General features: G+C 47.1%; 3 protein-coding genes across 7 annotated transcripts in view; 1 reads left to right on the top strand and 2 right to left on the bottom strand.

The window, feature by feature from the left end:
• Positions 1-7057, top strand: part of RUVBL1 (RuvB like AAA ATPase 1) — a gene marked incomplete at its 5' end in the record, with an annotated part of 25499 nt that extends 18442 nt beyond the window's left edge. The window contains 3 exons of one of the 2 annotated variants that reach the window (XM_084247925.1): positions 2492-2594; positions 5762-5853; positions 6735-7057. In XM_084247925.1, coding sequence (XP_084104051.1) covers positions 2492-2594; positions 5762-5853; positions 6735-6894 — 355 coding nt within the window. In that variant the 3' untranslated portion in view covers positions 6895-7057. The remainder of the gene's footprint in view (positions 1-2491; positions 2595-5761; positions 5854-6734) is intronic. The other variant, XM_084247926.1, reaches the window with a different exon arrangement.
• Positions 7058-14898: 7841 nt separating this feature from the next.
• SEC61A1 (SEC61 translocon subunit alpha 1) lies at positions 14899-25094 on the bottom strand (the record flags this gene model as incomplete). 4 transcript variants are annotated; one of them, XM_084246871.1, is made up of 9 exons in its annotated part: positions 14899-15537; positions 17009-17085; positions 17427-17618; positions 17881-18078; positions 19283-19443; positions 22386-22539; positions 22805-22914; positions 23912-24043; positions 25019-25079. In XM_084246871.1, the coding sequence occupies 9 exons, from the start codon at positions 25077-25079 to the stop codon at positions 15351-15353; spliced, it is 1272 nt and encodes a 423-aa protein (XP_084102997.1). In that variant the 3' UTR covers positions 14899-15350. The 4 variants fall into 4 exon arrangements, with proteins under 4 accessions (XP_084102997.1, XP_084102999.1, XP_084102998.1 ...); XM_084246873.1 differs by lacking the exon at positions 17427-17618 and having other exon boundaries at positions 25019-25094; XM_084246872.1 differs by lacking the exon at positions 17881-18078 and having other exon boundaries at positions 25019-25094.
• Positions 25095-41056: 15962 nt separating this feature from the next.
• KBTBD12 (kelch repeat and BTB domain containing 12) lies at positions 41057-70454 on the bottom strand (the record flags this gene model as incomplete). Its single annotated transcript, XM_084247219.1, has 5 exons — positions 41057-41238; positions 48771-48968; positions 63388-63538; positions 65556-65826; positions 69385-70454. The coding sequence occupies 5 exons, from the start codon at positions 70452-70454 to the stop codon at positions 41057-41059; spliced, it is 1872 nt and encodes a 623-aa protein (XP_084103345.1).
• Positions 70455-71109: the final 655 nt, after the last annotated feature.

Genomic DNA, 71109 nt, shown 5'->3' with positions numbered 1-71109 from the left:
ACCCAGCATCTCGGTTGCGCAGACTTTCCTTGCTGGACTGTGGTTTGTTGGACTTTCCTTTTCAGTCTGACAGCTGGTGAAAGGGCTCAGCCTGGACAGATGGCGCCCCCTGATGGGAAGCTCTGCTAACAGTCTCCCCTTCATAGTAGATAATCCAGTCCCACATGGGCGCCACCGCCGCGCCCCCCCCCCCCCCCCCCCGTTTCTGGCAGGAGTAAGATCTCAGAGTACCTTTTCTGTTCCATCTCATCCAGAAGGAGGGAGCACAGAAAGGTGACTATTATGGCTGCCTGGTGATGGCTGTGCTCCAAGAGTTTCTTGTGGATCATGCCCTGTGGGGAGCCCTGGGGAACGGGCTCCTGCAGTGACACCACCTCTCGTGTCTGGCATGGTGGAGTTCCAGAAGCCATTTCCTACCAGTATGTTTTATAAAAGAGACTTGGTGTCAAAGATTTATAGCTTGGGCAGATTTAAAAACTATTTGTCTTTAATTCCTGAAAAAAGTCTTAGCAGTCTTAAATAGACTTTTTGTTCAAATTTTTATCTTTTTGGACTGAAAACTACAAGAAATTTTCTTAATGCATTCTGACAAATTCTGTTCTTTTCAAGTTTGCTGAGGTCACCTCTCATTTTCCTTCAGCCTTTTCATCTTTAGGCTCCGCATTGTTTGTGTCTAAACTGAGGATGATTTATCACGAGGGTCCGAGAGAGATGAGATATTTTAACCTGGCAAAGTTGGTCTTTGAAAGATTTCCCAAATACGATTTAAAAGTCCTCCATAGAATTAAATACCTAAAAATTAAATGAAGTTTTTAAAGGTTATTTTGCTTTATGTGAAGATTGCAGGCATATCAAATACCAAGAGTAGACTAACGGGAGAGATTAATCTTTACGATTCTTCCATGTTGCTATTTTTAGAAATTTTTGTTGCAGGAAAAGATGTTTTCTCTAAAGTTATCTTAATATTTTCATTTGCTGCCAGGTTATTTTCCTAGTAATGTTGAAAGGTCTTTTTTACATTATATTTATTTTTCAATTTTAATTCAAATGCTACAATTCATGTACCAATTTTTTTGAATTGCTTTTTATTGTAAAATGCACACACATGCATTTGCCATGTGAATTATTTTTAAGTGAACGATTCAGTTACATTCATGATGTTGTATAACCATCACCTCCGCAAGCCTGAAAACTTTCCCATCCCCCCTAAAGATAAACTGCACCCATTAAGCAGTGAGTCCCATATCCCCGCCCCTGTCCCTGGAGAATTGAGTCTACTCCATCTGCAGGGACTGCCTGGTCTAGACATTTCCTGTAAGCAGAATCTTGCACTACCTGCCCTTTTGTGACTGGCTTCTTTCACTTGGCATAACGCTTTCAGGCTTCATCCTGCTGTAAATGCATCAGAACAGCATCTTATTTCTGCAGTAATGAAAATACATTTGTGCTTTGACTGACTGGATAGAATTTCAACAGATAGGGTTTTTTTGACTGATGTCACATTTTGTTGAGAGTCTAGTTATATTTGAAACCATATATTCTGATATTAACAATTAAATCCAAATGAGCTGCCTGGTTCTTTGTTATATTGCTGAGCTATGACCACAGGGATGCCAGAAACCGTGTGGAAGACCTGCTGCTGCGATGCTCCTGCCCCAGCCCTTTGGGCGGCTGAAGCCTGGCCCCCACGCCACCAGGTCTGCCCAGCTCACTTTCTGTCAGGCGCCTGGTGCATTGCAGTTCTGTGGGGTGGTGGGGCTCCTCCACTGGGCTTGGCTAAGGATTCAGGAGAAAAAGGGATGGCAGTCATGATTGGATAGTAATGCATACAAAGGAAAGCCTTCCAGTGCTTTATTAGTAATCAAGGAAATGCAAATTCAAGCCAGGTGTTCGTTACCCTTCCTTTCTCCAAACCATTAAGGCAGGAAAGTATTTAAGACTTGCTGATAGAATACCTGGTAGTGCACTGAGATCGGGTCACTCGTGTCGCCATGTAAATGAGGACATTCATTCATTCAAATAGAGGCTCAGGGTGTGCCAGGCACCACCAGAGTGGCTGAGGAAATGCACACAGCTGTGTGCATAGAACTGTTCATCAGACATCATTCATAATAGTAGCAACAATTGGAAATTACCTAACTGCCCAACAATTTGGGTTTAGTAAAAATACTTGCGTTATTAAGACTGAAGGAACATGGAGAAAAGCAAAGATAGTTATGTACTTAAAATAATTTGAAAAATATGTACATGAAAGTTATCTAGGAGAATATTTTAAAATATGATTTTAGGTGTTGTTTTTCTTGAAATTTCCTGTGGTATTGATATTTGCTGAAACAACTTCGCTAAAGCTGTCTTTGATGCCATGAAAGATACTGGCCCTGGCTCTGACTGGGGATGGGAACTAGCTGCCTGGCCGTGGGGGCACCGCAGCTGTGTTCAGTGTCCAGGTTGATGTCAGAGGCCTGGGTGATGTGACCATTCTGCCCTGCAGGGGCACCGAGGACATCACCTCTCCCCATGGCATCCCTCTCGACCTTCTGGACCGGGTGATGATCATCAGGACTATGTTGTACACTCCGCAGGAAATGAAACAGGTGAGCCTCCTCCCCGCTCCTTGCTTTCTTCTCTCTTTTTGCTCCAGTGTTCCAGGCAGCTCTACAGAAACGTGTCAAAGAATCGAGCTTGGCTCTCATTTACTGCCCGTCCCAACCCTCAGCCGCAGCCTTGGGCGAGTCACCCAGGGGCCTTGAATCCTGCTCTTCGCTCCACCCCCTCTTGCTCAGATGGCCTCCTTGTCAGTGAGTGGACTGACTTCTTCATGGCCTCCTTGTCAGTGAGTGGACTGACTTCTTCATGGCCTCTTCCTGGACCCTCTCCTGGGACAAGAGCATAGTGCCTCTTTTAAGACACGGTGCCAGTCTGTGGACATGCTTAGCCCGCATTCCATTTGACCCCCAGGACCCATGAGGTGGGAGAGCTATTATCATGTCATCCTCAAAGATGAGGACATCAAACTTAGGCTAACTAATTCCTAAAGCTCGTCCAAGTTCATAAAGCTTGTTGGTGATCAGTAGGTGACAGCTGATTGACTGGAATCCAGGTGGTCTGGTGCTGAAACCCAAGTTCTTCATACTGGTCCACAAGCTAGAAATACCGCTGTTGTGGCTAGATTCCTGGGGGCAGTTTATCTGCTGGGCCTGTCCTTTTAGAGCTCTCAGGGCCTCTCCTGGGCCCTCCCTGGCAGTCCCCCTGCTCACCTCTGGCATGTGCAGCCTGGCCTTGCCGACATTTCTTATTAACCAGCACCCTGGAGCACCATGGTGACGCGTGGAGTGGAGCTCTCCTTTCATACCCAGCATTGACAGGATACCAAAGCACTTATAGTTCATAGTGGGGACTGCGTGCATTATTTAGGAGATAGTGTCATTGGCTGGGGGCCTTGTCACCAGATAATGGTCTCTTGCTTGTGGATGAATGTTAGGTTGACGCCGAGGCATTCATTGAAAAGAAGCAGAAGCAAAGAGGAAATTGGTCCCTCTGCCATCCTTACTGTTGGGACTGGAGTCCTGTGTCCTCGGGAGTGGCAGCCCCGCACACTCGGTCAGAGCACTTCATGGCGAGGGACTCATGCAGTTTGGCAGGCCTCTGAGCCTCAGCCTTCTGGTGCAAGGAATGATCTTCTCCTCCTTTCAAGGCTGTGGTGGAGGCTGAGTTACACAATAACCAGGGGCCGCCGTGCCTGCCCCCTGCAGTTACTATTCCTGATAGGACCTGCAGCGGCTTCACAGGCTCCATGAGGCCCTTACAGCAGCTTTCAATGCTAGCCCGAGTTTGAGGCTTGGGAAGAAGGAGGGTCTCATGGTCACAGAATAAGCTGCAGAGCTAGGGCCCCCTCTCAGCCAGTTCACCTCTGCTGCCTCCATTGGGCCCAGAGCCCACTAGCTGCCCCAAAATGTTCTGTGCTGTGCCTCGAGAGCAGTGACTTCTGACAGGGTCAGCCAGGAAACCCTCTCCGCAGGCTTTTCAAGGCTGAGCCAAGGACGGCGCTGCCAGAACTTGGGGTGTTTTGTTCTGGCAGTGCGAGGGATAACCTTTCACTGGGGCCTGGGGTAGATTTGTTTAAAAAAAAAGTAACTGTAACTTGTATATTCTGTCATCGGTGCTGACACCCTCATAAACCATCCCTGCAGGTTATTAAATGATTAAAGATCTAATTCATGGCCCATTGCCAAGAGTCTGAAGCAGGGTTCCCGATGGCTCTGACCCTCTGAGAGGGTGAGCACGGCATCCCTGACCTCTCTGGGGCGGCCCTTCCTCTAGGCAGCTAGCTGTGCTCCCTGCTCAGGCGTGGTGCTCCCTCTGCCTGGGCTCCAGGGCTAAGTCCTGGCATCTCCCTAGAGTTTCAGAAGGCCCCTGGACATTATTCTTGGCAGGACCTGAATGTTTTCTCAGTCCCCACTGTCACTGAGAAGCTTTCTTTGCAGTGCACAAACCCGTGGGCCCTGCCTGTCACGGTCAAAGGGGACTTCTGTGGATGGAGTGGGGAGCAGGGACCACCTGCTCCTTTCCTGTTATTCTTCTGACCATCCAGAAGCATCCCTGCTTGGCTACATTTGGCTTTGGACCCCAGATGGTGGGACCCCTCCTGCACACCCAGGCTGCCCCCTGGCTGAACAGATGTTTATATGGCCTGTGAAATATATGAATAATCTGCTGGTGTTTAGATATCAGGACATTTCATTCAAAACTATGAGTTCTGTGTCTCTGGACAAAATCGAAGACCTTCCTGCTAACACCTGCCTGGCAGCCCTGATGGCACTGGTGGCTGCGGCCCCACGCCCTTCAGCCCAACTCACTCCTCAGGACGGGCATGCCGGCTGCCTTTCCCTGTCACAGCAGCCAACATGCTGCCCGCTGAGAGTCAGCACCACAGAACTCCCTGCCCCTGCTCGCCTGACCACGGGGGCTGTGCCTGAGAGCAGAGGGGCCAGCTGAGGTGTCCACCTCCCAGCCCCAGGCTCCCTGTTCCTCTTTAGGCTTTAGCTGGGGGCAGTTTTCCCCACTTCTTACGCCTCTACCTCGGGTGTGTTTTTATGGCTTTAATTTAAACAAGGGCTTCTTGATATCTTGTTTACGAAGCTGCCAAAGTGAAAAATTCCTGTATTATATGAGGCTCGAAGTCCTCGAGTTATCTCGGCTCCGCAACACACAACATCATTATCCCGGCTGCCCCTTATCACTCAGTGCTGCTGCGCCTGCGGAGCCGGTGCCACTCGCGCTCCTGCGTCCCCGCCGCCAGCTGCCTCCCTCCAGCTTGACCAGGATCTTCTAACGGCAACAAGCGTCAGCCTCTCCTTGATAGATTAGATATCTCCCGGTGATGTTCTGAGGGCTGTAAATCTTTAAAAGTAACTTTTTTTGATTTATTTAACCATCGTATTTATCAAGCAAATAAAAAATGTCTCTTGCTGCCCGAGTGTATGCAGTGGCGGTGCCCATGCTGGAAAGGAGGGCGCGCGCCCCTGAAGAAGCTGGCGAGTTTGGGCAGCGCGCAGAGCTGGGAGGCGGGAGCTGGGCCTGGCACGCGCACCCCCAGGGTGCACAGCTGGAAGGTGGTTCACCTGGGACTCATTGGCCGGCGCCCAGGGGCTCAGCCTTGCCCTACCTCCGCATTGGGCCTCTGCTGTTGTTACGTGGGATGAGCAACACTGAACAAAAGTGCTTGGGGTGACACTGCTGATTGTTTTCTTGCCTCCAAAAGATTATTAAAATCCGAGCCCAGACAGAGGGGATCAACATCAGTGAGGAGGCGCTGAACCACCTCGGGGAGATCGGCACCAAGACCACGCTGAGGTGAGCCGCCCCCCGCCCTGCGCTGAGATGCAGGCGGGGACGTCGAGGCAGGTCCCGGCTCAGGGCACAGGACCATGCCTGTCCTTACCTGGTGTGATGGGTCTTGTGTCACTCAGAGACTGTGTGGAGGGGATGGTGTCTGGAAAGCTAGCGTGACAGTCGGTCCCCGTCTGGGGAGTAGCTCCCCGCTGGTGGAGTGTGGCTGACCCAGGCCAGGCCTCTCAGCAGAGCTGGTGGAGAGGAGGAGGGACCGGGCTCTGGCGGGTTGCTCGCTGATGGGCCGCCGGCTGCTGTTTCCAGACCTGGTGGGTGCTAGCGAGGTGCAGGCAGCGTGGCAGAGAAGTACAGCCATGGGTCACCCACGCTGGAAGCGGCTGTCCGGAGGAGCGCACCGTCAGTGTCCTGACTCCTTGTGAAGTCCTGCCCTCACTGGATAGCCCCCTATTTCCCTTCGTCATTCCTCTTCTGAGGCGGAAGCGGAATGGCAAACTGCTTTGGGTAGAGTGGTGCTTTTCAAACGCGCACATGCTGTGCCTTTGGCAGGCGCCTGTGCCCTCCTTGGGCCGTTCATTTCCCTGCCAGGCCCATGTCCTGATGTGGACCATGCAGGACCCCGCCTGGTACCTTGTGGGTCTCAGTTTGTGGTCCCTACTCAGGGAGAGCACTTAGACTGCCAGAGATTGCAGGTGGCACCTCCATGCTACTGATTTCTGGCCCCACGGTGCGCGTGACCGCAGCACTGAGCAGTGGCCACTCTCCCTCTCCTGTCCTGCTGTGTCTGCAGCAGCAGCAGCAGCTGTCACTGGGTGCGGCTGTCTGCCCATCTGGGAGGGGACTCCCATCCGTGGTCCCTGTTCACTCCTGGTGCCTATCTACTCCAGGTACTCGGTGCAGCTGCTGACACCGGCCAACTTGCTCGCCAAGATCAATGGGAAGGACAGCATCGAGAAGGAGCACGTGGAGGAGATCAGCGAGCTCTTCTATGATGCCAAGTCCTCAGCCAAGATCCTGGCTGACCAGCAGGACAAGTACATGAAGTGAGCGCCGAGGGCCTTTCTGTGAGGAGAGACTGGCCAGCGTGCCAGCCTGTGGCAGGCGGTGGCCCCGGGGCTTCGGGCTCTGTCCCCACTCGGGGGTGGCCAGCAGCATCGTCAGCCCGGTGGGAAGTGTTCTTTTACTTATCAGAGTGTCTCCTGTGGTTGCTCAGAAGGGACTGACCTGACGAGTTTTCTAATAAATTCTTCATAGGTTATTTTGTTAGGGTCTCCTTAAATAATAATAATAATAAAAGATTTTCTATTTTAGGACAGTTTTTGACTTAAGGAAGTCCTATAAAGATAGTGAGGAGTCCCGAGACCAGCAGTGCACCCACAGACTTGTGCCGTGCGCTGCCAGTGAGCCGGGCTGAGCTTACTCCGTGCTACTCAGCTCACTGGTGCTGCCTCAGCTCCTTATTGTCACTTTCCTGCTCAGGCCGTCATCCGGAGGCCACCTGGCATTAGTCTCCTCTGTCCTTCGGTTACTCTCAGCTGTCAGTTTCCTTGTTTTAACAACCTGGACAGTTTGAGGAGCTGCTTGGGATTCTGTGGAATATTCCTCAGTGGGACTTGTTGATTCTTTTTCTCCTGATTAAGGTGGGGTTGCTAGGAGGAAGACCCCAGGGGTGCAGTTCCTTCCCATCACGCCACATCAGGGTCATGTGCTGTCAACGTGCCATACGACAGTTGGTGCTGACCTTGACCGCCTGGCTGGTGTCTCTCCTCCCCACTTTCCAGGGGAGGCGCCCCTGCCCAGCCATGTTTCAGGGGAACGTGACCATCTGAAGGCGGAGCAGCCACGTAAATCATTTGGAACTCTTCTGGCTCGTGGAGTTGCTGTGGACTCAGCTATCTTATTGAGTCTGTTGCTCAAGTTGGCCCAGTCTGAACCACTGAGAGGTCTTGCCATTGGCTCCCGTGTCCCTTCAGCCTCTCCCCATCACTGTGACTACGTCTCTCAGGGCCACTGAGAGGGAGAGGAAATGGCAGCACGGGAAAGACATTCTTGCTCTCTTTTTTTTTTTTTAAAGATTTATTTTTATTTATTTATACATGCACTGGGTACAGTCAGAAGCGCGGGAGGGTGAGAGAATTCACCAGAGCCAGAGCGGGGAGCAGAGCAGGCAGAAGGACCGAAGTACACTGCTGAGGGGAGCAGCGGGTGGCAGGAGAGGTCTGCGCGCCATGTGGGACCCTCCTCCGGTGGCCGGGGAGCAGCCGGGGATCGAACCGGCGCTGTAGAGGCTGCGGGCAGCTTCGCAACCCAGCGCTCAACCGCTGCGCCACCGGGGAAGCCCCGACATTCTTGCCCTCTGCCAGGCCTGTTCCTTTCCTGCCAGCTGTACTGCCTGAGGTGCGGCCTGGCCAGGGAGGCTGTGCCTTGGTACAGCTTCTTGTACTAGACGGGCAGGACATCAGTGCTGTGCGGGCTGCAGAGGACACCAACCAAGGTGGGCTTTTCGGGCAGGCACAGCTGTCCTCCCCCGAGTACCCACCTGTGCTCGTCTAGGAAACCGCAGGCAGGAGAGCCGAGATAGTGCTATGGGGGCCCATGCAGCCTCTGGGAGCCCTCAGGCCCTGGCCAGGCCCCAGCTCGTCCCTGCTGTCAGAGCGGATCTTCTTCCCTAGGGGAGATTCCCACCAAAAGGGTACTCGGGAGGTAAGGGAGCCAGACACTGGGGGATGGTGGGGTGCTTCTCAAAGTTGGGGCCAAGCCCTGCGCACTCTCCTGGCCTCCCACCTTAAGCCAGAAAAGACAGTGATAGTGGGTGGAGCAAGCGCGCACTGTGCACGAGCGGTTGTGATGCTTCACATCTCCTTCCGCCTCACAGTAGCCCGATGAAATCGGGACAGTGAGTCACAGGCCCGGCTACAAAGAGCAACCCAGATTTGCAATCACACTGGTTGGAGCCTGTGCTCATAACCCCTGCTACTCAGCACCTCCTCGCTTGCTGGGTCGGTAGGCAGCAGTAGACGGGCGCCTTCGGGATCTGACTGAGAGCAGGGCAAGGTGTGAGGAAGACGACTTGATCTGGAGTCTAAGAACCAAGCCCTGAGCTCTCTGAACCTCTTCTCCAGCCTAGAATCTTTTCCCAGCAATTGAGGAACCAGAGAGAAGCAGCAGGGGCAGAGGCCATCCCAGATGCCCAGGGAACCCTGATTTCCAGAGCCATCCCGCTGAGGGTGGAGGGAATGGCCACCGCCTGCCGGGTCTCCTGGCCTAGGTAGTCCCCAGAGAGTGACCCACCTCGCCCTACCTTCTGGGCTGGTGGTTCTGGAGAGGTACGATGGTTGGGTTATTTTAATTTTCCTCCTATTTTTTCCAGCAAGGCTTGTGATTATTACATTAATCTTCCAGGCGAAGTTTTTACGACCCATCCCTCGCCGACTATGAGAAGTTTCTCCATCCATTACCAAGAGGGAAACAGACCCTGGTGGGGAGGAAAATATTTGTTACATCTTATCAGGCTGACACACAATCTAACAACAATTACAGCAGCCCCATTTTTTGCACTATTTCAGCTCTGGCGTGAAAAATTGTTGTAATATTAAAGTGAGGCAGGGTGGGGGCTGGTCATCGGAGGTGACTGGATCTTGGCAGCTCTGGGCCCGGGCTCTCTTGGGTGCCTCCTTGCCAGCCAATTGGGTGGCGGAGGAGAAGGAAAGCTTGTTCATAAATCCCAGCTCGCCGTCCCTGTGCTAATGGCCCTGGAAGTGCTGTGAGAGTGGGAAGGGCCCTGGAAGGGCAGGTCCCGGCCCAGCAGGGAAGCTGACCCCTGTGCTCAGCCCCGGTGTCTTTCCACCTGCCACAGCCCTTCGGGAGCACCCCACAGGTTGGTTTGAGGATACTTTGTTGGGTTTTTTTGGACGAAACATGACACTCACCAGGAAGTGTCATGTTAGCAAACCTCAACCCTTTTTCTAATAAATTGGAGCCGCACAGTGGGGGCACACTTCCGGTTGATGTCCATGTCTTAGACCCCAGGGCCGCCGGACACTGGTCACCCACCATTCCTCAGCCCTCCCAGGACCAGTCCTGCTCTGGGCAGCTGGGCTGCTTGCGAAGCCCGAGTCCTCAGGGCCTGGGTGGAGGTGGCAGCTGGGAGCGGGGCGGTCGGAACTGAGGGGGCACGGCGGCAGGGATGTGGCTTTGAGTGTTTGGCCCTTGGTCCTGATGGGGCTCGTCCCTTCTGGTCCTTGAGCCTTGGTTTCCTCAGCTGTCAGGGCCGGGAGATCATATTCCATAGGTGGATGGTGAGGACTTGGTGAGGTCACCTGTGGCTGCACTTGCACTAGAAAATCTAAAATTCGGCGAAGAATTCCCAATCCTTGTCCTTGTCCTTGGAAGACGTCCAAGTTTGTCCAATGGTAGTCACAGGTAGGATGGGTTACTCCCTCCCCAGCCCAGACTGCTGGTCTTTGGAAGGGTCTAGAGAGCCCTGGTGGCTGGACCTTTCTGCACTGGGCTTATCCAGAGGGGGAAGCGCAGCCTCAAGGAGCTCCAGCAGCCAGGAGAGACTTGGGGAAGGCCTGGGTGTTTGCCCTCAGCGCAGGGACTTCCTGCGGGGCCTCCCATGAGGAGAGGCCGAGCCAGGGCTGGAGCAGCCAGAGGGGAGACATGGCTGTACCCCACCCCTGCAATGTCAAGCTGTGACATTTGTCAGGCCAGACTAGCCCTCCATTTTGATGTCTGGGAAACAGGCCCCCCCCCCCAGGGGTAGAATGTCTTCCCTCTGTCCCCGGCTGTTGATCCGTTCACACCTGCCCCCCCCCCCAGACGTGGGCCCCGGTCCCTTCCCCAGGACGCGGGGACGGCCCGGAGGGGGCGCAGGCGGGGCGGGGGGCGGGGGCGGCCAGGCGCGGGGGCTGCTGTCGGCCGCTGGCCCTGTCGGTCCTCCCGTCACTCGGCGGCGGGCGCGGTGATTAATGGCCGGGCCGCGCCGCCCGTGCCGCCATCCGCGCGCGTCTGGGAGGCGATGGATGCGGCTGTCAGGCCGGCCCGGCCCGCGCTGACCCCCGGCCCCGGCCCCGCGCGATCAATGGGCGGCGCGCGGCGGGCGGCGGCTGGGCCGGCGCGATAAGATGCGGCGATGGGCGCCCGCCGACGGCCCGCCCCGCCGCCCGCCCCGCCGCCCGGCCGCCGCCCGCCGCGGATCGGCGCCGTCAGGGCCGCGTGATTAATGGGGTGCGGGGAGCGGCGGGGAGGGCGCCGGGGCGCGGGCCGCGGACCCCGCCCTGGAGCGCGCGCCGGGTCGGGAGCCGGAGCTGGGCGCGGGGGGAGGCGCCACCGCCGGGCCGGCCGCGCCCCGCGCCCCGCGCCCCGCCCTGGGCACCGACGCCGCCGAGGGGTGCGGGCCGGGCGCAGCGGGCGCGCCGGGGGGCCGGCAGGACCCAGGACGCCGGGCTCAGACGTGGCAGCGGCGCCCACGTGTGCCAGGGCCCGCGCCCCGCAGGCGCGACTGGGCTGCAAGCGCGGGGCTTGCCCGGAGCGGGGCGCCGCTGAAGTGCTCATCCCCCCGGGCCGGTCCCCGCGCCAGGGTCCCGGCCTCCGCGGCCGTCAGCTCCGCCCGCTCCCGCCGTCCGCGCGCGCCCGCGCCCGCCTTGGCCCCGACGCCCCGGGCACCTCCGCGCCAGCCCCGGCTCGTGCCCCCGCGGGCGGCTCTGGGACCAGCCCGCGCCGGAGCCCGAGCTGCCCGCGCCGCGGCACAAAGGCCGGCCGGGAAAGGGCCCGGCTTCCCGGGGGCGCCGGCGCGGGGGAGCCGCCAGCCCGGCGCCCGCAGCCCCGCGGGGCGGAGCCGGTCGGGGCTTTGAGGGGGCGCGGGGGCTCCGGCTGCAGAGGGCCCGGCAGGTGGGCGGCCGGCGGGCGCGCGAGGCCCGGGCGACGGAAGGGGACGCGCACCAGCGAGGGAGGGCTGAGGAGGCCGCCCGGGCAGGCTGGGGCTCCCCGCGGGGCGGCCGGGCGTCAGGGGCCGTGCGGCCCCCGGGGCGGCCGGGTCCTCGCGAACCGGGATCTCGGCTGCTCGGCGCCCGCGAGGCGAGGCCGCAGCGCCCCCGCGCGGCCACACGCCCGCCGCGCAGCTGCTCCCCGCGGGGCCGCCGAGGCCAGGGCGGGCCGGGCACGGGGGTCTCCAAACGCCCACGTGCCGAACGTCAGGGAAGCTTCCTGTAAAAACCACAAAGGGGGGTCCGCAGTGAGGAATCTCGTCTCCTCCCTCAGACCCAACTCCCCGCCCCTGCCTTCCGGGGGCGGCGCTCTCCCCGAGCGCCCCGGGGTGCATCTGTGGAGCATTTCAAGCGCAAGTTGAGGGGCTGCCCGGGGAACCCCGTAGCGTCACCGGGGCACACCCTCCTTTCTCCCATCGGTGCGTCTGTCTCTCATGCATTTCAAGTTGCGGACGTCAGTACACTTCATCCCCAAATTCTCCAGCATCTGTTCAATTATCTCGTGCTCGACATTTGTGCTTTTTAAAGGTTGAATTTGCGCACAGGGACATACACTGTCCTGGGGGGTTATTCCGTGAGTTTTTTATTTTTTCTTCCCCTGCAGGCCCTAACCTGAGCATTCCATGAGCTGCAGCAAGTGAAACCCAAACGCCTGTCACAGATGTGCCTCTTACCCACCAACCTCCAACAGTAGAGGCGACAGTTTTGGGCTCTTGTCAATTATGCTTTGCCTGCTTCGGAATTTCACAGAAACGGGATCACATGCTGTTTTGGTGACGGGTCCCTTGAGTTCCCTTCAGATAGTGTGATCTGCGCTTTGAGACCCAGGTGCCTGTGATGTGTCTTTGCACTTGCTTTTTTGATTGCTGTGTAGGGTGCTATTACAGGGGGTCCCCCCATCTACTCATCCTCACAACTGCCGATGACCCCCTGGGCTGTGTCTACTTCTCGGCTGCTATGAATAGGCGTCAGGGAACATTCCCCATCTCCGTGCAGGCATCTATTTTTATTCCTCTTGGGTAAGGACCAGGAGTGGAGTAGCTACATGCAGGGTAGGTATGTTTAGTTTCGTGAGAAATTGCTAGAGCTTTTTCCATGGTCTTTTTTTTTTTTAGCCTCTACAGGAGGAACTTGCCACCAGCCCCCTTCTGATGGGAATTTAAATGTCTTTACTGGCTTTGCAGGATAAATAGTAGTCCCTAGGCACAAGGGACTTTGAAAAAAGGTCCAGTGGCTTGGTAGGTGCCTCAGAGCCCTACTGCTGAGGCATGAGCTTTCCGAGGGAAGCAGCAGCTATTGGTCTACGTGCCCCACAGGGGTTCAGTAACGTCATGTTTGTGGAATGGAAAGAAGGGGTGTTCAGGTGTTCTGGCCAAAAGCTCTCGAGCAGGGAGATGGGGAGACCCAGAGGGCTTGGGGGCAGGGGAGTGAGGTGGGCACTGCCACCGAGGGGCACCCCACCAGGACATGTGCCCAGGCTCCTGCACTTCACTTTATCCGAGCACGTAGCTGACAGCACCCGAGGACACCTTTCCAGGCAAACTGCGGAGAGGACGTCCGTGCAGGGAGCCGGCCAACGTCACCTGCACCAAAGGGCACCCGGGCTTCTTCTCTCACCTTCTCCTTCCGAACAAAAGGGGACTGAAAACCAAGAGAACAGGACCGACTGGCTTGTAAAAAGTTGGCTTTATTTGTCACTTATTCACCTTATCTCAGTTATGCCATTTTGGCGTCCACAGTGACAGTCCCCTGGAAGCCGAGCTCAGCCCCCACCGTGTGATCACTGATCACAGCCCAAGCCGCACAGGGCCCCGCTGAAGGGCACAGACTGCCAGTGGGCCCGGGAGCCTGGGAAGGATGCCCTGCCTGCCCAGGGCTGAGACGTCCCAGCCACGGGAGGGCCGGGCAGACGGCGTGGTGGGGGAGGCTCAAGTCTCTGCGCAGGACTGGGTCTGACAAGGCCACGTGTGATGTGGTGGTATCCCCGGGCTGTGCGCCCAGACTCCCCAGGCCCAGCCTGGTTCTGCTGCTGACTGGCCGGGTAGCTTTAGGCAAGTCGCTTCTTGTCCCTTGGTTGGTCTGCTTCCTGGTTAGCACTGCCAGTGAGGTCTCCTGGGAGCACCCTCCTGACTCAGAGAGGGCCTGACTTGGCACCTCTATGGATGTGACCATGGCTCTGTGCTTCAAGGCCACTGTGTGCCCGCTGCTGGTGGGGAACCTCTCTCCACGGGCCACACTCACCCCCAAACCCGGCTCCAGCGAGAACCCTGCAGGCAGTCTCGCTAAAGGCCTTAGAGGTTTCAAGTCCTAAGATCTAATCACCTGTTCTTTTGAACAGAATTTATTTTAGTCATAATTGTGAAGTCTTTTTATATCAAACACTGGAGCAACTTACCAAAACCATGCTCTCTAACCCTGATTTCACCACAGATCTCAGGCCTGCGGCCCCCTCTTCTGGTGGAAGTTGAGAGATCAGTGGCATCTTGTCATTTACTTACTCGCATTTGGTCCTAAGTACAATAAAAAAGTCCTAAAAATATGAGTGGAAGCCGTCATCCTACAGGAGCGGCGGCCTGTGAGCTGAGATGTCGCCTGCGAGGCCCTGCCGTGGAGCCCCAGTCGGGGGCCAGTGGAGGCACGAGTGACCCACAGGGAGGCCGGCTGGGTGGCGATGGGGAGAAGCGAAGAGACGGGTATCCCTTCACGTCCTCTCTGCCTGCCTGACCCGACCAGGCACAACTTCGTAGGGCAGACAATTCCCGACCTCCCCCCACCAGACACAAGCTAACTGAAGACCGAGAGGGCAGAGCCCAGCCAACGCTTTCTTCTCAGCCTCGAAGCCTGACTGAAACAGTCGATGGGAAACGCCAACAGGCACACGCAGAAAAATTCACAGGTGGCCCAGGAGTGTCTCTGGGAAGTGCAGCCCTCTCATTTGGAAGAAGCTCTGCCCAAAACACTACTTTTAGAAGAGAAAACATCTATGTCTTCCAGAGAAACAATTTTAAGCCAGATGCCCCTAACCCTGATGGTGAAGGGGACTCACGTGAGTCGCCCTCGTCCACCAAGAGTCACACGATGTGCCCCTGGCCTCACGCCGCCCGCCACAGCCACATGGAGATATATCAAAATCGTTTGTGCTTCTAACCAACAAGTCCCTTCGTGGGTGAACAGCTGAGACCACGGCAGCCGCCCACAGCACTGAGAAGGTGCAAAGGTTAAAACAAAAGTTACGTGGATGCTCGGGGATCATCGTTCACCATCCCCACCGCCGGCAGTAAGCCAAACCAACCTCGCTACAGTTCTTTTGCCAATGCCAGAATAAAAAGCAAAATCTCAAATTGGAAAATTTCCAGCACTTTACAAAGTGGAATGAAAGAATATGAAATTCAAAAACATTATGAAACAAAAGTCCACATGCCAAAGCAGCACGCCCTTGCCTGAGCGCGCCCACAGTGAGGTGTCTTGTTCCCCCTTCCTCAGCAATTCCACTCCCTGGTCCTGGGTGGACGCGGCTCAGAACAGAAGGGCCCCCATGCTGCCGACCTCGCTCTGCTCCTTGACGAAGATTTCAAAGTACTGGTAGATGATGGTGACGGCGAGCAGGATCCCAGTTCCCGAACCGATGGCGCCCAGGAAGTCAGCCAGGACGGAGAGGGCCCCGATGCAGAGTCCACCGAAGGCCGCGGCGGTGGGGATGTACCTGGGGAGCAGGAGACGTGTCAGCTACGTGCCCGCCTGGCCCAGTCACAGGGAGGGGCGGGGCAGTCCGCCTGCTTCCTCCGCCTCAGGGACCTCACTCCTTTAGAGGGCACTCCACTCTCCCGCAGAATTTTACCCTCTCACACTAACGGTCTCGACTAGGGCAGTCTGTCCAGTTCACGGCCACAAGAGCCTCATGTGGCTAGGCCAAACCAAGATGTGGAAAAAAGCAAGTGAGATTCTGAAGTCAGGAAAGCAAAATATCACATGATCTTTCTTGTGTTAATATGTTATCCTGCATATACTGCTGCTGTTCTGCTTATAATTGTTAGGTTAAATATATCACTAAAATTAATTTCACCTGCTTTTTTCCCCCTTTTTGTTAAGGTATAGCTAATGCATAACATTGTATTAATTTTAGGTGCATCTTTTTACTTTTTGAATGTGGCCACTGGGAAAGTCACCATTTCTTGGTTCACTCTACTGAACAGACCATAAGTTCAGCGGCTTCAGAGGATTCTTCTGGAGAGAATGAGTGAAACTGCCCAGCTCCCTCGCGAGGGTGGAAAATGTTCTAAAATGTGCTTCAACAACTCATCCTGGGGCTGTTCTTGTGCAGTGAGCTGTGGTCCAGGGACAAGGCCGCTCTGCCCCCACTTAGAGGGACAGTCACGCCTACTCGTGCACATGCCGCCCCCAGCTGCTTTCAAGAGCCCACAGAAGAGATGGACAGTTATGACAAACTATGTGGCTCGAGAAGCCTAAGACACTACTTCCAACCCTGCTGCCCAAGAGGCAACTCTATTCTAAATGAAAAAGGGGGCACAGACTGCAACGTGCTGGGAAAGCACCCCAAAGGTTACACTAAACTTCTGCTTCCCTGCTCCCCCAGACCCAGCTGGTCACCAGGGCTATGGCCAGCTCCTCCTCAGTGTCCCTCAGCTGCACCCGAGCCCCCACCTCTGCCCAGATTCGCACAGCAATTCCTGCTCCTTCTAGGTAGGTCTCAGTCTCCAGCGCCGACTTTAAAGGGACCACGAGCTCTGTCCATTCCCAGCAGCTTCCCTCCAACGTGGCATCATTTGCACCCAGAACCAACCCTTGCCCACTCTGAGCTCACAGGCCACCAGCCTAAGGATGCCTGACTTGCCTCCCAGAAGCATCCTGCCTGCCCCTGCAGAGGTGAGGGCCCGCTCCTTGGGGCCTCCTGGCTCATATCCTCACCATACCACCTCAGAACCCTTGGGCCACAAACTTCTGTCTCCTCTTTGAGGACAGGGGCTGTATGTGTTTGTCTTTTTATTATGTCTCCAGTGTCCAGCACCTGGCAAGTTCATAAATATTTAAAGACACGGGGACTTTTTAATCCTTACCTCAAGGATAAGATTTAATGAACCAGAAATCCCAAAGGGGTACCAGGATGTCTGACCTACAAGAAAACCACAAAAACCAAGCTGGGAGCCAGCACTCACCGATTGAGTTCATGCACCATGGAGGTCTCTCGGTGGCCCCTCATCACCATCTGCTGCTCCTTCAACTGCTTTGCAACCTACGTGATGTTCATGGAGAAGACAATGTTAAATGCTTAATTGGAAGCGAAGGGAAGATAGATATTTTGTGGTGGAAATGACCTAAGCGCACAATGACTAGCGCCTAACAATATCTACGTTGCTTACTTCAGAACTGCTGCAGCAGAGTCACAAGGCAGGCTGGTTTCAGTGTGGCTCCAGCTTCCCAGCTGAGCACTAACCACTGCACCCCAATGGGGATGAGGTGCGTGAATTCACTTTCTCAGGAGGAGCTGACAAGTCGCGGCCCCTTCCACCAGATCAGATGAGAACTACGGTTTCCTACTTTCCTTACCTTGCTAGAAACTGTAATTCTACTTACATCTTTGGCCGAGGAGCCTGAGACCTCAATCCACGTTTTGGAGAAGAAGGCGCAGGAGCCCAGCATGAACACTATGTACACGACAGCGTGGACGGGATCTTCTAGCACGGAGCCGAAAGACTCTGGAGGGGACAGGTAATAGCAAAGGCCACCAACAGGATAAGCACGGGCTGGGCCCCCGGAAGAAGTATCCTGAGAAGAACAGAGAGGGCCATAAGTGCTGAGTCATCATCCCTTAGCATCAAACAAAAAAACAGTCTGATAGATGAAAAAGAGTATGATTTTGCTCAAGTAAGTTTTCTCACCAGAAAAAAAAAAATTAATGTGCTGAACAGGTAAAAGGTACAATCAGGAAGTCTCTCTAGGTGAAATAGAGGACCACATGCAGACCACACCAGCACAACCTGCCAGAGCACAACAGCCTACACGGCTTGGTGACAGCAGCTGTACTTACCGACCAGGTGCCCAGCAGGCTGACAAGCAGGTTGCCACTGAAGCGGGCAGACAGCATCTGGGAGATGACGTACAGGTTGGACACCAGGGCTGACTGCAGGATGATGGGGATGTTGGAGGTGTAAAAGAGCTTGATCGGGTAGGTGTTGTACTGGCCTCGGTAACGGGCAGACTTGATGGGCAGGTCCACTCGGAAGCCCTGCAAAGCCAAAGAGGAAAACCCCCTTCACCACCTCAGTCCGGCAGGGGCAGCCAGGTCCGTCGCGAGGGAGCAGCCCAAGCATCAGGCCAGGGCTCTCCTGCCTTCCATCCCCACCACTGCACTTGGGGACACGTGAACAGAAGGCTCCCAGAAAGACTGGCTGGAAGATGCACCAAAGTACAGCTCTGGAAGGAACCCCATACTGTCACAAGACAAAGTCCAGCACATGACTGCATCTCCGTGGACATACAGGAAGGCTGAGCACACGTGCCCATGGCAACTCTTATTCTCTCCAGTGGTGGGCTCTGGTGCTTTTACCATGGCTGGGAGAGCAGGTCACTGTGGCGTCCGCCTCAGCCCCCTCAAATGCCCTTTTGGGTATTTTTAATTAGAAACACTAAGCTTTTCTAGAAACATCATTTCCGCTGAAACGCTGTAGAAAAGGTTTCTTTTCTATTATTTTTACAAATTCTCAGTGCCTAGAACAGGTCTCAGAATACCGAGGATAAAGCCAATTCTTAATAATCCAACTGTAAATACCTGCCAAGTCCTAACGCACCAGCTTGTATTAATCGGGAACCTAGCAAAAGTCTTAGCCTAGGGGGCAGACTGCCTGGAGCTCAGGAAAAGCGCTGAGCTGGGATAGACACCCTTTCATCAACTCATTAAGCTGCCTTCTCCAACTGCTCCCCCTCCGTTTCAATCAGATACAAAGTGGATGATCAAGAAGGCAAAGCTCTGTCCAGCCACTCAGAGCAGCCAGCAGTTCAGGTCTCCTTTTCTAAAGCAAGTCACACAGCCAAGTGATCTGGAAGCCAAGAGCTCTCAAGAGAAGGGCCTTCGCCAAGCAGGCAACAGCTCTACACATACTCCACAACCTTGGGTAAGACAGTGGTTAGGTTTTACAGTTCGATTACTCTCCACTTCTCTTAAACTAAAAATATATTTTTATCTGCTGATAAGCCAATCCAAAGAAACACAATTTCAGAAACACTGTATCTGCCTCAGGTTTGTTTAGCTCAGGTTAGTGACCCAGTGGAACACTCCTGTCCGCTCACATGGAAACCTGCTCCCTTCAAATGCCACCTCATCAGCTCAAAGCAATACAATGACAAGCACATCCCCGTGGGGCATGGGGGGACGCACACTCTGAAGCTGAAATCCAGATCATCCAACATCTTGTGGCTGGACCTGGACGCACCTGGAAGTAAATGACCACTGCGAAGACGAAGATGGTGGCGATCAGATTCATGAGGTTGGGCAGGTTCTGGCGGTAGAAGGCCTCCCGGAGGGCGCGGACCTTGTCGGTGCGTGTGGCCAGGAGATGGAACAGGGCGATGATGGCGCCTTCAAATTCCATTCCTGTGGGCGAGGAAGGGGACATGTGGTAAAGGAACAAACAAGCAACTAAATTTGGCTCTAAGCTTCCAGTGGCTAAAAGAGAGGAAGACAGAATTGGTGATGCGTCTCACATGCCTACTCCTGTAATCATAGGGATACAATCTCATTCCTTGTTTCTATTTCTTCTTAGAGATTCCAGAAATGGACTGCTTTACTTTTTAAATCAACTCATCTCCTTTCTTTGGCATAGGTGAGCCAATGGCCACCAGATGCCTGGAAAGAAGATCAACTATAGAGGGGGCTCGGAACCTCCAAATCTACTTCCGTGGAACACCCCAGGCAGCAGGCTGAGTGCAGCTCAGCAGCTCTGAGTGCAGGCTGCCCTGACAAAGTGGGGCTCGGCTGGCTGCTCCTACACTGAGGGTCAAGCACAAAGGACAACATGTGTGCCCAGCACATGGCCCGAGCCAAACTGGAGTTTACCCTGTGTGAGAGGATGCTGAGGAGGGAGGAGGGCCAGGAATACACATCCAGGACACAGAGCCAGCTTACTGAGGGAATGAAAGAAGAGAGCAAGAGTGGGCACCCGTCATGGGACAGCGCTGGTCTATCCCCCCAGTGTAAGGAATTCAGGGACCTGAAGGTTGGAGCCAGGACAGCCTTATAGTTTGGGCTGCTCAGACAGGAAGGAACTCGCTCACTCTGTCCCCTCAACAACTTCCACTACCTCTGAGATCTCAGCTTCGATTATGCTCCCCTTGTTCATTCTGTTCCAGCCACACAGAGTTCTAGAAAAACCCGAGGTCATTCCCTTAAGGCCTCTGCACCTGCTGGGTTGGGCCAAAACAGTCATGTGGCTCTCATCTGTTTGTAGGACTTTGTTCAAGGCCTTCCTTGATTACCCAGACTAGCCCTGTGATAACCCCCTATTCCCATATTCCCTTGCCTTGTTTCCTCCAGGGTGTCTGCAGGGACGCCCGACCCGGCACTGTTGTTAACACACAAATCACTACTTTGTATTCCCAGTGTCTAGGATAGTGCTGAGCTTTTCACAAGTACCTGATAAATATTGCAGAATGAAAGGCAATGCCAGGGTTAGAACTAATTCTCCTAATTTTTAACAAAATTATTTCTTGAAATGTAGTGGCGCTGAATCTCTTGGAGTAAGATAAGTGTTATTTCAGGAGCAAAAGCTGCTTTGTACCTGCATTGTCCCTGCTAATCCTGGTGGCCTCTTTCCACTTGCCCAGGGTAGCAGCAATGATTGATCTCCGACCTGGGAGGGCTCAGCTGGCAATGTATTTCCCTGTCACCAAGCTAAGTCATAGCAGAGTCCCAGATGTAGGTGCCAGGCTGCCTTCAAAGCCCTGTGACTTTTGTGACCTCTGTCCTCCAGGGTCCAGTCCTGGTGAACCATCCTTCTCTCTCTGCCTTCAGTCCTCAGCAAGCACGGTGCTTGGAGCCCACACACAGGGCTGCAGAATCACGTTCCCAGATACACCTTCTGCAGGTCCCAAATGTTCCCGCTGACATCACAACGTTCTTACTCAAAGTGAGAAAAAGGTTCACCTGTGCCTCTCAATTATCCATCGCTCTTGAAATCAAGAACCTGTCTGTCTCTTGCATTCTCCCTAGCACCTCACTCACTGTTTTCCTTTTCAAACAGGCTAGCTTGTCAAAGCTGACCACCGCAACAGTTCACCGCTGCAAGGTCTGCCTCTTTTCCCCGCCAGTCCGGGTTGAATTGTTCCTCTCAAGCCCTGGTTCCCACCGCCTCCCTAACCTGCTTCTGAACGCAGTGTGGTTCCTTGACCTTTGCTGACCACCCCTTCCTGGGTCTATACCAGGATCATTTTCTCGTGCCTTAGGTTTGTCCTCCAGGCCAGTTCCGGTAACAGTCTTGCCACATACCTGAACTCTTATCCCTTCATCTGTCTGCCTTTTTAATCCATCACTGAAAAGCCCTGCCTTCTGCCCTCTGGTGTCCAATTTGCTTGGACTTTCAGGAAGTGCTGAGGGAAGATCAAATTGGCTCTTGCCCACTCTTCTCTGATGCTCCTTGACACCTCCGGCCTCACACTACACTCCTCTGTAATCTGGTGGGCACATGTGGCCTTCATTTGTCCGGGGACCTATTTTCAGCCTCACTAATGAGATTGTACGGTCGCTGGAGGCCAGGGACCCTGTTTCCAGCATTCAGTTCAAGGAAAATACTCAAATGTGCACAGATATTTCTCATGGGACTCTGAGTCAGTAGCATATTTAGTGATTTTTTTTTTTAAAAGTTGATTTCTCTTTCCTAGTCAAGTCAGGTTCCCTTGTATATTTGGTAACGGTTATCAAAAAAATCCCCTGTAACAAGAGTGTCTTGGCACTCTTCTGGGATAGAACGCAGAACACTACGTTTGATAGGCAGCTACTAGGAGTCAGGCATCACAAACATCCTGTGGTATTTCCCATTCAATCCTGACAGCAAAGGCTCAGAGGTAGAGAAATATGCCCGAAGCCACTACCAAGGAGAGCTCCAAGTTCAGGCCTCTTTCACAAAGTTGCCCCTTGTATGGCCACGTGCACCAGATGCACGTACAAGAATATTTGCTGTTTCACTATTGTAGTAACAACAAAAAACTGCAAACAGCCTAAATGTCCACTAAAAAAAGACCGGTTAAAATAACTGAGGATCTTCCTTGCAGTGGAAGTCCTTCATGCTGTGCTAAGAAAATGAAGTCGGACTCTATATTCTGGTAGGGCCAACGCCTGTGAGATACTTGTATGTGAAAACACAAAGTTACGTATCACGATGAGCATAAGCTCCTGTTTTTCAAAAACCCCGAGATGCACAGAAATCAGGAGCTGTACCTAAAAATAGGTCATTTTTCCTTGGAATGGGGACACTTCTGCCTTCTGCTTTGTACACATTACTTTTCATTGCACCCAGTCCCAAGGGAAGCCGGGGTCCTCACCTCGGCCAGTGTTGACAGTGGTGGGGCTGAACGCCTTCCACACGATGGTCTCGCAAATGTTCGTGGCGATGAAGAGGGAGATACCAGAGCCCAGGCCGTATCCTTTTTGCAGAAGTTCATCCAAAAGTAGGACAATTAAGCCAGCAACAAAGAGCTGTAAAAATTAAAATATATATGCAAAGGAAACCAAATAGACCATGAATGACTGTGCCCACGGCAGGGTTTCTTTCTACAGCAGCTGGCTTTCCTGATATAAGCATCCGTCAGTAGGGCCTCCCTCTGATGAATTCAGACGGGCCAACACATGGGCTCTGGCTTCTTCTCAGAAAACATTTCTTTATATATGGCTCAGATTAGTTATCTGGGAAGTGTGAGTAGGTATGAGGACAACTTAGAAGGGGGTGTCATCAGGCAATTACCTGTATCGTGATTAACAGGCAGATTCCAGCACCCATTTCAGAAGGATCCCCGTACATTCCTGTCATCACATACACGATAGACTGGCCGATGGTAATGATCATTCCAAACACTAGAAAGGAAAAGAAAGTTGTGTTTTTAATGTGGGACGCTGCCATCAGCGAGGAAGCAGGGAACACCTGCTCTGCATCAGCAAGCGAAAGGATGATATGCTCACAAATGTGCTCATGGGGAAGAAAATATGACTGCCCCCATTCCTGCCCCCAAGGAACTCGGTCCAGGAAAGACCCAACAGCTGCTTCTGCCAGAGCATCTGCTAATCCAATGCCCCGCAACAGGAGTGCCTGGCTCTCTAGCTTCACCTTCTAAACTCACTTTCCTTTCAGTGATGCGAGGAGGCAAAGGGTTGAAGGAAGACAAATCTGGTTCTTATGAAAGGTGAGTCAGGGAGTAAAACCTATTGAAGACAACGCGCGGGGCACACAATTTGGTGATGTTGCCAACTTGCAGCACCTGGACTAGGCAGCTGGCTTGGGCTATGGATAGTTCCTGCGCCAACTACCATCTTGTGCCACCAGGGAGGCCCTGTTATCCCCATTTTTACAGACAAAGAAACATGGCCATAACAGCTGCTGTCTAATTTTGTCCCAAGTCACAGAGCTAGTAAATAGTAGAGCTGGGCTGAGAGGCTCACCAACCTCCTAGACGGAATCCTTTTAAGGTTCCAGACAAAAAGAGAAACATTTGCCAGATAGATACCCTGTGCCAGGCGCTCTGATGTCTCACATGTTACCCAGTCAAACTCTTATGATGACTCTGAAGTAGCTATCACCTCCTTCCGAGAGGTGAGAAACTGTAGCCAGAGGAAGGGAAGCCTTCCAAGCCCTGCATCTTAACACTCAATCTCACAGTCTCAGGAGCACTTGACACCCCTTCCCTGCCCCCCAGCCTCACCTAATCCACCCAAAAGGTCTTGCACTAACTCTCCCTGAAGTGCTTTCTTGCTAAAACAGGCCGAGAGGGTTACACTGTACAAACAAAAACTGTTTTGACACCCCACAAATTCAAATTCTCAAACACAGACATTTGAAAAGTATTCAGAATCTCACATTTTTGGGCTCCGTTGAAGAGGGCTCGGTCTTTTGGGGTGTCACCAACTTCAATTATCTTGGCGCCAGCCAAGAGCTGCATGATGAGGCCAGAGGTGACAATGGGAGAGATACCCAGCTCCATCAACGTGCCTAGGGGAAAGGGGGAGGCAAAACACAGCCACTGTTAGCTTGGAAAAGTAGAACGTTAGTAAGAAGCTGAATGTGCGAAATTTGTTCCCTTTTATACAAACCCAGTATGTTTCAGTTTGCTAGCAGCATTTAACTTAGAGAATAACCCTCAAATATCAATGATTAGAGTCTAATTCAATTCATTCTGCTCAGTCTGCCAGGCAACATCACTGTTTAGGAGGTCACATGATGTTTAAACAGACTGCTGCATTTAAATTCACCATAAACAGATTCATCCTGGTTTTAGAGAGATAAGAAAGTTTCCTCTCTTCATCAGTCAAAAAGGATAACATTCCAATAATTTCCAGAGTCTGGAAAGAAGGTCTGTACAATTCTATCTAGTTGTGAATAAACCTCTACTTCCATTATGCTAAAATGAGCTGTATTTCCACCTGATTTGGAACTTCATTCGAATTATCTTTTAAAAATGAGTTAATCGAAAGCAGCATCACTATAAACATTAAAACACCCACCTCCCTCCCTTCCATTCCCCACCCCCTCCAAAACTAGGGTATACAAAACACTGTTAGGTATTTTTGGACACACACGCATGTATATATAACCTATAGATATGAAAAAGATACAGCTGGGAAGTAAATTACATATTTTAAAGAATGTTATCAAAACCGGAGGAATACGGGTAGAAATGCCATCATTTCAGTTGTTTAAAAAGCTTTCTAGTTTTCCATGTATTTTTTAAATTCTCTGTGATATAGACTTATCTTGTTATTAGGAGTTTTCTACTGCATTCAAATGCAGTTCTGAATATGACAATATGCCTTAGGGCTGAATCCAGCATGTGCAAGGATATTCAGCACAGCACACTCTCTTCCTAACCACTCTCAAAATGCCACATAAAGCCAAAGCCTGCAGTTGAACTAAAGCAGGCCAGGTAAGCCCACACCATACAGAGGAAGCGCAGAGAGCCAGCCCTACCTCTGTTAGAGGCTAGAATCACTCTTATCCAGTAGAAAGGGTCAGCTGAATCGGAAGACATGATACCAAACAGGGGGATCTGGAAACAAGCAGTGAGAAAGAGTTACCGCGCCTGTCTCCAGCCCACTCGCATCCCCACGCAAGAGACTAGAACACAAAGCCTGTGCTTACCTGACAGCATACTAAGAAGATAAAGAGGGTGATAGCAGTCCACAGCACCTTCTCTTTAAACTGAATCTATCAAAGAAGAGAACACATTATTGTCATAAGTAAATCAACAGAAACGGACTTTAAATCAGAGTTTTTTTTTCCCAGTTTGCCAGAGAAGCCAACCTTGAAAATCCCAACCCTGTAAATCCCAACCCCACACCACCCATCAGTACCTGCGCTGCATGCTTTCTATGCACACGCGCACACGCAAAGGTCTTTATAGACATCACCTCATTTCATCCTTGTACCACATAGTATCACTTTTATTTTTCTCTGAGAAAACTAAGTCTTTGTCTCAAATCCCACAGCTGAAATGAATCTCAGTCCAAAGCGTGTGCTCTTGACTACGCGCATTAACACTTCAGGACTAGACCCAAGGGAAAAAACCAGTGCACTAGACAACCGTAACATCCGAGTCACTTTCACTTTTATTCAAAAGGGTTTCCTAGTTGACAAAGTCGTTGTTATTCTGAAGTCAACTAATTTAGAATTTTTAATTATTTAGTCGTGTGTTGTCTATGAATTAAGGGTAACACAAGGTAACTGTGTAATAGCCTGGGAAGGCAGGACAGCTGCATGTTTAACCGATTCCCTAACCACTGCAAGCACCTTTCAGCTTACTCTCCACACGTTGTCAGTGTGTAAGCAGACAGATGATTATTTGGAATCATTTTGGACATGAGGAATAAACATCACCTGAGAAGTTTGGGGGCCCTTTCCCCCGCAAGGCCCTGCGGATACCAAGAAGTGGGAATGGGGAATCACTGGGTCTTCCTGCCTCTGAAACCATCTTGGGCTACAGTGTTTTACCCTGCGTCTCACACACGTTAGAGGTGCTCAAGGGCCTAAGTGGAACTCGTGCTTAGGGGGAAAAGAAAATGATAGAAGGGCTGGTATTGAGTCACAACTGCCAGGAATGTTGGTTTGAAAAAAATAATGCTTTTTAATTTGAGGGGAAAAGAAGTTTAAGGAAGCAGAGAGTTGGGGCTGGCTCCCTGATGGGAACAGAAGTTGCAGTTCCCCAAGTCTCCTGCTTTAGGTGGCCACTAGACAATCACACGGAGGTGAGGGGAATTCAGCATCCAGACAGTCCACCTGAGATCACAGCACTTATCTTCCCCATCGAGCTAAAGCAGGCCAGTGAAGCCCACACTTACAGAGGTAGTGCCGAGAGCCCGTCCTACCTCTGTGAGAACGCACCCCTCCTCATCTATCATCTCCTCTCACCACACCAGAAAGTAAGAGGCCAAGGGAAGGCAACACCACTTCAGGCTAATCACTAAACTAACAAGCTTTTATTGATTCTTTATGGGGGGAAAAAGGGGGGAATTTCCACAAGATACCGCGATCTTAAATAACCGATCTCCTCTCCTAGATCCACCAAACTCAACAGCAAAACTCCCAGAGCTCTCTAACCAAGTCCCCCCCATTCTACTTAAATAGTGCCTGAACCCCTGTTTCTTAGCTCACTCCCAGAGTTCCCTCTCTAGAGCAAGTCTCTAGGCCACTCTCCTCTAGCCTACTTCCAAAGCAATTTGCAAATCTGTCTGGATCCTATTGCTCCCCACCTACCCTTAACAACCTACCAATTCTGAACAACTCTGAACACTCTCCCACCTGCTTGTCTTCTTTGCGCTGCACTCTGCATGCATATATGTTCCTTATGCCCAAAATTCCCCTCAAGAAATTTCTACTCTTCTTCAAAATCACCATCATATATCACATGTAGTCATTTCCACCCTGAGCCACTGCTTCCACTACCATGCTTAGTTACATGGTCAAGATCACATAGCTATAAGGTTGTGAGAAGGGTGGAACTCAGGTTTGCCCAACTCCAGAGCCTGCCCTTTTTACTACAGTGGGTGGAGTGCGTGGAGAGTTTTGCAAGACAACTCATCAAAGGTAGCACCATATATGAGATATCTATACAAAAGGACTTTAAATTAAAAAAAAACAACAACAGTAAACTCCAAGATCCCGCGTGTCCATGCTGATGTCCAGTACACATACACATGTGAATGTACAAATGATATTTTGAATATAAAGACAAATATATTTTACTAATCATTGTCTTTAACACAACAGGAATCCAAAGAAACTTTCCTTCATTATCTAATAGCTTTACTCACATGGTGACACTATCTCACCCCAGAAATTCTAATAAAGATTCAACATAGCGCTGCATTTCTATTTTTCCAGTATTTAATGTGGCTGCTCTAAAAGTCAGGTCCACAAAATGCCCTAATTCTTAGGAGCATGACAGCCTACACAAAGGGTACAAACTCATTTGTACAGAATAAGAGTCTGCTCTTAGCTCCTTTTAGCAGCTGGATACAAAGAACATCTCCTAGGAAAAAAACAACATGTGATATGCTCCTGCTGGAGGTGAAGAAGGAAAGGTAATTCAATCCGAGTCTCCCAAAAGGCTTTTGAGGCCTTATTCACCCAGGCAAGGATCCATATTTGGGACGGGGCAGAAAAGGTTGGGGTCACCAGAGTAACATGCACAAATGATGCTCCAAACAAAGCACGATGATTTCGTCGGAAATTCCCACAGAACCAGGTCACCTTCGACAAAGCTCAGGGGGACCCCAGGAGCAGCACCCCTGGGGGAGGCGAAGGGCGAGAGTTTCCATTTGGCGTCTTGAGGCCATTTTTAATTGTCTTGTAAACTTCAAGCCCAGACAGTTTCACGACGTCCTCTCTGCCGGGGGGTTTGGGGAACTCACCTTCCTCTCCGGCTTCTGGATTTCCGGCAGGATGACACAGAAGGGCTTGATGACTTCCAGAAATTTGACTTTGACGGGGAGACAAAACGAGAGTTAGGGCGGAGAAGCCTCCCGACCTCCCCGACCCGGGGGAGCCCCCGCCCGGGGCGAGCGCGAGCCGGAGCCCGCCGAGCGGGGGGCGCGCGGAGACCCCGGGCGGGCGGGCGGGCGGGCGGCGCGCCCCGTTCGGCGGGACCCGGGCAGGCCCGGAGGGCGCGCGCCCGCCCGCCCGGCGCGGGGCAGGGGGGTCCGGCCCGTCCCGGCGCCGCCGGGGCGACCCCGCGGCACTCACTCGCCATGACGGCGGCTGCTCGGGCTCCGGGTCCCGCTTCGGCTCCGCTCCGCTCCGACAGAGGCGACGCGGCCCGCGGCCCAGCCTGCTCCGGAGCGCCGCCGCTGCGCCGAGAGACACGTCAGTGCTAGCGCCGCGGCGAGCGGCGCGGCGGGGCGGGCCGGGGGCGGGCCGCGGGCCGCTTCCGCTTCCTGCCACGCGCTGCGCGCCGGCCGCCGGCGCCGGGACCACAACTCCCGGCATGCAGCGGGGCCCCCGGGGCGGGTGGGCACGCGGCGCGCCGGGAGGGAGCGTGCGGCTGCGCAGACGAGGCTCCGCGGGCGCGCGCGGGGCGTGGCCTACCTGCCGCGGCGGAAGCGGTCGGGGCAGGGGGAGGAAGGGAGGCCCTCGGGGTCGCGCGGCGCGCGCGGTGCTGCCAGCCGGGCGGAGGCCCGAGCCGTCGTCAGTGACGGCTCGCTGAGTTAGGGGCTGGGTTGCCAGGGTCCCGGGGGCAGGGGCCCTGTCCCCGCGCCGACCTCGGGTCGAGACTGCGCGGCCGGTGGGGGGCGGGCACCCGTCTGCTGAATCACGGAGGAAACCCCAGGCTGCCCCGGCGGGGGTCCCGGAAGTGCGGCCTCGGGCCGGCCGCGGGGGCACGTGGCGATCCTTCCTGGAAGGACGAGCCGTCGGGGAAGTTGGGGCAGCTCGGGACAGGCTCTGACCCGCCGGGGAGTCTAGGCAGGCCTCCTGGGGGTGACGCGTGCAGCCCCGGCAGAGTCCTGCGAGAGGAAATGGGGGGGGTGCCCCAAGGGGAGGCGCGTGGGCGAGGCGCGGCGGGGGTGCCCGAGGCGTGGGGAAGGAGCCTGCGTGGCTGGAGCACAGGCTGTGCTCGTGTGGCCGCGGGACGCCAGCCGGAGTTTGGAATCCATCAACACTTTCGTGGCCAGGGTGGCTTGTGAGGAGTAATCCAAGAGGAGTAGACTTCACGCTGTGACGGTTTTGGGGAGCAGAGGGGCGCTGTTGCCTGGGCTTGGGGATTTCTTGGAGCTAAAGCTTGATCTGGGCCGGTGGAAGTTGGAGATGCAGATATGGCCAGGTGCTTTTTTGACGTATTAATGCAAGGCTTGCTATTTCTTTTATTTCTAGCAGGCAGCCAGCATTTTAAATCCTTGCTTCAGGACTTTTGGTAGGGCTGGATGGTAGGGCTTTTATTTGAAAACCTAATCCTGGGATGGAAAATGGAAATGACTACAGGAGGCTGGCAGGTAACTTCAAACAGAGAAGTGGCCCAGGTATGACATCACTTGATATCTCCCACCCAGAGGAGTAAGCATGGACTGCTTTTCTGCAGCTGCTTGGGAAATACAGCTCCATCTTCAGATCTGGGGCCCACTGATAATCTCTTACGGAGTTTTGACCAGAAGCTAAAACTGGCAGCCCCTGGTAGAGGACAGGACAGAACTAACAATTAGCCAGCGTTCACCCCATATCATGCTGATATTGAAATATGAAAACACTTCATGGTAAATGGTATCGTAATTACAATAAATTAATAATAAATTTTGACAGACTCTTTGGGTTGTACTGACGGTTTTAGAATGGTATTACTGCTAACATTGTAGCTGAGAAAAACAGTGGTTACTGTTAGCACATGATAATTCTTTCAAAAGTAGCAGGTGTGTGGTGTGTTTATATTTACACATTTAAAATAAATTATTAAGGACAAATAACAGTAGTGAAATTTCTTTTGATATTCTCCAAGAATCTGCACAAAATAAAACTTGTAATAAAAAAAAAAACCTTGTATTAAAACTTTTTACATAAATTCTAATTCTGGAATGAAAAATAGATCTTTTCAACCAAGAATCTGATTTACTGCTAGGACTATCTTGAGCAAATAGTGCTTAAAAGATCATAGTGCTAAAAGATAATAGTGCTAAACATGTATATGTATTTTATCAGGGCACAGTTAAAACTTGTGGTTTAAGTGGAGAAAATTGGTGATAATCAATGAAGAAAACATTGAAAACATAACCTCAAATTAATATTTGAAAACTTAAAATGCCCAAAAATGCTATCATAGGATAAAACTATCAAAAAGATTTGGAAGGTACTGTCAGAATTTTTAGCACTATATAATTGTGCATATCCATGAAAATATTACTAGAACTTCTAAAGTAATAATATTGAGATGGACGGGACTGTAGACCCACTTGTCAACAAAATATTTTACCTAAATGGGCAAAGAGATTAAGACAGTTTTATTATTTTTTACATTTTTAGTTGAAAATTTTAAAATCAGTTTTCATTGCGGTTACACTGGTTTACAACTGTCTAGGTTAGTATAGATTCATCTCTCTTCAGATGTATGTTACCATACCAGACATACCACCAACGCACCAGTAATCCTCCATGGTCCATTTTATTGGCCCCCTAAGGCTTATTATCATAGTGAATTTCATCAAAGAAGTGTCATTGTTACACATAAAAGTTTTAATTGCTTAAAAAAAATTCATGTTTTGAAAAAAAAAGATGTTGATATTATGGTGCTGAATACAATACATTGAACTTTGTTGGTAGTCAAGAAAAATTGTATTTCATCAAAAAGAACTTACAGTGCTTGTATAAATAAATAAATATTTAAAAAAAAGATGTCATTGGAGTACTTTACAATTTAAGAAGTCATTGGATTTTGTGTAAAATGTGCCAGTGTAATGCTAGAGAGTCTGGAGTTTCAGCCAAACGTTTAGAAAAAATTTGGATGTTTTAATTTGGCACTAAGTCATTAAATTTAATTTCAGAGAAAGCAATACAAGTCATTCTTATATTTTTCTCAATGATATTTGCTACCACACATTAAATATCAGAAAGAGCTGCACATTAAGAAATGAAGATTGAACCTTGATGTATATTTGAAGTACTAGACCTCCACAGGCGACTTGGAGATCAGGAAGTTCTGTATTACAAAGAACTTTGTAATGTAGCTTAAGGGCACTGCCCAAGGTTACTTAACCAAGAAGCCACACAAAGAAATGGAAACCCTACCTTCTGGAGATGCTTTACTGTGACTTTTAGAATTGACTGCTTTTGGGATACAGAATTACTACAGCCCTCCAGTGGGGGTTTTGAGGCCCAAAGGGGAAGGAAAGACAATTTCATTTTTCTTTTTTTTAATAATTAAAAAAAAATTTATGCATACAAAAACTGGGGTATAGGGTAGTGGTGTGGGAGGTTGAGAAAATTCACCACAGACAGAGAGGGGAACAGAACAGGGAGATCTACTGAAATACACTGCTGAGGGGAGCAGCAGGTGGGACAGGAGAGGTCTGCTGCGCCCTATGGGTTGCTCCCTGGCCGGGGATCGAACTCATGCTGCAGTGGCTGCAGATAGCTTCATAGTTGCATCTTTTTTTTTTTTTTTAAGATTTATTTATTTATACAGGAACTGGGGTACAGGTCAGAAGCACGGTAGGGTGAGAGAATTCACCAGAGACAGAGCGGGGAGCAGAACAGGCAGATGGACCAAAGACACTGCTAAGGGGAGCAGTGGGTGAGCCAGGAGAGGTCTGTTGCGCCATGTGGGTTTCTCCCTGGCCAGCGGGGAATCGAAACCGGCGCTGCAGAGGCTGCGAACAGCTTTGCAGTGCAGCGCTCAACCGCTGTGGGGAGGCCCATAGGTTGCATCTTAACCCCTTGTGCCACCAGGGAGGTCCCCCATTTCATTTTTCAAAAGTCTCCAAACCCCTCAGGGAAAAAAAAAAGGCAAAAAAAAAAAAAAGCTTACCCAAATCCCAGAGCTGAGAATATCACCAACTGTCTCATTTACTATCCTTAGTCTTTGGGAAAGTGACAGAAACACACTGTCTGGAGCCTCTTCCAAAAGATCTGAAGCACGTAAAGACATCACAAAACGTGTCTGACAAGCTTTGGTATGACGTGGTTTATCTCCTAAGTAGATTTGGTCTGAATATGGTAGCAGAGGTTTCTTCGAGGTCCTGTTGAGGTCAGATGGAACAATTTCTTGGATTTTTCATGTGAAAATAAATACTTATAATTCTGGAAGTGATATCTAAGCACTTTTGCTCTAACCACCTGGGAACCCATAGAGATGTCTGCTGCCACTTACTGTCACATGTTCTCATATTTGCAACATCTCTCTACAGGTCAAGACACCCCCCCTCACCCCAACCAAAGTTGTTGGCTTCAAAACAGAAATTTCACTTTCTTATCTCTGTTTCAGCTTCCCGGAATTGTCAGGAACACAACCAACACATCATAGTGAGAATTAGCTATGTTGTTAGCACCTGAACTGGGACTCAGGCCCACTGGATCTGAGGCCAAGTTTCCTCATTGCCTTCTTGGCTGTCCCCCTAAAGGTGAAGGTTGGGATAGTGTCACACAGAGACAATCCAATGAAGAGTCTAATGTTGGGATTTGGAGCTTATGTTTTAGAGCCGGAAGGTCCATCTTGAAATCAAGGCCTCAGATGAACCCTATCCCCACGGGCAGGTAACCAGACTTCTGAGTCATGACCTTCTGACTCTCGAAGTAGGGATAATGAATGGCATCTCCCTCAGTGTACATCTGTGAGAGCTCAGAAAGCTTTTGAAAGCACTTCATAATTAATAGCTTCCTTTTGTCCCCCCCCCCAATCACTCCCCTCAGATTTTTTAAAAGCAGGTCTTTATTAGCCAAGAGTCCAGTGGAAATTAGCGTAGGTCTAAAAAGAAATTAGAAAATTAGGATATGAGTAAGAAAGGAAAATCCAGGTCATAATCTAGCTTCACAGATCTTGTCCTGTTCCCAACTGTGTTAACAGAATTACTATTTTCCTATCCCCAGGTTTGGAAACTTGAATGCATTTCGCGCCTCTGTTCTGGTTATCATGGCCGCATTCAATCTCACCGCTCAAATTCTTCTGGGCCCTTCACTATCACTGCCCTTGTTTGGGCATATCACCCCTGGCCTAGACAAAGGTAACAGAAACGGCTCTTCTTCGCTCCCCTGTAATCCTGTCCAGTGTATCCTCTGCAGACTTCCTAAAGCTTTCCCCATTGTTGTTCAATTAACTTTAATGGTGTCTGTTCAGTTATAATTGAGTTTGGCTTCTTACTACAGAAAACCCCAAATAACAACAGCTTAGACACGGTGACATTTCTCTCTCTTACTTTCAGGAAGTCTGGAAGGAGCCATCCAGAGCCACTGCCATGTTCCATGGGTTCATAGACCCAGGTTCCTTCTAGCTTATTGCTCTGCCATGTGTGGTTTTGCATTCATTTCTAAGGTTACCTCACCCCATTATCTAATACGAATGCGCCAGAGTCAGTCATACATCTACATTCTAATGAACAAGGAAGGGGACAAGGTCAGTTTCTTCTTTTCAAGACCTTGTTTAAAAATTGCATGTACAACTTCCATTTACATCTCATAGGCCTGAATTTAGTCTTTTGTCACACATTGCTGCAAGGGAGGCTGGAGCGTGTAGAGCTTATATTGAACAGCACACACATATACGCGGCTGGATAAATATGTATTAATGTCCAGGCCTGGGTCTCCACAACCAGGACCAAGACAGAGAGACACCTGCAGTGCCTCAGCAGGCTCCCTTGTATGGCAACGCTTTGAAGACATCTCTCCTCCCATTGCCCACCCTCGGGTAATCACTGCCCTGATCTCTGTGGCTCTAGTTGACTTTTACCTATTTTTGAACAATGAATGCACTGAAGCATTGTTCATTGTGGCGTCTTTTGTGTCTGACTCCTTTCACTCAACCTTCTATCTGTCTGTGAGATTCACCCACAGTGTTGCATGTAGTACAACTTGCTCTTTATTAGTGCTCTGTAGTATTCTACCACAATTTATCCATTCTTGTTGATGGGCATTTGGATGGTTTCCAGCTTTTGGCTATTTTTAATCAAACTGCTATGAACATTTGTATGCAAGTCTTTCAGTGGCTTGAAGTTTTGTTTCTCTTGGGTATTTATCTAGGAGCAGAATTGCTGAGTCTGGATATGTAGTCATTATTTCAGATGGGCACAGATTCAGCTAAAATCAATCATATTCCATTATCATGGAAGAAGGAGAGAACAAATTTCGGGAGCTAACCAGACACCCTATGCTACTGCACTGTCTACACATGGCAGCCAGACCATCTGGCATGCAAGCACGAGGCTCTCTACAAACAGCTCTGCACCTGCCTTTCCTGTTTTAGCTCCCACTCTGCTCTGACCTCTTCCCAGACACTTTCCACTGGGGGTCTTTCATGCTTCTCCATCTGTCTGGAATGTCTCCTCTTCCTCCTCTTCCCCACCCCGCAGTCTTGCCTCTGCTCACATAAATCCCACTCATCCCTGGAGGTGCTGCACAGGTGTTACCACCCACACATTGCCTCCCCCATGCCCCCAAGTTGGGCCAATTTCTGTGTGCCATCTGTTTCTATGGTGTGCTGTACCTTGGCAGATCCGTGGAGCACATTTGCCTTGTTATAACTTGCTCATAACACCCCAGAATTTAGAACTGGGAGGTCCTGAAAGGTCCTGAAACTCAGAGGAGCTTGTCTAACAAATCCCAGGGTGGCTGCTGAGTGGTCTATATGTTATAAAGGGAGAGAGGTTCATGCTGGGCATGGAAAGGCGTGAGGCCCCATAGAGACCTCTCAATGTAATGGAAGGATCGTGAAGGAATTGAAAGGAATGACTTCCACCAGAGAAGTCGGTGAGCCTTTATCTCAGATGCCACTTAACATGTTGACTGGCCCCTGGATGGGCAGGCCCACACAGTGGGGACTCAGGGTTGGCAACTTGGAGGCCCCCTGTAAGGCCTGCTGTCCTGTGCTCTGTGCCAAGGCTGTTTGAAGCAGCCTTGAATCCTCATGCCCACCGAGTCCCTCGCCTGGACAGCAGCAGGCACTCGCATGATTTGCTGAGTGACCAACTCCGTCATTCTTTTTACACTTATGATTTTCCTGACACAGATAAGGAAGCACAGATTCAGACAGGGACAAAGTCAGGCCAAGGTCATGTAGCCACTGGGCGGGGAGTTTGAGGATAGAACCAGGGAGCATTGTATTTTTAAAAATCCTGTATAATTATAAAATATATTTTAAAATACAGGAAAGTACAGAGAAGAATATAACAAACACTCATGTGAACATCACCCGGGTAGAGCAAACACTAATGTATTGACATACTTGCTTTGGAATCCTTGACATCAGAGAACTATCCATGTACTCCTGAATGGGGTGTCTTTCTATAAGTAACCCCATCTGTGGTTGGTGAAGCTTTGTCATCCATGTTGTTATAACTTTCACTATAAGTGGCACATGTTTAAGTCATATACATAGTATCATGTTTTCAGTTTTACCTGAGTTGTAAAACTGCAACTTGCTTGTGTTCTCTCAGTGTTGTGTTTCTGATAGTGTCCACAGGGATGTGCACATACAGGTTTGTTCATTTTAATTTCTAGGAGAAGCCAGTGCACGGATGGTTCTGGAGGACCCACCCATTCTTCTGTCCCGGGGTCGTTTTCTTACACCCTCTCCCTGTACAACAAGTGCTCCTGTGAATACCCTGGTGAGTATGTGCACAGTTGCCTCGAGGCACGGGGCAAGGATTTCTCCCTGCTCTCCCCTCCAAGCTGGCAGGGCACCCTTCAGTTGTATCAAGTAAAGTCAGGCCACCTCTGAAGAAGGTGCATGGGACTGTGCCACACGCGGTGTGTCAGGCCTGAGGGCGCCGGACAGTGGCTCTTCATCCTGCTGTCCACTTGCTGCCCATGGAATCTGCTGTCCCTTGAATCCTGCTGAGGTCAAGCTGCTGTTCATTGTTTACTAGCCATTCAAGCTTCCCTTTCTGTAAAATGTGCTCTTTTCCTTTTTCCACTTTTTCTTGCTTTTAAAATCTATGTGTAGACTTCTGTGATGTACCTGGGGTCTAGTTGGTGTTGGAGGACTGTATCTTGCTTCTCCTCACCCAGCTGGGCGGGTTGTGTCCGAGCTTGGTCTGCACCTGCAAGGTGGCTCCTTGGCCCTCAGCCAGGGCTCAGGTGCAGGAGTCAGGGCCCTCTCAAGGCCTCGTTGCAGGAGCACTGTCGCGTCCGGCCACCAGGGGGAGGAGCTGCTTCACTGACAGCTGCAGCTTGTTAGCAGCAGGCTGGTCAGCCTGGAGCCGCCCCCTGCCTCCAGGGGATTCACTGGGAGGACCGTCTGGGGCTCTGAGAGTGGCGTGGCCACAGAGATGACGCTGCAGGTGAGACCCGGGCTGTGACCAGATAGGCCTTGTCCAGTGTGGTCAATGATTTCTTACCTGCCTGAGCATTGGGGCTAAGTCACTACCCCCTTCCCATACCGGGTACAAGTCTACATTGCAGGTGCCTTTTAGATTTTCCTGTGTCTATGCTATCATTCTTCATCCTTCTTAGTTTTACTTAGCTTTATTTATTTATTCATTTATTTTTTAAAGATTTATTTATTTATACAAGAACCGAGGTACAGGCCAGATCCGCGGGAGGGTGAGAGGATTCACCAGAGACAGAGCGGGGAACAGAACAGGCAGACTGACTGAAATACACTGCTGAGGGGAGCAGTGGGCGAGGCAGGAGAGGTCTGCCCTGCCATGTGGGTTGCTCCGAGGCCGGCAGGGATGGAACCAGCACTGCAGAGGCTGAGGACAGCTTCACAGCACTGCGCTCAACCGCCTGTGCCACTGGGGAGGCCCCTACTTATTTATATAAAAATTTTTTTTTCTTGTGATGAGAACTTTTTAAAAAAATTTATTTATGCATACAAGAGCTGGGGTACAGGCCAGAGATGCGGGGGGTGAGAGGACTCACCAGAGACAGAGTGGGGAACAGAACGGGCAGACTGACTGAAATACACTGCTGAGGGGAGCAGCGGGCGAGACAGGAGAGGTCTGCCCCACCATGTGGGTTGCTCTCTGGCCGGCCGGGGATCAAACTTGTGCTGCAGAGGGTGAGGCTGCGGATTGCTTCATAGTGTGGTGATTAACCCCTTGTGTCACCAGGGAGGCCCCTTCTTAGTTTTAAATGGACCAAAGCCCAGTGCTGGCAGCGGGGCCTCTTTCCCCAGGGACCCTGAGGTCATCGATGTTCTCAACTCTGGAGTCCACCTGCTGGCAGTCAGCTCCCATCTGAGCTGCAGCTGTTGACTGGACAGGGCTGGGCCTGCCACGGGGGGGAGCCAGATGAGCTGAAATCCTGGACAGGGAGAAACAGAGCCTCGTGGGGTGCCTCCAAGCACCAGGCTGCTGGGCAAGGGGCAAGGATTTCTCTGGCCTTGGTTGGTTCCCAGGGCCAGCCTGGCATGCTGTACCCAGGCTTCTGGAATGCTGAGCAGTGGTCATGCAGCTGGCATGTGGGGGCAGGCTGTGCGGCTCCGACCCCAGTGTGCTCCCAGCCTTATGACCTGGGACAAGGGTGGCTTTCTCATCTCTAAAATGGGAACGGTCATAGTAGCATCACCCTTCTCCCAGGGAGGGGCAGGCTGCTGTGAGGTAAGCGCGACTCGGGGCACAGTGCCTGGAGCTGCATTGCTGACTATTATTAGTCAGTGGAGAAAAGCCTCCAGCAGACAGCACTAAGTGATCTGAATTGATGTATTTTTCATAACACAATGTATGTGCTTAGTTCAGCTGTTATGTGTGGGAAAAGATGTGGCTTCTGTCTCCCTTCCTGGATCCCTGTCTCCTAGTTCCAGTAGTTTGGTGAGGTGCTCTAGTGTACAGCGTCTTGAGAATCACACATTCCACACCCCTACGCACACATCCACACACACCACACGCACACACTCATATAAACATATACACAAACTCCTATACGCACAGTCACATGGTGCTGCTCAGCACCTCCTGGGCACAGGAACCCCTTCTTCATATGGACTTTACACCAACTTATGATATGCAAAGCAAAATAAAAGCCAGCCTCTCTTACTAAGATTTTATTTTATAAGTTCAAATTTAAAGCATTTGCTCATTATAAAGTCAATCAGTGAGAACAATGATGCCTTCTTGATGAACACAAACTGAGCGGGCTGTGGCTCACAGCTGCAGGCGTCTCTCAGCCCCAGCATCTAAATCACTTCCCTCTGGTGTCCCCTTGCTGGGAGTCAAGCAATCCAGTGTCACAAAGATAAGGACTAGCCAACAGGCGACTTTTATGAGAGTCTGCCAGGGAGATTGGGATTAAAGAGAAGACAGGCGTGATAGGGAGATGTTGTTTCGGTGGGAATCTCTACTGATCATCTTAACAACAGGGGCGCAGGGCAGAGTGGCTTGTTTTTAATTATGAACAGGAAAGTCAGATGAGGGGCACCAGGGCTTAAAACAAACACTAAAGCAAACCCATGCTTGTCTATCAGGGCACCCATGGAGGGGACAAGTGGCCGGGTCTGGTAAATTAAGTACTCAATTAAGTACTCAAGTACTGGGTTGTTCTGGGCTCCGTGCTTTGGGAAGTGCTGACTGCAGCGATCAGGATGATGATAATGGCAGCTGGAGCAGTTGTTGTTTTCATATCTAACAGGCACTTTGTTCAGTGTTTTCTCGCTCAATCCTCACGCCAATCCTATAAAGTACTTTTCTTCTTCTGCTTAGGTGACTTTAGAAAAGTTATGTTGTCCCGATCACACGGCTAGCTGAGTAGCAGCCCTGGAACTAGAGCCTGGATCTCAAACCCAGAGCCTCTGGAAGATGCACCACCACTCAAGGCGAGACCTCCTGGACCCAGGGAGACATGACAGCTTCTGCTGTGTTCACACAGGAGCAGCCACAGTGGTGCTGTTAAGAGAAAGTGGGGGAAGCGGAACCTTGTGAGGGTGTCCTTACCAAGGCTGCCAGCAGCCAGCATGCCTCCTTGGAGTAACTGTTCTGTCCTTGCAGTAATAAAGCAAACCCACAGATTATGGCCTCCATTAGGGAGAAGACTTAGATCGTTTTCATTCAGATTCCCAGACATGCGCAGAGAATAAGGCTTCAGAATGAGAAACATCATCCCATACTGGCCACCTAAAGATCCCTCCAAGTGCCAGGTACAGCAATAAGCATTTGGGGGTACAACTATACAACCAGACGTGGCACCTGCTCTCCCAGAGTCTGTCCCCCTGGGAGACACTCTGCCCAAGGTCTAAGTGGCCCCTCTTCATGGTGGCAGGTTCTCCAGTTAGCTCCAGTTTCCAGGACTGCCTCTCCTGCCCCAGCAGCAGCTGGAACAGGGGACATGGGCCACTGTCATCACCGTCACACTGCTCTGCACCAAGAGAAGCTGTCACAGTCTAGGACTGTCTCCCTGTGGGAAAATTCTAGGGAATTACTGACTCTCCTGCTTAAAAAGAGCCTGTTAAAATGCGTTAGAAATTTCTGACCAACAGCCACCAAAATACATTCTTTGAAACCACCGTTTTTCCAAAGCGTAGATGGTGAGTAATGTAGATGGATTTCCCATGCATTGTTTAAATGTTGCCCCTAAATGGGATTCCCCAGTGGCGCAGCAGGTTGAGCGCAGCTCTGTGAAGCTGTCCGCAGCCTCTGCAGCACGGGTTCGATTCCCAGCCGGCCAGCCAGGGAGCTACCCACATGGTGCAACAGACCTCTCCTGTCTCGCCCGCTGCTCCCCTCAGCAGTGTATTTCAGTCAGTCTGCCTGTTCTGTTCCCCACTCTGTCTCTGGTGAGTCCTCTCACCCCCCGCATCTCTGGCCTGTACCCCAGCTCTTGTATAAATAAATAAAATCTTTAAAAAAAAAATAAATGTTGTCCCGAAAGTATATTTTGGGAGTGACTTTTCTGATTATGCTCAATGTTCGTGCTAAAGCAAGTGGCTCCATCCTTACCCCCGAACCTTGGGGAAGATGCTATAAAGACCATCCAAGAGGGCAGCTGGCAGCCAAGGGCTGCACCTCTTCCTTCCTCCACTGCAGAGGCTGGTCTGTCTCTGGGCTGGATGGTCTAGGTCAGTTGTTTTCAGAAAGGGCCACCCAAAAGAAGGTTGTATGTGTCTGAGAGCTGGCCCAGGCCAGCTTGCTAAGTCCTGCCAGGACTCCCTGGACCAGCCCCAGACCAGGGCTGTGGAACCCACGTGTCTGTCATGTCGCTTGGTCTTCAGCTCACTGTGGTTGGGCATCGCCACAGCGTAGTCCACTGCCTGCCTGTGTCAGGAGTTGTTGCTGCAGTAGTAGAATGAGAACGACGCCCTTGTGAGACCGAAGCCAGAGCAGAGCACGAACAGAAGTCTTCCTTCATCATCACAATTTCATTGATTCCCCAGCTCAGAGGTCCAAACCCCTCGATCTTCCAGGCGCTGATCATTTAGCTCCAAGCTCTACCTTCAGCCTTAGGAGCTAAGGCAGTGGCCCAGGCAATCTGGTCTTCCTCTGCCCAGCTGCTTCCGCGACCTCAACAGCAATAACACCCACGGGACCGTTTCCTCCTCGTCCTTCGAGGCCGCGAGGAAGATCTGCTCCTTGGCAATGCTGTCCTCAAGTCCCCAGCACTGTGAGGCCCCTACATTCCCTGCACTCTTGCAGTGTCACCCCATGCTCCTCTATGCATCGTCACATTCAGCCTTGTCGTGTCCCGTCCTTGCTGGCTGACTGGAGATCCCCATGGGTGGACACTGAACACTCCCCCTTGCAGTGCCCAGCACATGTGGCTTTGCACATGGCCCACTATGCAAGCAACACACATGTCTGGGGGTGGGGGGAACTCATGGCTGCCCCTGGGCTCTCTCCACCCCTAACACCTCCTTTGCAGACACAGCAGAGCCCCTAAGCGACACTGACCTCAGTGCTCATTGTCTTCTTCCACCAAATCCGATGGCGGGGGGATGAGGTCTCGGGGATTCATCCTGGCCACCAGGCAGACATCATAGCTGTCGTGCATGAGGACATCGACAGCTACAACATTCCACTGGCTTTCCCATGGGTCAAGCTCCAGTATTTCTTTGGAGATGATCTCATGGCGATCTGAAGAACAGCAAAGAAGGAAGGCAAAACGTCAGAGTGGTATTAAGTTCAGAGGACATCATCATTGTATTAAACAACTTCCTCTACACAAGGCATCATATACTTAGAGTTAGTTAACAGACAACTGACTATAGTTTGAAAGAAAGACACAGTATCTGGACATTTAAGAAATTAAGACACACAACTCACTTTCAAAAATGATTCAAGACATAATGGCAAGCACACTGCTGTCTAAAGCAGGGTGTGAGGAAGGGCTGGGACTGTCATTGCTGCACTTTGGAGAGGAGGTGCAGCTGGAGTCGCATGACCACGTGTGAGCCATGGACCTTCCTCAGCTTGTTTCCTTAAATGCCGGCAGGGATGCTAACACACAGCCAGGGTCCTCACAGGAAGCAGATGGCGCAGGTCTATGTGGGTAACATTCCAGTTAAGGTGTAGCAAAGGGACTGTTGGAAAGATGTGGGTGGGGCTTAGGAAGACCCCTAGGGATGGCACAGGATTCTAGGGCTGAGAACAGCAAGGGCCTTGACTATGCACTCCCAGACCTGAAAGCAGCAAGGGGAGGGAACTGGGGGAGGGGAAGGCAGCAATTTGGCAGCAGCAGACCTCAGGTAGAGGAGGCGGGGAGACTAAATATCCTGCTTTACCCTCTTTTTACCCAACAGTTTCTGCTCTTGCTTCCCAGGGGGCAGAACCAACCAGTCCAACCTTGCATGTACAGAGAGGGCTGCAGACAGACAGAGTGAGGCTGGAGGGGCCAATGGAAGATTTCCATCTTATTTCACAATTTTATTATGATTAGCGGAGACAATGTATGTACTGGGGGGACTGACTTTTTAAACCATATATGTCCATCTCGACTGTGAGGGGGTACTAGATCAGGCCTTTCGTGTCACTGAGACTTGCCCTCTCTGGAGGAAGCAGATAGGTTTTAGCTCCTCCTCAGAATTGCCTGGCAGCTCTGCACACCTTATGGAGCCATTCTGGGCGTTAACTTCTCCTCAAACAAAGCTCATAAAGCTAGAAAACAATGGTTGAATTTGTATCTACCTATTTATCTGAGTTTGGGTTCTTGAAATGTTATTATATTAACAAGGAAAAAGAAACTGGAGGTTGAACTCAATGTCAGTTCTTGACAATTTAGTTAATTTTCCAAAAACAGACTCCCTTAATGCCACAGCATCTTGATTATTAAAGGAATTAGAAAAATCTCCCTGCATCCTGCCCCTTTCAGTAGAAAGCAATTAAAAAACATTATCTTCTATGAAGTAAATTAAAAAATCATGGGGTTTTTTGAGGTAAAAAATGAGATGCCAAAGAAATTCCATGTAAGCTGTAGCCCCAGGTGAATTAGGGGGTACTCTCTTTTGTTGGAGGTACTTTAGTGGAAAAATTCACTAAAATTTTTTTCTCTGTTATTCAGATTGGAAAATTTTGATTTCTCTGTCTCCAGAGGCACTAACTCTTTCCTGCCCCATGCTATTGAATCCAGTCAGAATTTTTTATTATTTTTTTTTAATAATTTCTTTGATTTTCCTGCACTTTATTTATTTATTTTTTATAGAGGCATGTTTTATTTATTTATTTGTTTGTTTGTTTTGTTTATACATGCTGGGTACAGTCAGAAGCGTGGGAGGGTGAGAGAATTCACCAGAGCCAGAGCGGGGAGCAGAGCAGGCAGAAGGACCGAAGTACACTGCTGAGGGGAGCAGAGGGCGGCAGGAGAGGTCTGCGCGCCCTGTGGGACCCTTCTGGTGGCTGGGGAGCAGCTGGGGATCGAACCGGCGCCGCAGAGGCTGCGGGCAGCATCGCAACCCAGTGCTCAACCGCTGCGCCACCGGGGAGGCCCCAGTCAGAATTTTTTAAATTGTTATTTTGTTTTTCAGTTTTAAAATTTCCATTTGGCTCCTCTACTTCCTCCTCCTCTTCCTGTTCTTTTCTTTGTCTTCTCTTCTTTAATAGCTTCTATTTTAATACCAAAATTTTCTATTTTTATATTCCTTTCAAAAGTGGTTCACTTGTTTCTTTTTGGAGCACCATTATAATAACTACTTTATTTTTAATATTTTAATATATTAATATCAATAATTTAATATTTTAACACACACTATTTTCTTAATCCATTAATATATTAATATTTTAATATGTATATACACCCACACACACATACTGTATTTTCTTACTCCATTATCGGCTTTGGGGCATTAAGGCTGTTTCTATATCTTGGCTATTGTAAATAGTGCTGCAATGAACATGGGAGTGTAAGTTTCCTTTCAAATTAGTGTTTTTGTGTTCTTTGGGTAGATTCCTAGGAGTAGTATTGCTGGGTCACATGTCAGATGCATTTGTAGTCTGTTGGGAGGGCCTCCCCGGTGGCGCAGCGGTTGAGCGCTGGGTTGCGAAGCTGCCTGCGGCCTCTGCGGCGCCGGTTCGATCCCCGGCTGCTCCCCGGCCACCGGAGGAGGATCCCACATGGTGCGCAGACCTCTCCTGCCACCCGCTGCTCCCCTCAGCAGTGTACTTCGGACCTTCTGCCTGCTCTGCTCCCCACTCTGGCTCTGGTGAATTCTCTCACCCTCCCACGCTTCTGACTGTACCCAGCGCATGTATAAACAAAACAAACAAACAAATATAATAAATAAATAAAAACATGCCTCTATAAAAAAAAAAAAAAGTTTAAAAAATAAAAAAAAAAAAAAAGCAGAATAATGTAGTCTGTTGGGAACCCTCATACTGTTTTCCATGGGGGGGACTAGTTTACATTCACCTCAGCAGTATAGTAGGGTTCCTCTTTCTCTACAGCCTTGCCCGCATTTATAATAACTGCTTTAAAGTGTCTGCCTAGTTATCTAAAAATCTGTGTCATCTCAGAGTTTGGTATCTCTTGATTATCTTGTCTTTTCCCTCATAAGATGTTGATATTTGCTTGGTTCTTGGTATGGCAAGTGATTTTGAATTATATACTAGGCATCTTGAACATTATATGATATGGATTCTGGGTTTCATTGAAATCCTTTGAAAAATGATTTCTGGGTGACACTGTTTAGTGATAAAAGTAAAATGCACGGTTTGAAAGAATCTCCCATACATCCTATTGAGTGGCAAAGGAAAAACAATAACCAGACAGTGCTGAATTTAGACAATATCTTGACTAATTAAATAAAGCCAACAAAGCCAAGGAGGGGCAGGTGGACATGATTTGCCTCCAGACGTGATACCCTGAGAAGGACAGAGCAGTTATGCAATAGTCCAGCTGGGAATGCAGAACCTGAATTTAATCACAAGGAAATCCCCAAAGAGAAATTTTAATTTGAGATGGGGAAAAAGGCAAATATATTATACTATCTATAATATATAAATATATATGGAAATATTATAGATTAAAAGAATCTGAAGAGACACATCAACAAATGCAATACCTGGCCCTGGTCTGGCATGGAGAGGGAACAACATGCATGTAGAGGACACTACTATTTCAAGTGACAAAATCAGAATTGTAACAGTGGGATAAATGAAAATATGGAATCAGTGTTAAGATTCCTAAATGTGTTGACTATACTGTGTTATATAAGAGAATATACTTATTTTATACATTCTAGGATTTAGGGTTAAAGAGCATGAAGCATGCAACTTGCATTTGGTCAGAACAAAACCATGCGCCTGTCTATATAAATGTAAACACACGCGTAGCCAGATTAATAGAGCAAATGGGGCAAAATGTTAATAGGTGAATCTGTGTGTTCGTCATACTAATTTTTGTCACTTTAAATTTGCTATTATTTCCAATTATGTTAAAAGAAAGAACAGTTTCCTACACTCTTTTCTCTCATGGCCATTCTGATGTCGCTGCACAAATAGCAATAAGCCAGGCCAGCCATTAGCAGACCCCTCCAGCCTTCTCTAGCTTGCTAGTGCCTGAAGAGAAAATGGTACTCAGGGTGACACATCTATGTCAGTCTTTCACATTCACACAAACTTATAAAACATATATAGATCCATATGTCAGCTCAGCACAGAGCATGGAAATGAGCTCCTATACTTGGATGCATTCTAGAAAAAAGAATACACAGCCAATGGTGAGAAGAGGCTGGTGTGGGATGAGACAGTGACGGCTAAAACCATCACAAGCTGAATTTGCTCAGCAGCAGCTTTTTAGTTGAATGTAGTAAACCTTCTATGTTGAGAGGTGGGTGGTTAGGATTGGGAGACGAGACTGACAGTAATATCACTGACATATCACCTGCCACTCAAATCCCCTCTGTGATCACTGTTCCAGAACATGTCGATTACATCCACCTGCTACTCTTGGCCTGAGGATTTTCTCTCTGCTCAAGTGGGCCAAATTGGCAGGAAGTGCCGGGAAGTCATTCTGAGGATTCCTCACCCGTTGGGAGGGGCAATCTGAGGCCTGTGCCACTCTGTCCCCCGGAGGTGCCAAAGGGCTCATACTCCTTCCCACCCCTTCCTCTTCTGTCTCATTTTCTTCTCTCCTCTTAGTGTCCCCCGGAATGATCTGCACTCAAATCCTTGTTTCAGTGTCTTTTTCTGTGGGAAAATAAGTTTGGTGCCAACTGGCTGCTGCTGGTGGGAAGGGACGAGGGAATCCTGCATCAGGGAGTTAGGGGAAAACAGGTTAAAACCAGAGGCTGAAAGGAGTCTTAAAGAGCCAGCAGCTGGAGCAAGAGCCCAGGTGGGACTTTGTCAGCAGATAGCCTGCTGACGGTCTGCCAGTATCCCTTCTTCGTGGAATGTACAGGAATCCCAGAGGCACATCTGAGCTGGAAAACACAGGAATGGGCCTTTGGTCTTCAGTTCCTCACGGTTATCCCCAAGATGCTTGTCTGACTGCTTCCCTGAATGGCAGGATTTCTGGGTGCCCAGCACAGGCACAGGAGTCATGGCAAGTTCTTAAAGCCACAGAATGTTCCTGCCACTAGGTGTCATCTGTCTTCTCTCTCCGTGTCTGGAAACCTAACCTGTCTCTGGAATGTGCCAGTTCTTCCTCTTGCCTGCAAAGAACTGGCCTCCATGCATTCTCCCCATGGGCAACTCAGCTAATTCTCCCCATTAATGTCAAATACAAAAGCAGGGGGAAGCAGGAGGGGGAGATCTCTAAAATTTTTTCTTTAGTATCAGCTTTACTGAGATACAGCCACCAACCATAAAATACATCTTTTAAAAGTCTGCAATTCAGTGGTTTTCAGTGTGTTCACAGAATTCTGGAGCCATCACTACCGTCTATTTTCAACACATTTCCCCCAATAGAAACCCTGTATCCATTAGAGTCGCTTCCCATTCATCCTTCCCCTACAAGCATAAAGCTACAGTCTGTCTATGACCTTGCCTCTTCTGGACCTTCGTGTAAGTAGAATCATACCGATATTTATGATTGCCTTCTCTCACTCAGCGTAACATTTTCAAGGTTCATTTATATTGTAGCATGTATTAGTACTTCCTTCCTTTTTATTGCCAAATAGTGTTCCATTTTATGGATAGATAATATTTTATTTTTCCATTAACGGCTAGACACTTGGGTTGTTTCTACTTTTTGGCTGTTACAAATATTGCTGCAGCAAACATTCATGCACAGGTTTTTGAAAAGCCATACATTTTTAATGGCTTCCTCTTAAAAGGAGGGCACATGATTGGGGCTGGAGAAGTGCCCTGGCAGGTGAGTGGGCCCAGCACTGGGCTCTCTCTCCCTTGGGGCTCTGTGTACCCCTCCTGACACACAGAGCCTCATCGTGGGGTGCTAGATGTCACTGTGCCAGGTTTCTTGCTGCTGTGATAGATCACCCCCTTTACACAAGCATATGTATTCTAACATAAAAGATAATCAAAACTTTCCACTCTGGAAAGTCCTCTGAAGAACAAACAGAGAAAAAAATTTATGACGCCCTACTGTACAATGCAATGATGGTACAACTAGATATATGGAAATTTTCAAGCACTCGCCAAAGTACTGAGATAAAGCCCTGCATGCCCATTATCCAGCTTTAACAATTACGAACATTTTACTAGTTTTGTAAAATCTATTTTTGGCCCCTTCCTGACCCTGTTTACTTAAAAAAAAAAATCCACTGGAGTAGCTTAAAGCACATTTCAGACAGCATGTCATTTTACCCACAGGTACTTCTAAGCAACCTCTAATTGTTAGGGTGGTTTTTCTTTTCTCTTTTATATAAAATTGCAATGCCAGGCCTCCCTGGTTGCGCAAGGGGTTAAGCACCGCACTATGAAGCAATCCGCAGCCTCTGCAGCACGAGTTCGATCCCCTGCTGGCCAGGGAGCAACCCACATGGTACAGCAGACCTCTCCTGTCTCGCCCGCTGCTCCCCTCTGCAGTGTATTTCAATCAATCCACCTGTTCTGTTCCCCACTCTGTCTCTGGTGAATCCTCTCACCCTCCTGCATCTCTGGCCTGTACCCCAGCTCTTGTATGCATAAATAAATAGATCCTTAAAAAAATTGCAATGCCATTATTAGCATAACCTAACAAAATGAACAACCTCGGAATATCATCTAGCAATCCAGTCCATATTCAGATTTCCCAAGTTACCTGAAAAATGTCTTTTTGCAGATTTGTTTAAATCAAGAGCCAAATATACTCATGGCATGTGGCTCACAGACCTCATATATCTCCTTTATTTCACAGTGTGAACTTCAGTTTTTAACTTACATATAATTATGTCCTTTAAAAATGAAGGCTCTGCTCTTTTTTTATAATAGGCTCTGCTTTGTTGCCTCATCAGCTTTATTTTAATCTTTACTCTTAACAATTAACATTTCCAAGCCTGTATGTGCTCTGGAGGCATGTTTTCATGGCTACCAACTGGCCTAGTAGCTTCTATTAGTGAGATTAAAATTAAATACTTAGTCATTTTGAATATAAATGCATCCTGCCTTATTTACTATTGCAACTAATCAAATTTGGAGATAGTTGCTTATTAGATTTGTGCATATTTAAAAATCTGCCTGGTAACATAAAAAAATTATGAATCCATACTGGAGAATGCAGTGGTGGTACAACTAGATCTATGGAAATGGAGTGTGGTAAAAAAATAATGCAGAAGGCATTATTTTAGAGATGTTTTCAAGCATTTTATTTCAAGTGGTAGCAGTGGAGAAGGAATAAAAAAATCTTCTAAGGGCAGATCTCTGGAGCAGTAAAGACAGAGGTAAAACCCAGCGCTTTTTCCACATTTTAAAATCTCCCCTTTAGTCCTACAACGAGGACTAAATCACACTCAACAGTACTCACTGCAGGTTTGCTGCATGCCAGACACATAAACAAGGTCTCACTAGCTACACAAGCTCTTACAGTAGCTTGAGGAGGTAGTAATTCCATTTTGTAGACATGAAAACCCAAGTTCAGAGGCTTGGTGAGTCTCCAAGGTCACTACTCTCTAAAAGCCACGCTTTTTCCAGTTCTCACACTGCTCTTGGGACTATTCACCAGCGATTGGCTCAGGTCAGGGGAGGTTAAAATCAACACCAAAGGAGGTTACAAACATTAAAAACGGCGTCAGTACCTGCTCCGTGGAACCCCCCACAGACATAGAGCTTCCCGTCAACTGCTCCTGCATTGGTAGAATTGGTTCGGAGAGAGAGCAGGGGACTGGGCATAGGTGGGCCTTCTCTCCAAAAGTCCCCATCGGGGTTGTAGATCTCCACCACATCGAGGCACTTTCGAACCTGGCCCTTGTCTCGGCCTACACAGCCGATTCCACCTGCAGAGAACGATACACGAATGAGAAGACGGAGACCCTGCAACCCCTCCCCACCATGGTCCTGTCACAAGTTTATGGCCTTTGGTTGTTTCCTTTCTTGTCAGGAGTTACTTCTAAGATAACGTCTGAGCTATGGTGAGGTCTCTTATGTACCCCATAGTAAAATTTAATGTCATTTTTATTTATAATGTCCTGTGCTTTTATGCTTCTCCATGAGGCTGATGCTGCTACAGGCTTCAGCTCCTGTAGCATCCAACCTTGGTTCTCACAACAAGCTTCCCCTTCACAATAAGAGGTTCAGGTAACTCCACACTGACATCTGCCTTCCTGTTCACCTGGCTAGCTGGGGATGTTCCCTTTCCATCCCGCATCCTTGCAAGCCTGTATTTCTCTCTTAAATTGCACGAATTTTTCCAATTAGGGAAAGGTCATTTTTGGGTAAATTTCAGATTTGGGATCAAAGGAAGGTCCTAAACGCAACTGCCCAGGGCATCTTCCATTTTTGGACAATATTGCTCATTTAACCGATATTCACTGAGTGCCTATTATATTCAAGGCAACGTGCTAAGTGATAAGGGGTTTGGAAAGATGAATAAGGCATGTTTCTTGCTGTGAGGAAATTAATGGGTTGGAAAGGGCCATGTATACAAATGAATAGAGGCCATCATAATAGGTATCTTAAAAAAGATACAAATTAGATTTAGAAGTCTGGAGACTGTAACAAGAAATATCATGTATATAATTATGACTCTAAGTACAACCCTCAGTAGGAAATTCTAATTGTATAAGAATTTCCAACACACTGTAATAAGAGAAACAAGTTTGTAAGTGATCTTTTTTGTTCTCTCCTAAGTTCCACAGTGAAAGAAAGGTCTTAAAAGTCAGGCCATATTTCTTTTTTTTTTTTATAATAAATTTTATTTTTATATTCCCCATACAATTGCAACCCCCCCATTCTGACCCCAATCCCTCCCCTCCCGCCCCCCACCCCCCAAAAAGTGTCTCTGGTTCATAGTTTTTTGTTGATTTTGATTTTCACTTTCTTATAGTTATTCATTTTCCTGGTCCCTTATTTAAGTTTTCTAGATTCCTGCTATGAGTGAGACCATCCGGTATTTTTCTTTTTCTTTTTAGGCCATATTTCTTGACCTGACAGCCAGCCCCAGGCATGGAGGTGAGTTCCCTGGAACACAAATAGAAGCTCCTGAACTTGCAGAGACTCCTCTTATCAGTGAGCTCATCCCATGCAGCTCCAATCTTATGACACTGATCTGCACGACATGCTGGCCTCGGGCACACTGGCTAACCTATGGGCCGAGAGTCACTGTATTTCCCTGGGGCAGCTGGTTTGGCTCTGTTGCTTGCAGCAGTATTCAAACCAAAACTAACACCTGCTCTGATCTCACAGCATTTACTGAAGGTATCACCTGATAAATCCACCACACACTGTCTCATTGCTTCTGTGTTTACTGCTACTTAACACCCTTCCTTACCCCTCAGGGCCCTGGTCAGAGAGTGCTTTTGACATCACCTGCTTTCCAGTATCTCCCTAGACTGCAGTCTCAGTGCTGCATCCCCAGCACTTAGCACAGTGCCAACGGTGTCTGCAAGGAAGGGCACAGTGCTGACGGTGTCTGCAAGGAAGGAGCGAGAAGTCTGATGTTTCCTCTGCTTTCTCTGAGCGGATGTACGGTAAGCTCATTGAGGGCCATGGCCACATTTTAAACGTTTTATATTCACAGTGCCTGACACACAGCACCCAGTGATTCCAAGAAGATGGATGGGCACTGCTTATTTTCTCCACGGTTGGGACTTACGCCAGACATGAGAGGTGATGGAACAGGACGGGAGGAGGAAAAGGTTCTTTTTCTTTTTCTTTTCTCTTTTGAGTGTTGGAGCTTGGCCTGTTTCCTGTATGAATCCAGGGACTCAGGCTGTAAACTCAGGAAGCTTTTGGTTGCTTTCTCTCTTATCCGACTGGATAAATAATTTAGCCCATTACGGCGCCAAGTCCAGGCTGCGGCGTTTCCAAGGAGGGGACTCGCTGGCCTCGGTGGGCCGTGAGCTCTGATGCTCACCACTCTCTTTCAGCGTGGCGCTGTGTAGCTAGAGGTTTCTTAGTGCAACAAAAAGTGGAATTTCCTATTTGTGGGGCAAGAAGACCGTGAAGAAGAGGACTTATCCATAGCAGCAGAAGCTGGCAAACTCCCATCCAGGTGGGAGAGAGACGTTGCGGTGGCCTGTTGTGTGGGATCCGGGACACGCTACTGGGCTGGTGCACAGCACGAGCGCTTCAGAGCACCGGGAAGTGGAAGCAAACAGGTGGGGTCAGGCTGAGGCAGGAGGAGCAGCCAACACGGGAATCTAGCTCACAAGTGTCATGTAAAGCCCATTAGGAAGGCGCCCCTCACACAATGCCTATGAAGAATGGGTATTATTCTCTGGGTTTCTGGAATAATTAGAGTGCTTGTCATTTTCATTTCTCTGTTACTAAGTGTATTTAATTATAATGTTCAGTCCGTACTCTACAAAACTAACCTTTTAAATAGGTGCCCTTTCTGTTTGGCTGGCAGGCGGTTCACACGCTCCACTCAAGGGTGACACGGGCTTACAGGGAGCTCTTTGTTCCTGCCATTAATGCCGGAACACAGCCTCTGTCTCACTTGGATGTAATTCCACCATCAAGCACACTTTCAGTCTCACTCTATTAACAACAGACTTAATGAGCTTAAACTGAAGGTGAATCCTGATTAGATAAATAATCAAATAAAAGCATGATCTGTATTAATAAGTCAGCAGCAGCACTTCAAGAGAACTCTTTTGATGAGAGAAATCCTAGGGCAGGATCAGCACATCTTTAGAATTTCAATGAGATACCTCCATATCTTTAATTTATATGCCATCACCACCCCTAAGCCTGGCTTTTCTTGAGTCACAAAAAAGACAAATAGAAATCATCTTGGAGAGGTATACCTAAATAGACCGCAAATGCAAAATCCACATTTTAGATTTTTGGGGTGTGTGTGTGGGGGGGGTTGTTGAAAAGGACAATGCCTCCTTCTCCTCTTTTTCATTTCTGCAAGGACGAAGACAGGTTCTTCTCGTGTTTGGTTATTAAAGATTCTTTCCCTTCTGTTGGGTGTGGGTGGAAACCTTTCCTCACACAAAGCCTGGCAGGGAGCAGGCTGAGGGCAGAGGGGGAGTGGCACTTCTCTGACACTCTCTGAGGACCTGCCATGCACAATGCCTCGTGCTGGCTCCCGGTGCCCTCTGCCTGCAGAGCTGCCTTCAGGTGGCGGGCTTACTGTTCCTCCCGGGCTGGGCCCAAAAGAGGAGGGGGATTCTGTAATCCGCTTTGACAAGCTTCCAGAGCGGCTTGCATTGCTCAACAAGCTTTAAAAACAAGCTTTAATGAAATATTTACTGTTGAAGGTTCCTGTGTGTTCCAGGAAAAAAAGTGGGTTTTTAGAAACAGATCCTGGTTCATACGCCTATGTCACTACTTGCTAGTCGGACACTTTTGGTCACTATGATTTTCTCAACTGGAAGTTGAGGACAATAATATGAATTTCAAAATTTGTTACAAAGATTTAACTATTAGATTATCACGTAAAGGAAGAGAAGTGTGAAGAGGAGCTTACATTTTCTGTACGCCTATTCACAAGTATTTCTATCACATTTTAATTTATTCTTAGGTACTGCATAGAAACAAGATGGCTAGCATGCAGAAGGTGCTCAGTGAGTGTTAATCTTTGTCCTTCATGCTCTACATGTTATGTAAAAACCAGCATTTACTGCAGTTGCTGAAATTTTATGTTTGATGGCTCTCAATCTAGTTATTTGTTATGTCTGTAATTGACGCCAAGATTGATGGTGTAGTCAAACCTCAGAAAGTTTCTTTTGAGGTTGGAGAGAGAATTAGAAGTTCAAAGGGCTGAGAAATTAGCTGAGCCTTCCCCTCAGCCTCCAGACATGGAGAGGAAGCTGCCTGAAGTCATTTAGAACTTACACTCAAGAGGGGCAGTCCTAACTCTCTTTCTATCACCATGCGTGACAGAAAAGGACTTGGCAATGTGTAGGCTTCCAGAAGTGAGGCTGGCCCACACATCTGGGGGTCAGGCACTTTCTGACTTGAATGTTGAGTGCAGTCTGTTCACTGCTCACACAGTCTTGTGATGATGCCACTCTTGCTTTGGCTGTCTACTCCCTGATTTTTTTCTGCTCTCGTTTCAGAGTTCTAGACTTGGAGACTAAAACTCAGGAAGACACGAACCTAGGTTCTTGTCCCTTCTTAGTCTAACACAGGGTCTTTGGTATTTTCAGATTAAAGTTCTTTGGGACAAGGTGGAAAGCAGCCTTGCCTGCGTGTTATAAAACTCTGGGTTCCGCCAGGCCATGTGAGTCTGTCAGTGTGTCCTGGTCTCACAGAACATGGGCTGACAGTCCTCACTGGAATGAGGCCTTTCTCTTCACCTGCTAACGATTTACTGTCCTCTGCCAGGCTCAGCAAACACAATCATCTGTCTGCACTTTGCTCGCTTCTCAATACAGGTTGTACAAAAGTGGAAGAAAAGAGCTGAGGGAGAGTAAGTTCTGACTTTGCTTGAAGAATCAAATGCTTGTGATGTCTTACAACTTCCACATGGAAATGTAGACGCTAACACAGAAAATTCTGGCACTGAATCCCAGGTGCCAAAGATGCTGCAATTACAAAACTGCCATTCCACCTGACTCTGAACGACCCCTGGGTTTGAAGTCTCCACCCAGCATTGGGTCTCAGTGTGTAGACCAAGTCTGGGACTTAGCCCGTCTTTCTTTCACACCCTGGGCCAGTGTTTCCCCCCCCCCTCCCATCTGTCTTCACCAGCTTGTCCTACAGGTCCCAGCAGGTCTGAAGACTAAGCCCACAAGGGGAGGACAAAGGGAGAGCCTGGGCGTAGTGGGTAGGAGTGAGCGTAGCCGATAACCTATCCATGCTACCACAGGTCACGGGGGCCAGGCCTCAACCTCAGGTGAGTGTCACCCTGCCGTGCTTGATTCAGCACCCTCCATTTCATCAGTCACCCACCTCTCCTTGACACCTGGCATATCTATCTCTTCCTCCATAGGTACACAAAGCTTTGAAGGCCCAGTCACTGCCTGTTCTTCCCATTCCTTGCCCTTCTCTCTCCCACATGACCCAGCACCGATACACCAAACAGCTGGAGTTTCCCAAATAGGCGAGGCTGTTTATCCGCAGCCTTCTGCCTAGGCTCATCTCTGCCAAGAGCCGCCTCTCCTCCTCCTCCTCAACTTGATAAACTCCTACATCTCTTTCAAGGCTCAGTTCAACAGCCACCCTCTCAAGAAATCTTTCACGCCTCTGCACACAGAACTGGCCATTCCCCCCTTCGGGTTTCCACTGTCCTTTAAACAGAAATTATAAATTCCTATGGAATTTATTGCTCCTATTTATCTTTATGAATGTCTCCCTACTAGATTAGACCATAAGTCACTTGAGGGCAGAGTAGTGTCTAATTTACATCTGTATCCCTAACACTTTTTACACGGTACCTGTAATCAAGAAACAAAACTGTCACTGATTGTGTGAAGGAGCAGCTCACCTTCATCTCAGGTATCTTTTTTTTTTTTTTAATGCTTTTTCATCAAAACAAAAAGCAGTGACTAGCTTTCCAGATGTGGCAAGCCCTTAGTCTAAAGAACTGAATACTCACTTATAAACACCATCTTTTTAAAAATACAGGCATCTCAGCCAGACTCTGGGAGAATCGGCTGGTGTGAGTCTGCTATTGGCCTCACTGTTCCCTCAGATTCGTCTTAACATGGGCTACCCTTGACCTAACAAGGCACAGGCTATGTTTCTACTAACACTTCTCTAAAGCCAAAAATGCTCCACAGCTTTAAAATGTAGATATGAACACACAAGCTATAAATCCTCACAGGCAAAGTGTGCATCACTGAATCCTGAGGCGCCAAGCCTGATGTCTCTCTTCTAAAGTATTTGTGGAGTAACTGCTGAAGAAAAGCACATCATAATAAGTCTGCGGCATATTTACCTTGTGTGCAATAAAATGATCCATAGGGAGTGATGATTTGTGCTCATATTCATATTTACTCAAGAATTAACAGAGGGAGTGACTAGAAAAAAATGATCCCACATAAGAATTAGGATAAACTAATTGAAGATAATACATTTTACTTAAGATGACAGGAATTTTTTGATAATTGATGTTATCCTCTTTAAAACATCAATTTTTTTTAGCTTTCAATTTTTTACACTGTTTTAAATATGCCAAATATAACCCAACCTTTTCTTAAGGATTTGGGAATAGCAATGTGACCTGTCCTCCTACGTCACAGACCTCGATGGACCTACACACCAGGCTGTGTGAAGACACACCTAAGGTTTGCTTTCTTGAACAAAGCCTTGCTTCTGGTAGAACTTTTATCACTTTCCCTTTCCCCCCCCCCAAACCAAGCATAGAACGTGTAGGTAATTGTACAGCCCTTTGTGCGCCACTGTGCTTTTCTGCAAGCATGCACAACTAAGCCTGAGGCCGAGGCAACATTCTCCCAAAACATTTCTCATCTAGTCTCAACAATATTATCATTGCTGTTCCTCAGGGGCTTTCACACTGTAGAAGCTTTCTAACATTCTCTGATTTCAGGATCAAAAGCACCTGAAAATTCTAGTTCATTTTCAGCAATCTATAAGCTTATGTTGGATATCCACTTCATGTTTGTACTAGGTGTCACAGAATAACAAGTTAAAAATTTTTTTTTGTTCCTAAGACCGTCTATTGGGAAATCAAAGGCAAATATGAAACCATTATAATACAGCATTATAATTATATGCTGATTGAATTAAGTGCAATTTCTAACTAATTGTCACAATGAAATGTGGAACTGCCAACTCTGTGAACTTTTAGGATATCAATGATAAAAATTACTGTAGTTAAGGTGCAATTTGGGAGCTGCGGGCAAACTGGTCTCTTAGGGTAAGAACTTCTGGGCTCCCTGTTGAGGGTGTCTGATAATCAAGGTTAAAATCTCTCATACAACTCACTGGACAATCATTTCATGGATGCGTACAGCAAATATGCGGCAAGCCATTCACCTTTGTTCAAGCCTTCGGCTATTGACTCTCTATCCAAGTCTTTTCTCAGTCAGAGAGGTCTGACTTTTCCAGCCAATGTAAAGGCATCTTTCTTTCCTTGCTTGGTATTAGCTAAGGAAATGGGTGTCCAACGAACTCCTATAATTTGATCAGAACATACCCAATAGCCTGCTCTGGTAACTAGGATGCTGGGACACTTTGATCAGTGCTGTCTGGAGAGGGAGACAATGTTTCACTCATCTCTGGTCTTTCTGAGAACCCAGTCTAGAGCCTGCTTATGCAAAACAGTTCAAGCATTTGATGCCTCCACTAACACAATGTTTTCCCCTTTCTTCACCACATCTGTATTTCTCTAAGTGCAGTGCAATGATCATTCACACTGAGATTACCCAGACAACACTTTCTACCACTCAGATTCCTAGGTCTGACTTTGACTTACTGGCTCAGAATTTGCCACGGGTAAAAGCCCAGAACCTGCCATTTAAACAAGTCACCAAGGTAATTTGAGAAACACTTGTATTAGGAAAAATTGCTTAGAATCTTATTGAAAGAAAGAAAAAGTCAAATTCTTATTACAACAAAACCAGGTCCTCTCATCTCAAAATAATTCCCCTCGAAAGTGATCTTTGAAGTAATGCATTTACTGTAGTAAGTGGAACCTTCTGTGTAATTTTCCTGTCACCACCCTGGATGGGACTCCAGCTGAGAGTCAACTTGCAGTCCGTAAGCCAGGGAGGCCCAGAGTGGTCCCCTGGAGAAAACCATGTGGCAATTGGGACATTAGCTGTGCAGAAGACTTATGACTAACTGGCTCTCCAGACGGGGAAATGAGAAATACCTGCTTGAAGCAATTCCCCACCAGACCTCTAGCTCTGCTTTTACATGATGGAAGAATAGGACAGGCTACAGAGATGAGGGAGTCACAGGAAACAGGTATTTACTTAGCATTTATTACATAAGCTGGGCCCTGGGCAGAAGAGATGCAGACACAAATAAGGCCAGGTTTCTTCCCCTCAGCATACTATGACCAGGGCAATGACAGAGGCAGAGCTCGCTGCCAGGAGGTCTACTGACTGAGGAGCTCACAGCCACCAAGAGGAGAGGCACGTCCCTGGACCTTGAAGGGTGGGGAGGAGTTAGCTAAGCAAGAGGCAGTAAAAGCTGAGCTAGGAGAGTGGACAAAGGCCTAGAAGGGAGGCCCTCAGTCCCTGTGGCTGGAGTTTAGGTTTCCTGGGTTGGGAGGCAGTGACGAGAGACCAGGCTGCAAAGCCAGGCAAGGTCAGTTTGGAAAGGTCTAAATGTTTCCACAAATAGAGTCTTGTTCTCACGTTTCTATATTTGATTTTGCCTGACCCATTAAGCTGAGGCAACTTCTGAATACAGTGTGACTTTTTAAAAACATGTGAAAGAAATCCAAAGTATGTATGGATACACATTGTCATTTCACAAGTAAACAATTTATTCAAAAGCATAACCAATAGTATGAGATCTAAAATACTGGTTATTTTATCTCACAAAACCTTTTTTCAAGCGAGAGCACCCGATAGCACGTTTAAATCAGTATTTTATAGAAGAGGCACTCAACAAGGGCTTACAAGTGGGTTTTACTGAGGTAGAGCCCAAAGGTTCTGTCTTTCTCAATAAGCAGTCCACACTTAAATCATCTTCTGCTTTATTATTCATAAAAAAGTAAAGCCTTGAAAACAAGGAATTGACATTTTCTTATTGTAATAGCATATATTAATCTGAATTTCTTGGGCTGCTTTTTAAAGAACATTTTTTCCTACACAGCATGTATTTTGTATTAAAGTAGCTTAACCATCTCTTATAATGAGCTTTCACTGTACAAATAGCAAAATATTTTTCTAAAGAAGACCTTGATATGCATGGCCTTCCAGGGTTTCTTCCTAGAGGATTTCAACTGGTTCTGTCGTGAATGTCGTGAAAAACATCCTTACAACCCATATCAAACTTTCAAGGTCAGTGTTAACCATCCTGTCCAGTCATCTGCTGTCACCTGCTGAGCTCAACATGACCCACTCCTGCCTCTACAATGCACAGACCACATTTCTGAGGTTGACAGCAGTCCATTGCCACCTCTGTAACAACGCTAATCTAAAGTACATTCCCACCCACAACCCTATACAGGATTATCAGGCATCTGAGAGTATCTCTGACTAATAATTGTCCCTGTCCCCTAAACAATCAATTCAGCTTCTTAAAGTTCAGATGCCGAGTGGAGGTCTCATCCTTTAGTGGTTTCCCACACTTGACATTTAATTGAGAAACAGACTGAATTAATGTTTACTCACAAAGATACTGAAAGCATGAAAGTAACTCAACCTAATCTTTCTCATATGACTTATATTATTCACGTTGCCAAGTCTCTTCCTCCTTTATTTTTCATTTGACTAATTCCCGTCTGCACATGGGTTAGTTGACCCGCCACTAGATCCCCACAGGAGCGCACCTGACTGTGCACAGACGATCTGTCTCTGTCCAATCCTAGACCACGAGCCCATGTGTCCCCCGGGGCACAGAGTTATGTCCCTCTTTTCAGCACCCAGCCCAGGGTCTGACATACCACATGCTCAACAAGTATTTGTTGAAACAAGTGACAGTGTGATAAGAAAATACAGTATCTCTCCAACAGAAATTATTAGTGGATCTGAGACCAACATTACTGAGTTGCATTTATTAAACTTATTTTCAAAGCTCACTCTCCCTGAAATATTTCTCTCTTTCAATTCTGAGAGGCTGAGCTTTGCTCATAGTCACTCATCTAGTTCCTAATAACAGTCTTCATTCATAATCTCCTGGATGTTTCCTCTTCCCCACTCGCCCAGAGTCACTGCTACCCGCTTCCTCCACTTCCTCCAGGGTAATAATGTTGAACCGCCATACCTATTTCCTTGTGTTCTCCCAGCCTTCCCTTTGCATCTTCCTTAGCTCAATGGCACATTTTGTAATTTTAATTCTTAAAATTTTTATTCTACTGTGGTAAGAACACTTAACACAAGATCTGGCTTCTTGACAATTTTTTTAATGTACAATACAGCCGTCCTGACAACAGGTAAAATGGCACTCTAGAACTTACTCATCTTGCTTTGCCAGTTGATTAGTAACTCCCCATTTCCACCTATCCTCAGCCCCTGACAACCACCATTCTGCTCCTTGAGTCTATGCATCTGACTCTCTTAGATAACTCAGTAAGTCAGATCAGGCAGTATTTGTCATTCTATGACTGGTCTATTCACTTAGTATAATATTGTCAAGATTCATTCATGTTGTTGCATGTTACAAAATTTCCTTCTTTTAAAAGATGAATATGATTCCATTATATGGTAAATGCCATATTACTTTTTATATTCATCTGTCCGTGGGAAGTTAGGCTGTTTTTACACCTTGGCTCCAATGAGCATGGGAGTGTTATTTAATTACCTCCGAGATCTCATTTCAATTTTTAGATAAATACCCAGAAATGGGGTTGCTGGATCCTGTGGTATTCTTTTGAGGGCTCTCCATATTGTTTGTGCATTCCCGTGAACAGCACAAAAGAGTTATCATTTCTCCCTTGCCAATACTCACCCACATGTGAAAATACAAATTTGGGCCCTTGATTATATCATACACAAAAATCACCTTAAAGAGGACAAAAGACCTAAACTGTAAAACTCCTAGAGGAACATGTAGGAGCCAAACAGTAATCTGGGCAGTGACTTTATGAACATGACACCAAAAGCACAGGCACCAAATTCAAAATAAACAAGGGAGACGACACCAAGCTAAAAGCATCTGCACAGCAAGAAAACTAATCAAGAGTGAAAAAGCTAATGTACACAACAGGAGGAAATATTTGCACAACAGTATCTGGTCAAGGGTATGTATTATTAATTTTGATACATACTGCAAATATTACCATGTCAAGTTCAAGTAATAATGAACATATGTTAAAACAACCAAAGCAACAGCAATTACATTACATTTTAATCCAAATTCAATGGGTCTAACTACAAGATCAATTCTAAAATTGTCATGCAGAGAGGGAACAAAGAAAGCCTAGATAATAGAAATCCACATTTCATCCAAACCATAGTTTAGCGATTGCCCTGACAAGCCATTTATAAAAGCCGTTAAATCAGAGGGCAAAATGAGCTAATCTGATTTTCAGCTTCTTTCCTTTCCCTGACTAACCATCTGGCTTAGACACCGACAGTGTAGAGACTAAAACACAGGTGATAGAAAGTGGCAGAGCACTCGCTTGCTTCAGTCTTTAAAGTGCAAGAATTTTTTTTTAAAAGAAGTTTAACTTCAATTTTTTTTCAGTTATATTTCTCAGTTTGTATTTTGTGACAATGCCTTAGGAGCTGATTAATTCAAGACTTACAAATGAGATGTCCCTGCCTGGAGAATTTGTGCTTTATCCCACTCTTGCAATTATGGGGAAAAAATCACAGACTTTATATGCTTATATAGTGGATAGGGTCTACATGATGGCCTCTGACAAGAGGTAAGGAACCGAAACCTTGAAGGCAGAGAATATAGGGCCATTATCCATCTCCACAGGCTTGCCGCCACCACCCTCACCTGGTTCAAAGTAAAGCCATCACTAGGTGTTTCTCCGAAGATGTCTGCTAACCACTTAGGATGGCAACTGAAGCAGCCTTCGCAGGCTGGCAGGACCCAAATCAGTAACCTTGGTGGAAGGAAGAAACAGCACAGAGGTGGAAAGGAAGACCTCATTGTCCAATGATGGGCTCTGATTCCCGCCGTGCCACTCAATAACAAGTGCTTGAGAAAGGGACTTAACCTGAGATTTAGTTCTTCCCTCCTATATAAAATTGTGGAACAAAAATATCACACAAAAAGAACTATATCTAAGAAAAATGAAGTGTGTCTGGCAATCATATTCCAATTCTTCATAAGTCATCAGGGCAGGCAAATGATTCTAATGTGACTAGAGCAAAAATAGACAAGTTAAAAGATTCTGTTTTCCAAGATGTTGAAGAGGCTTGGAAAGGACAAAGACTAGATAAGCTAAAATTACAGTGAGGAAGAGTCTTCCCTGGGGTTGTTTTCTGCCCTTGGGCAGAAATTCTGGACCAAATTTACTAATTATGGACCAAGGCTAGGAATTGGATTTCGCATTGCACTCTAGTGAGGGAAAGAGAAACCAGCAGAGTTTTTGGCAGTTTGGCGAGGCTGGTGAGGCAGTGTGTAATCTAGAGGACCTGCAAGGAGGAACCTGGCTGATTTTCTTTTCTTTTTCTCTCATGTGTCACAGATAGCTGAAGTAAAAGGACCAGGGCATTGAGTCTTGTCTTTAAAAAGGAAGGCTGGGGAGAGAGATTCTTAGATCCACTCTACTCTCCTCAGCACACCACAGCTTTTATTAGCAGAAACAACCAAGTTACAGAGCAAGATACAGGATGGGTAGAACCACAGAACAGTGGCTCACTTTCTTATTTCTAAGTATTGGGCATATTTCTGGCACACGTTCACCACCAAGGTTCTGTGTTAGCACATTGTTCTTTTCTCACATGTTTCACGGACACAGAAAGAACTCCCTGATCTATACACGGGCCAGTCATCCCACCTGTGCTGAGCAGTCTCCCAGCCATGCCCCTGGTGTTTTCCTTGTCTCAGCACTTCACGCCTCAGGGGTCTCCAACATGTATGTGTGATTACAAGCAGGACTAGGTGTCAGCATACCTAATTCTTTTCATTTTTAAAACCAACCTTACTTAGTGCCAAGAAATATCTTTTCGTATCCCCAGCTTTGCCTCCCTGTGCAAGTCTTCTGTAACCTTGCACATTTTCTGTCTCGTTATTCTATCAATTATTGATATGGGATAGACATCTAGTTCTACAGTTGCTTTTGGGAGAGGCTATTGACCACTTCACGTGCCCATAGCAAGAAGTCTTCTGCTTTCTCTTAGCTTTTGGCTTGCTAAATTCTTAGTGCTATAACAGATTTTCTAGAAGGTTTAAAAATATGTCTTAATCGACTTTTTGTTTTCATATTTTCAAGGGGAGGAGCAGTCCAAATATCTAGTCAGCTATACATAAGAGAGTTAGTACTTTACTATCCCACTTTTGACTACCTCCAACTTTAATGTAATTGGTAGATCAGCCCTTCATTCCTTGAGTAATACATCTATCTTAGGCGCTCTGTCCTAGTTTCGACATTGTCTGTTTTTGGACCTATGACACGCACATTGTTGTAACAAAGTATTAAACACATAGCCAGAGGAAAAAATTAATTATAACTGAGGTAATCATAAATTACGTTGCATGAAGTTCTTGTTCTTAAAATCATGAAACTATTCACATTTGAGTGCATTAATTATTTGCTTCATGCTGTGCAAGCAGATAAGAGATAATGACTTCCCTTTTTGAAAAAACTCTATTCAAATGCTTGGTTGGCTTTCATTCCATATTTCACATTTTTTCTTTGCCATCTCTTTGCTACCTGTCATCTCCCCCATGTTCTAGCCTGTCAGCCACCAGTATAGATGGGAGGAAATAAAGAAATGACATTGTTATCATTTCACTCGACCAGTTAGGCTCCTTCTTTATCTCGGTCTCATTCTTTCCCATAATCATGAGCAGTGGGTGGGAAGGTCATAGAGAATGGTGTCAGGAAAAATGGAATGCGCTTAGAAGAGCAAAGGACTTAATAAACGAGGAAAAACAAGGAATGAAGGATAAGGAAAACATAAGGCATATTCAGAGTTGTTTTTACTCACTGTTGTAGGAATGAGCCAGTTTTTCACCAATTCTACTGGCTAGTGCAAGACCATACATATTTAAGAGCCAAAGAAAAGTGTATTTGGATTAAAATTATTAGACAACACCTCTACAAACTTGGTGGATAAGGCAAAACGAAGAGGATTGGCATGGGTGGCACTGTCTTACCTATGATGACTTTTCTTCTATTAGCACAGAAAATCACAGTTGGTTGCAAAAGCCCATTGACTAAAGCTGGCCAACGGCTTATTCCCACTTCATAATATTTTACTTGGTAGGATATATATAGGGATGTATCACTACTGTTCTTGCATTCCAACAGACTTGAAAATTCCATAAAAATAACCTCGATTTTAATAAATCAATGGACTTTCATTTGATCTTATCATACTGTGCTCTAGAAAACAAGAAACAAAGACAGTTTTTGGCTAGTTATATATAAATTTGAAGTGGGGTGCAAGAGGAAGGGGAAGTATTTCATTTTTACTGAGGCAAACTGCTGAAAAAAAAATAAAAGGAGTTAGAATCTTTTAGCGATCTGTTTGTTCTTACCCAAAACATAAATCTCACTGTTGACTACAGCAACACTGAATCGGTACTTCGAGTATGTCATAGGTGCCTGCTCTGTCCACTGGTCTTGGCTGGGGTCGTATCGCAACAGTTTGTTGCTTAATCGATCAGGTTCTTCATCAGGAAGATCCATCTGTATGAAATATGACAGCCAATATAATAACCCACCACGTAGAGATCTTCATGAGTACCTAGATGCAATTAATCAAAGCAGAAAGCCAAGGAGATAAGTAGGGTTAACTGTAGTAACTCACTCATAAACACACTCAATCCCATGACTCGGGGGTATAAGCACACTGTCAAAATCACAAGAATTTATATTTTGTAATAATGAGGCTAAAGTGTTGGATCATAGCAAAATCTTGGCAGTGAGACAATTACAGCATTGACAAAAAAATGCATTTGAACCAACTGCAAAGCCTAAAAATGAAACCAAGTTTTAAAAAAATTAGTATTTAAAATACAATTTTATCAAACTTAGTGCACAACTGTATATTTGTGAGAAACTAATGTGAATAATATTTTATTTTTCTTCATACTATTTCCTAATCCAGGGGAAAGAAAATTGCAAAAGCATTTTACTGTTTTCATAGAATATTTTTACACTATAATTATAGCTATACAGGAATGATCTGAATTCAATTTTCAAGATTCAGGGATTAACAGGAATTATTTGCAGTTAATTCTATGTATTTATATTTATATTTTAATGACTAGAGATAGAAATTGAACAACTGCTTATTCTTACACAGATGTGGCTTCTCATAAACTTCAGTTTAAGTATTGCTTTTTGTCTATAACGCATCAGGAACTTGTATGATTTCGATCTAAGGATGCTTAAGTGTCTTGTTTTTTTCCTTTGGATACAGTTATTCAACACAGAAATTATTGCCACATTTATGAAGATTTTATGAGATTAAGTTTGGATGGACTAAGAGTTATGTTCATAGGGGACAGTTACAACTCCATGTCACTTTGCAATTTAACATAGTGTCTTAGCTATAGACTAGTAAAAGCATTTTTATTCAATAAATATTTAAATCCCTTACTTAAGGACTGAAATGAACAAATATTGACTTTTTTGTTTTAATTTTTGTTCCAATTTAAGTATTTAAATTCTATCTTAGTGAAAGAAAAGCAAAGCTTCTAAGTTGTCTTCAGAGCTTATTCCTGCCAAATTAACTATGCAGTGGATAGTTCTGATAAAGCTTAATTACATGTAATTTTTCAGGCATCAGCTACTAGCTGTGATTAAATCTGCTCTATTTTTAGATATATAGCACAAATTTTAAAATGTATTAAACATGAAATATGTTTTAAATGAAGGTGCAATATACTATCAAGGCTAAAACCTAAACTTATGAAAGCAAAAAACATCAGTTTTACAGGGAGTCAATCTGGAGAAACAAGAAATCAAATAGGCCAAAATAAATTGACTTTATGTCATGGGATGGACATTGAGCTAGTAAGGCTACTTTTCATTAGAAAGACTGGATGGGCAGTGCAGAAGGCAGCTGGGTGATCACAAGGCATGGGTGACACCCACAGAGAAGAGAAGAGAAAGGCCCCTGTGGCTCCACTCTGCTGACTCTTCTGTTTGGGGTGCCATCACTATTCAGGGCTCCCACACATACAGCATTTTGACTTCTCCATCTGCTGATGCCCAGCAAAGGTGTGGTGTGTTTAAGATGACTTGATACCTTTGTGGAAATGTTATGCTGTGTCAGGATGAGTACTCTGGTTTCCCACTTAGCATGAGAATTTTAAATCTGGGAAAGACCTAAGAGTCACTTGCCTCAGGTCACACAGAACTGGGATGAGGACCTGGCTTCTCTGCCTCCTACTCAGATGCTCTCTACAGATAATCCTTCAGCATAACCATGTTGCATAATTAGTAGGAATGGGAAGGATTATGCAGAACATGGCATGGATACTGAATGAAGTCATGTCCATGAATAACACACTTTAGAATTCATTCTCTCAAACCACTTTAACACTTCTAAATCATAAGTTTAATATTTAATAAAATAGGAAGCATTTTGCCCAAACATCAGTCGAACTCTTTTAGTATTCATCAACCACAGCATTTTCAACACAGCAGTCAGACTCTGCACAGCCTTGGCAATCAGGTACACAGGAAGCTCCTTAACCTGAGGGGTCCAGCCTCCAATCACGTAAAGTTTATTATTCACTGTTACTACAGCGTGGCACGCCAATGGTAGTGGAAGGGGAGACACCCTTTTCCAACTGTCCCGCTCTACGGAATACTTATCAACACAGTTTGTAATAAGATACTGGCTTTTAACTTTCATCTGCCCTCCTATCACATAGAGGTCGTTATGGACGCTGCCCAGAGCGTAGAGCTCCCGGAATTCAGTTGTGCATAATTTTTCCCAGAACTGGTTTCCTCTATTATGATACCTGTAAATTAACAGAGAGAACTCAGGATTAGAGTCAACATGAAAACACATTTAAGTTTCTCTCCCAACTAAAAACAACATGATTTGATTCTTCTCATTGGAGAGGACAAACATTAACAAAAGATAGGGTTAGAGGCTTGTAGGTTGTTTTATATTTTTACAGGGACTAATGAACTAAATATAACATGCATAGAAACAACCACATCTGCAGAATTTTAGGGAGAATATAACGATAAAGTATAGATTATCCAGGACTAGACTTCATTTCCTAATTCTGAAAAAGAAAATCAAGATTAGGAAAGTCTTTCAGAAAATCATTTGTAGTTTTATCTTAAGTAACAATAAAGAAAAATATAGTAACGTCTTATTCTGTGGACTAGAAGTCTCACTTTAATACTAAAGAAATTGGTTTTAGAGCAGAGATTTCTAAGGGGATGATGTGGGATATGTAGAATTTTAGCAATTGTTCTTACATTTCTAAGTGGCTCAGGAGAGAGTCAAGAGTACCTGGAGGTATTAAAAACCCACCTACAGGTGTCTGTAAGCTTTAGCAGCTATTTTAATCTAGTAGTTTCCATGAATAATTGCTTCCATGAATAATTATGTCAGTCTGAAAAGAGGATTGGGAGGTAGGGACACTAGGATGTATGTGATAATGTCTTTTAGAGTACAGCAGACCGACTGTGTTTGTGTGCATTATTGAGCATGTGAGCTTGACTATCCTTTGTCTTGTCTCTTGATAATGCTTAAGTCTATTTCTCTAATCATGATCGGGAACATGGTCTAAGGACAAAGGCACCAAAGAGGACAGTGGGATAAAATCTGTGCAATGAAATTTGTCCCAGAAAATACAGGAAGAATACTGGAAAGACAAACCTAAAAGCAAAACAAGAAATGAAAGCCAGGAGAATGTGGAAAATAAGAAAGAAAGGTTGTTTTGCTTGGAAACAAATGGAGAACTGATGACGTGTGTCTTCTACACAGAGTACAACTTTTAAGTATAGACGACCTATTTTGCACCAAACATTTCACAGTTAATTATATCATAGGGGTTTTCCCCAGCCATCTCGGCCAACTCCTACACACTTTTCCAGAGATTACTCTTTACCTCAGGCTCAGTGGGGAGCTGGATGTTCCTTTCCTAGAGGGCAAGTCTGGCTTGTCACAACTGAATGCAGCTATTTATCAAATTTTACAACTGTCTTCTTTGTAATTCTAGGTGGGAAATCAAAGTTCCTAGAATCAACAGTGCTATTTTCACCACTATTTTTAATTGGACTGCTTTTTTAAAAAAGAAAGGAGAATTAGGTATGCATATGTGGGGAGCCACTGAAGTAAAGCCAATAAATGTTTATAAAAATAGAACTAAAAAAAAGGATTTTGGTTTTCTGAGACATAAGAAAATTGGCAAGAACAAAATATATCCCGTACAGGTTAGGAAGCACAGGCTTGTGAGTGTCTTGTTAATCTGATTTTTATTTTAACATTTTGAATTTTAAAAATGCAGAAAAATGCCCAGATAAAACCATACAACTTATTGTTAGGAAAAATGGATATGACATAAAAAAGAAAACAATGACAAAAGCATTCTGTGTTTACAGGGGTTGACAGTTTAAAGATAACACTTACATCCTCAGCTGTTTGTAACCAAAGTGCGGGAGATAAGTAAAGGAGATAGAAAGGCGTATATTTTTTGAAAAGAAATGACCTACTAGAGTACTTGTTTATTGCTTCTTTTAAATGAAGAAGACATATATCTGCATGGGAATTTATGAAGAGCAACCCAGCAAAGATAAAAGGGACAAGAAACTGAAATAATATAGTAGGAATATACCACCTGATAATGTCTCACACCTTTTCACAAAACTGGCGCTAAAGTAATGTTCAGTAGCGCTACAAGGCCCTAATTGTCTAGACGTCTGTTGGAAGTCTCGTTTTAGCCCAAAGTCATGTTCTGTATACCATTCTGTGCTGGAGACTTACAGGATAGTTCTACAGTTTGTCTTGTTGAATTTTTTCATTACTGCAGATCATGTGAAGGGCAAGTGATACTTGCACCCTAATTCTAACCCATGTGCATCAGCAGGGTGGAGATGGGAACCTGCCAGAGGTGAAGAGACGTGAGGTGGGAGCAGTGCTGCCAGGCAATAGAAAGGGAAGCCGGCTTTCAGAAAAGGTCAGGAAGAGAGATGGTTGTGGATGGAAATAAAAGGGCATTCTGACAAGGTTGGACATTTGTTAAAAATAAATTCTGATGGTAGAATTGTAGACTATCTTGATGAGGAGGAACAGAGTTAATTAAAGAGCCTGAGGTTCCTGTACAGAGGGTTTAAGATGGAAAGACAGGCAGCTAACCAAGGACAAGTACAAAACAAGCAGTGTGGGCCTCTGAGAACCATGCCAGGGAGGCCAGGGCAGGGTCCTCCTGCAGGACGTCCTCTAGCTGACCCTGAGGACCCTGTAGGAGCTCAGCAATGACGTGCTGGCCACCAGGGGCACAGGGCGCCTGTCGGGGCTGCATCCCCTCCCCTGTCACTACTGGGGACATGAGACTCGTCTTCAAAGCATGAGTATGAAAAGAGGGCAGGTGTATAGCTGGAAAGGGGTAATGGAATGCTAAGAGATGACAGAAAAACAGTAGGCCTCCACATCCTTTGCTTTATCTTCACTGTGGAGAAGAATGACTTTCTGATTGAAAAGAATTTCTGACTGAAAAGAATTACTTTCTGACTGGAAAAGTCTGAACAAACCCTTTAGGAGGGAACTGAAGGATACTGAGGGAGAGCTTTACCATTTATTCTATGTGCATATTTCTTATTTACCCAGTTAGAGTTATGCATGAAGACTCACGGAATACTTGCTGAATAAACTGAGCAAATGTCTGTGTCCCCACATACAAGGATCAGTGATAAGTTAGTTCTTGTTCCTCGTAACAAAATTCCAGGATTGAAGCTTTCTAAGGCTATACTTTACACTATTGGAGGTTTAGGAAATTGCTGCAAATTAAGGATACAGAATGAAAATGGATAATTAGAAAATTTTTGTCAAGGAAAAACTACTTGTTACTCTAAATTAAGAACTAAAAAAGTCAGCTCAAAATATGTTCTTCAAATTTTCTTCTTGTTAAAAGTTATATCAAGCTCTTCAAAAGCAATGTATTATTAAGCTTTATCATATGAGTAAATAATGAAAACTAAGAATGAAAATGTACAGTGGAATCAAAATACACATACACTTAACTATGTAAATTCAACTCTATGTTCTTAAAAACTAAAGAAAAATAATTTTGAAATTACTTATCAATTTTCCATGTATACTATTCTATACTTATAAATTTATTATAAATTTCTCACATATGCTATGTTTACTATACATTTAGGGTTTTATACACGTGTCTAACAAGGCCATGTTCTGTGTATCTTTCTGTACGGGAGACTTACAGGGTAACTTTGATTATATGTAATTTAAGGTTTGACCATTCTCTCAGCTGCACTTTCTTCTACTGTTGCTAATGTCAAAGCAAGATAATGAAAACAAATTCACAAATACAGATACAAACCTGTAGACTTCAACATTTCTATTCTTTTGTCTAGAGAGTTTAGAGGCACTTGCCTCTCCAGCCACAATGATCGTGTTGTTTTCCATGACAACACCAGTGCACACAGTTCCTAAGCCCTCTCCATATTTGGGAGAGGAGATGAAATAGGTCTTCCGCAATACGGGATCATAACAGAAACTGGCTTCCCCATAGTTTCTGCGTCTTGACCTGATTCCTGAGGCATTGTTGCCAATACAAAGCAGGAGACTAGTAGTCTCCATGCCATAACGGAGATTCAGGCGGTGCTGCTGGGGTGTCTTGATGGCTTTGAAAGCGTTCTGAATTATGTCAATGCAATCTGCATTACATAGAAGCATTGTGTTTCTTTTTAGGGCTTGTCTTAAAAAAGAAGGATTCACAAGTTCCAATCTGACTTGCTTCAGAAGCTCAGCAAGATGCTCTGTGCGCAATGCTTGGTTGTGATTGACCCACCTCAGGACTAAGTCCAAAATGCTCTCCTCTCTGGATATGTTAAGGTCATCTGATTTAATAAGCATCATAAATTGGTACGCTTCAATTTCCAGTATTTCTTCATGTAAACTCACCTCAGCAAAGTGCTGATATAAATATTTCTTTGATTGATCGCATAAATCTTCAGCTCCAATCTGCTTTGCAAAATGATAGATCCCTACACAGTTGGAGGCATCCATATGGTCCATCATGTATTTCTGACACACACTGAAGACTTCTTCCATCTGCATAAAATAGGCAGCCATGGCCACCGTCTGCACATTGGTGTTGTTGATCTCCAGAGCTGCACTGTACATGTAATTTAATATGACTGCCACACTTTCCGCTGTGATGTCGTAGAGGATGACTTCCCTTTGAGTGCACTCAAGTAGTCCACAGGTGAACATTGCTTTGAAGTAAGGACTAAATGCAGCCAGAACCAGTCTGTGGCAAGGAAATTTCTCCCCTTCTGCTATGAGTACCACGTCAATCATTTCAGCTAATTCTTTCATGTTCTTAATTTTATTGAGTAAATTCAAGCTATGTTGGTATTTTTCCTTCCCCTCAATCTTGAACTCCATGATACTCTCTCCAAAGTTTCTCAGTAAGTCTTCTTGAGGTTTAGCTTGATTCCCAAGGGGGCTATTTGCAATGTCTGATCACTCACAAAGTAGCAGAGATGTCATGTAACAGTCCTGAGGGGAAGAAAAGCAGCAGTTGTCTTCTAAGAAAAAAACTCCCCATCATATAAATATACAGCACTAGTTTTAAGAAATATTTTAAAATAAATGTTATTCCAAACAGAGTAGTTTGACTTTTTTTTTCTTATATGTGCTTAACTTCAGGATGACTTTTGTGTCTAAAGATGTTGCTGATTGTATAAACAGTAAACTACGGACTACTGACACGATATTTTCCTGTTCAACAGCAGAGACTTATCCAGGAGAGCTGAAAAGTCCTCCCTCCTGAGGTGAAGGAAGAGGGACGTGGCAAAATGGGCACATGTGGCAAATCCACTTCTAGTCACGAGACACACCTGGCCCACTGGCAGGGGCCGTGGAGCACTGGGTGGTACTCTCTCTGGGGAGATGCAGCATCACCCAAAAAGTATGTGCACCTCCCAAAAAATCACACTGGGGACCATGTAAGATGGCTGAGAAAAAAATTTGCTTCAATTTTGCTGTAGGGCAATAATCCAAGACAGAGGATACAATGACCATCACGGCTGCTGGGCTT

Source organism: Talpa europaea, assembly GCF_964194135.1.
Source record: "Talpa europaea genome assembly, chromosome: 11".
In the NCBI taxonomy this organism is placed as follows: domain Eukaryota; kingdom Metazoa; phylum Chordata; class Mammalia; order Eulipotyphla; family Talpidae; genus Talpa; species Talpa europaea.
Note: the sequence above shows the minus strand (reverse complement) of the source record. Positions and strands in the feature narration are given on the sequence as shown.